The sequence below is a fragment of the Aedes albopictus genome, chromosome 2 (genome assembly GCF_035046485.1).
Source record: "Aedes albopictus strain Foshan chromosome 2, AalbF5, whole genome shotgun sequence".
NCBI lineage: Eukaryota > Metazoa > Arthropoda > Insecta > Diptera > Culicidae > Aedes > Aedes albopictus.
In genome coordinates this window covers 243,920,103-243,992,191 of record NC_085137.1, presented here as the reverse complement: position 1 = coordinate 243,992,191, position 72,089 = coordinate 243,920,103, and positions in this window count along the sequence as shown.

Sequence of the window (72,089 nt, the reverse complement as noted above, 5' to 3'; positions counted from 1 at the left end):
AACACTACCGGTTGAGATATGGTCTGAGACTGTTTTCTTGCTAACCGCTCATCAGGTTATCGAAAATGCCGCAGTTTGATGTGTCGCATGCATGGATTTGGTTCACTTTTATATTTAGCCTCTTCCGGCGGGACACCCGGAACCGGTTCTGGAACACTACCGGTTCAGATATGATCTGAAACTGTTTTCTTGCTAACTGCTCATCAGGTTATCAAAAATGCCGCAGTTTGATGTGTCGCATGCATGGATTTGGTTCACTTTTATATTTAGCCTCTTCCGGCGGGACATCCGGAACCGGTTCCGGAACACAACCGGTTTAGATATGGTCTGAGACTGTTTTCTTGCTAACTGTTCATCAGGTTATCCAAAATGCCGCAGTTTGATGTGCCGCATGTATGCGTTTGTTACATTTTTATGTATAGCCCCTTCCAAGGGTACTGTTCCGGAACACGTAAATGGCCATAACTCCGGAACGGCTGGACCGATCCTAACCATTTTCAATAGGAAACAATGGGACCAGATTCCGCGTCGAATGAACCGTCGGTCATTAAAATCGGTTGAGGTTTACTGCCAAAAAGTGATGTGAGTTTTTTTTGTACACACACATACACACACACACATACACACACACAGACATCACCTCAATTCGTCGAGCTGAGTTGATTGGTATATGTGACTTGACCCTCCGGGCCTTCTATCAAAAAGTCGTTTTTGGAGTGAACATATAGCCTTTCCAGTACACTTAGTGTACGAGAAAGGCAAAACAGTAGATAGTTCTGCATGAAATCAAATACGGTCTGGGAAGTTTTGGGCAGATGACCTACTTTATGTCATTGCTGGTGTAATTCCGTCATTTTTTCATCAACTGATTCTATGTTTGGCACACGGTGGGATAGTATCAAGCAAGGTATAAAGGCCATGTACAAAAAATCAATTTAAGTGAATTAAAAATGACTGTGTTGTAACAGCTAGTGCCCAAAATAGGTACCCCTGTTGAAATCGTCCCAGACCAATTGTACTTAGTGAAGATCTTTTCATTTTAATATATCCAGTGGTTAATATGTAGATATCGATTGTTCACATCTCTAGTTGGTACAGACGTCGCATTTGTTAGTAGGTACATTGTACAAGGAATACGTTTCTGAAAGAAACGTGTAGGGCATGATAGTATGTCACCAAACGCGCAGGTATTTCGTTTTTCCGCAGTGAACAATTGTTTTACAATTGACACGGGCCAATTTATCATGTTTTTAAATGAACCTCTACATATCAATGCACAAAAAATAACGTTAATCGTTTGAGCGATTATTGCGTTAACTCGTTGCATGCATAATAGCAGCCCGCAATGAGCCAATCCATCGAAAATGTTATTATATGCCACCATCATTTCACTTGCCCTCTGGCAGCGGCGGTGGCGGCCACCCGCTTGATTGATGTCTGCAATAAATTCGAGCGAGCCTTGTGAGATATAGACCGATTTTTTACTGCCTAAGGCTCCGGGGCGCTCAAAAATTGATGCGCCATTATTCACCGCTCGAGTTTTCAATTTATTCTATAGACCACCTCACGGTGAAATTCTATCTCTTTTGCTCTTTCAGAGACTTTGAAAACAACAGGACCACTACCTGTCAAATTTGACAGGTGTTGGTCCTGTTGTTTTCTAATTTCCCGCGGGAGAGAAAGAGAGCGATTTTTTGATGACGTCACCGTGCAATGGAGTATTGCCATTGCCAGGACAAAAGCCAATGCGAGATGCAGCCAAGTGAGTTATTTGCTGCGGAACTTATTTTTGAGAATTCTTTTCTTTTCTGAATTATGAGAAGACACTTATCTTTGGGTTCGCTTCATAACAAATGGCGAACGACTTTGTCCGGGATCAATTGCTTTTCGCGCGCCATTCGCTCTAAGCCATTTAGTATATTTTGATGTTGTCTTTTTTATGGGGTTGTATATCACACATAAAACCAGTCAGTAAACCATTGCGATTGAGCTGGATCACTGCTGAAAAGAATTCTGCCGTTGCTTAATGCGTCCAACATAGCTCTGGTCCCCACAAGTTCGTACCTCATGCTTCCTCGGGTCAAGCAATGACAAAGACCGCCAGCTAAGAGTTTTGTGCTTAGCTGGTAATGCAGCCTGGGCACTGTTGTCCTTCTGACTTCAGCTAGATTGAAGAGGTACGATTCGAGCGTTTGTTCACCAAGGAGGTGCGGCTCAAACAGCGTCTGTTCTGGCATCCAGCGGCTGAGTAAGAAACGCTGCACCACGCCCAGCTAGATCCAAGGTGGTACCCCATCAGCGTGGTCGTCCCAGTGTTGGTTGGGACGTTAAACAGAACTGGCACAATGACCCTCCGGCGAGACAGGAGTGTTGGCGTAAGCCCAATAAGCCACCCGTAAAAATCTCCATTGCGAATAACATAGGAGAAAATACGACGAAAAAAAGACTACGATTGGAAACCTGGAACATCGAATTGCAAGTCATTTGGTTTCGCAGGATGTGACAGGATAATCTACAACGAACTACATCCCCGCAACTTACACATCGTGGCGTTGCAGGAACTTTGTTGGACTGGGCAGAAAATGTGGAAAAGCGGGCATAACCCGGGTTATGCCAGAAGGTGTAATAAGTAGAGCGTGGATAAACGAGTGGAACGATTTTCACGCAGTCCGTTCAGCTGCTTGGTTTCGCTGATGATACATTCGACTAAAGCAGTGATCCTCAGAACTACCGTCTTCGCGGGCCAAAATTAAATTTAAGAAAGAGACTGCGGGCCGCTAGACATTCAAGAATGTATTACAGTGACGATTCGTTCGTTGAGAGCTCGTTAGATGGGCTGTCTCGATGGTTGAATGTTCACTGGTTGGGGCAAAACCCAACTAAAAAGCACTGTCAATGTCAAAACAGATGTCAAAACGAGTTTGACGTCTGACTGCCGTCGCATTACAGCTCCTGTATACAGAACGTTTGCGCAAGTATGTGAGTGTTTCATGACGTCTTTCTAGTCACTTGCGTGTGTCTAGATCATTTTGATCAGTTGTCAGTTGCCCCAACGAACGAACACGATTCGATAATCGGGGCGCAGTCGTGACCCAACCAGCGAATCCGGACTGTATCAGCAATTTACAGGATTCAACACAAAATTATTTGAGATTTGGATGTGGATTATGAGATATTTCTGGCCAAACATTTCTATAGGTCCTAAGAGAGTCTCCTCTCTTTCGATTATTACGTTCTTGTATTTATAAATTTTGATTTACTTCTTGCGTCGGAAGGTAGATAAAACAGTCCTTTTTCGATCTACACATCACAAATAGTCAAAATGTTCACTGTGATATCGTAATTATATGAAGAGAATCGGAACAAAGAGAGCCTCTCTTTCGCAGATTGTTTTTTTGGATATGTTTGTCGCCATTTCTGAAGGAATCTGTACATAATTGAAAGGGGTTTTTGGGAGATTTCCAAACATTTTGCCAGGGAAAATGTTATGAAGATTTCTGATTTTTTTTTTTTTTGAAGAATTTCTTAGGAAGCCAATGAAGACGTGCTCTGGAAACATGCAGACATAATCTATGAGAAATATTTATATCCGATTTATGGAGGACTTTTGACACTTCCAATCTTGCTTCCAATTGAAGTGCTGAAGAACGTCTGATAGAGTTCCAAATAGATGGTTGAGAAAACTCTTTCCCAGACAGCTCCAGGAAAAAAAGAGAAATTTAGACCGATTTTAGAAATTTAGATTTCTTAAAATAATCGTATAATTCTGGGAAAATTTTATAATAGATTTCTTAAGAATGTTTTTGCAAAGTTTTGATTCAATAATGTGTAAAAATGTCTGAAAGTATTGCTAGAGAAGTATCTTGCAGAATCCCTGACATATTGAGTGGGATTCAGATAATAATTTTAGAAATACCCAAATTTAAAAGTAATTTAAAAGTATAAATTTGCGATCAATTTTTGGAACAGATATGCGATAGAATTGCTGAATGCATCATTGATTTTTCAGAATATGTTCAGAATCCGTTCCAAAAGTATATACAAAATAAAAATGACGAAGAAATAACATCAATTATTTGTGTTTTTTATTGAACAGTATATTCTTGGCGAATTCTGCCAAATAAAATTTATCTTCAAAGTTTTGGAGAAGAGTGCAATATTATCAGCAAAACTGAGTAGAGAAATGCAGCCAATTCAAATGGAGGTAATATGATAAATATTTTAAAATTGTCTAAACTTCTGGGCTAACTAAAATTTTGAATATTTTGAGAACAAAATTCAGTGTAGAAAACATATGTATCAATATTTGGAACAATGTCTAATATATCTCGGATTATTGAAGTAAGCTGTGGTTCGGAAAACAAACAAATATCAGTATATTCAAAAAGGCCATTGGCTGCCGAACTTTGGAGGCCGTAATCTTTCAGAGTTGACTATACCGACTCTGAAAAGTTTTAAAGTTTATCAATAAGAAATAATCATGAGTTGAACTGCGGATTTCTGAAGCATCGGGAATTTTGACTGATTTTTCCGCCCACATATATCAAAGCCACGGGTATTAGCTTTTCGTAAAGTGGTAAAAAATTTACATTTGCAAAATGTCAATAATTTGTCGAAAATGATTTTAATCTTAATTTAAACTATCGTAATCATAATTTGAACCAATTTTAATCTAGATTTGAACTACTGGCGGCAGCAGCTCCAGTAATTCCCACAACAGCCAATTTCATGCAAAACAACTACAAATTACATGGATCTGAAAACTATTTTTCATTAGGCAGTGGAATTTCAACTCAAAATGTTCGGAATTCTACAGGAATTTGGAAACCAAATTTGGAATTTTCAATTCCTCAAGAGTGAACAAAACAGCCACTAGCGATGTCTGCAGGCCAACACTGGGAGCTCGCCCCCATTCACTAGATCAAATCTAGATTACAAATAGTTCAATTCAAGATAAGATTCTCCAAGTAATAATTACATAAATTTGATAATTTTATGACAAATAATGTGAAATATAATTCAATGATACAATGCGTGAGCACCGAGTGCACCAAAAATGTGCTTCCTCTGGAGGGAAAATGGGTGAAAGCGCTGTGATTTTTCGATTACTTATTTTCAATGAAAAAAAAACGCTTCATTCAATGCTTTTAAAGTCAATGCTACCAGCCTATATTACGAAAAGCCATTTACTAACTTTTTGGGAAAATATTTGCCCAAAAAGTGTGTCGTTTAAATGAATTTCTAAATGGTTCAAAATAAGATTTCAATTTGACTACACTACTTCTGTTGAAAAATCCCCACCAATCATACAGTAGTTTAGTAGTCGATAGTTATTCTCGTGCAAATTTAAAGATAGGGCAAAATTTCTGATATTAATCAGCAAACCCGCCAGCCGGCCACATTGTCATTTATTTCAAAATCAGTTCGCGGGCCGCATGCGGGCTGCTGACGCTTTTTTACCGACCCGGCAAAAGCCTCAATATCAGGGCGAGTTCTAAAGTGGTTCAAACACGTCGTGTTCTCCGACGAACTCAAACGGAAGCTTAACCGAATCCAAGAAATAGAAAAAAGGATCTCCGAATAAAAAAAACTAATTCTGAAAACTTCAAACAATCTAGGAAGAAAGCACTGTATTTGGACCTTACTTAATTTACAATTTTTAAGCAACTATCTGCGTTCTGTTGGCTATTGGTCCCTACTTTGAGCTCAAAGATCTATTCTAGTTAAAGACTTACCTACAGTTTGTGTTCTGATAATCGATGGTGATACTCGGGTAGCCTTACCCGACGTCGTGCGACAGAAAGATGCACCGCCCGCGACACGCTCGTTCTTCTTCGGTGTCACATGTAGACCTCGTGGCAGCTGAGGAGATGTAGCACGTGCTCTTCTCTCTGGCGATGGGAAGAGGCAAGGTACTGATTCCCCGAGAAGGCGAGAGGTGACGAAGCGATGGTGCTCGCGTCTCAACGACCAGAGCAGAGAGGGTGTGTCCGGTTGAGTGCTATCCGGCGCTCGGCGGGTGACAACGTGATCGGCGGGGTGGAATGAGACTTGGATGCTGTGGCCTGACCGAGTGCTACGACCGTCTAAGCGGGAGCGGATGAACGCACGTGGTTTGGGCGTCTTGTGGCTGAGCAGAGGGGAGGCGCTTCTTGGCGTTGTGGTCTCAGATCTCATTATATCGACCGGAAGTTCACTGTCTGATCACTTGGCGCATAGCGGATACACGGCAAACCTATTCGCTCGGGTTTTCGAGCAGAAAAAAAACCCTTCGTTGAAGGGAAAGCTATCCCACAACGAAATTAGCGCAATGTCAATTTCGAACTGCACAGTTAAGCTTACAAATGCTTTTTAATCACGGTTTCACAATTAATTGTAGTTTATAATAGGTTTTCGAATCCCTGCAAACTATATCATACACAGTTATAGCTTAGTATTTGAATTACAATAGCTAGGTCTCACCTCACAGGTATTAAATACTTGGCACTGAACTACTCCTCTCTCCTCTTCTTGGCGTAACGTCCTCACTGGGACAAAGCCTGCTTCTCAGCTTAGTGTTCTATGAGCACTTCCACAGTTATTAACTGAGAGCTTCCTCTGCCAATGACCATTTTGCATGTGTATATCGTGTGGCAGGCACGAAGATACTCTATGCCCAAGGAAGTCAAGGAAATTTCCTTTACGAAAAGATCCTGGACCGATCGGGAATCGAACCCGTCACCCTCAGCATGGTCATGCTGAATACCCGTGCGTTTACTGCCTCGGCTATATGGGCCCCTGGCACTGAACTACTATGGCTTTTCAATAGAAGGCTTCTTTAAGCTTGGCACTAGACGTGTTGACCACTTGGCTTCACTAGAAAGATTGTCGCTTACAGAATCACGCCCAAGGATGGAATAATATCACTTCTAGCGACAAATGATACAGGATACGAACAATCCAAGGTAGCCGTTGTTCTTGCAGTAGCATGATGCCGACGCCCTCGCGCCGTGCTCGTATCGCAGGGACAATCATATTGAGAGATTTGCACAAAAGTGCACGCGGCCTATCGCTTCCGAAAGGTACGGCCGCGGTTTTCACTCCCTGTTTACTCCATCCTTATGGGAAATAACATTGCGGCGTTTCCTACGGTGCGGCTGTTCCTTTCGAAAACGATAGAACGCGTGAACTTTGGTGCAAAGCCCCTTTTTGAAACATTTCAACGACCGCGCGGTGTTTACGTTTCAAGAAATCTGACAATAGCATCTGATGCACGCTTTATCGCGGAATCAACCGTTATCGCATCATGTTACAAGTCGCGATCAATTTTATTCATCACGATTTGTGTCACTTATGCGCCCGTAAACCCCATTCATGATTAAAAAGAATACATTTATAGGCTTATCTCAAACCATAATGAACAAGAATGCACAAAAAGTGGATACTATTCGAAATTTATCATTTCGACTTAATGATAACGATCGCATCGCGACCGCACATATCTAGCGATTCATTTTTATCGGAGCGTTGTTTGTTATGGTGCTTGACGACAACATTCTATCGTTGTTGCTAGGATCGTGCGATGCCCTACCACCGCGACACACTCAAAATCTAATCATGATCACTAGATTTCCATCCCACCTCATTTAGGCCTGGCAAATGTACAAATTTGCGTAAACAACTATTGTTCGCATTTATCTAGATCTGCGAAACAGATTAAAGCAGCGCTTCATCACATGCCGCGTACCCCGATCCAGGGAGCCTATTTTCATATTTCCTCTCATATAAGCCGGGATCCCAGTTGTGATCCATATCACTCGGGTTTGGGCCATCTCACTTCGCCGGTCTCATATTCATTAGATTAGTTTCACAACCTGAATTGGTGGTATGGGAGAACTATGAGTGGTGCCATCCACATGCTACCGCGAGTGCAGAAATCTCTCTTTTTCTTGATCATGACACCGCTACATGCTGTCAATTGTTTTTAGGTGGGAATTCCTAAGGATTCCCCTGCACTGATTTAGGAAGTCGTTACAGGATTAGTCATTAATGTGTTGAAAACAAGGTACATGATGGCAAAGGGCTCCAAGGAAGAATCACGTCGTGCCCGCGACCCCGAATTTCTATCAACGGTGATGAAATCAAAGCGGTTGAAGAATTCGTGTACTTGGGCTCACTGGTGATCACCGACAACGACACCAGCAGAGAAATTCAGAGACACACCGGTACAAGAAGAAGTGGTGCGCAGCGAGCTAGGTGTATCGACCAAGTGGAGGACGATTCGCGGACTCTTCGCAGAATGCGGAACTGGAGACACACAGCCATGGAGCGAGTAGACTGGAGACAATTCCAACGTACAGCAGAGGACATTCAGGCCTTAGTCTGACCGATAAGTAAGTAAGTAAGCTTACATAGATAACCACCAGCATCCTTGGCGACTACTTCATTGGTAGAAAGCGATAGCGGCTCTAAGGGGGGCCCAAAAGACACTGTGGTATGTCTGCTGTTTTATGATACAAGATCTAGTGGTAATCTAACATCTATGGAGAAAAACATAACAAACGATTAATAGTTTTATGAATAACTAGCTGTACCCGGCAAACTTTGTCTTGCCTACTGCGTTTTTTGACGTTCCAAGTCCAAGTCCCCCCGTGCCAAACGTATAAAAAACGATTTCCAAAATCTCTCTACATATTTCTCAATGTTTTTTGCCTCATAAACCTTCCTTGGGTGAAAACTAACAGAATAAAACGCAGACGACTCAAATCGGGCCATCCGTTCGGAAGTTATGCGCGGTCCCACGTATGCCACTGCATTTTTATATATATAGATAACCAAAAATGTACCAAAATTGTCAATGTCGCTTACGTCACTTTTCGGCAGTCCGGTAGAACTCTTTTTCGCAATTAAGTTGAATGACTACTGTAACAAAACCGTGCATAATGTAGCGGTATTCGAAATAGTAAAAATGAATCAGCACGTCTGTGCAATTAAAAATCAATTTCAATAAAAGTTTAGCTGTTCAGAACGAACAGTAGGATAAATGAATCCTCTTGCATGCAAAATGAATCCATAAAAACTTGTAAATAAATCCTGCATGAAAGTTCACTCAATTTAATGCCGGTTCACTCACTTGGCGCGCAGATTAAAAATCATCTCACTGAGCATGCGTTCGGGTCCGCTGGTTTGAGTCAAATCTCCCAACTGGATCCCTTGTCGTTATATAAGTTAAGAATAAGAAATTGAATAATGAGCTAAGGGACCAGAATGAGTTAGCTAGATATGAAAGGTTCAAGAGGGAAAGGAACAATATGACTGATCGGCTCGAAAGGTGATCGGGGCTCGTCTTTTGATAAGATCGGACTCCGATTTCCGGAACGAAGGCCAAAACTCAAATCGCGACCTATCTGAGGGATTTCAAGTTCAGACTCGGCCACTTTAATCTGACCCGTGGAAGAGGCAGGACTGAGAAGTTTTCTTTTAATTAGTTTCGCGGTGTGATTTTTGAGGTTTGTTAAACGTGAAAGTGTCTCATATGTTCAGTGTGATTTAATGTTAGATTTCCCTCCCGCATAGGTAGTGCTATTAAAATTAGAAAGTAGCAAGTGCGGTACTGTGCGTGATTCTGTTAAGAAAGAAAAAGGTAAAATGGTGAACGCCCCATATAGCCGAGGCGGTAAACGCACGGGTATTCAGCATGACCATGCTGAGGGTGACGGGTTCGATTCCCGGTCGGTCCAGGATCTTTTCGTAAAGGAAATTTCCTTGACTTCCTTGGGCATAGAGTATCTTCGTGCCTGCCACACGATATACGCATGCAAAATGGTCATTGGCAGAGGAAGACGGCAGTTATAGTGACGGCAGTTATAGTGACTATAACTGAACTCGCCCTGAGGCTTGAGTTTTGCCGGGCAACTAAAACGACAAGTGGTCCTCTTAGGAGGTGGCGCTTAAGGTGAATATATAACGAAGCCACAACTCGAATTTTCAAGAGCACAAATCTGAAGAACCGAATGTCAGTTTGCGCTAAAAAATTGATCGATTGGTCACCACCAGCGGGTAACCAATCGATCAACTTTTCAGCTCAAACCGACATTCGGTTCTTCAGATTTGTGCTCTCGAAAATTCGAGGTGTGGCTTCGTCATATATTCACCTTAAGCCATTTGTTTAACCAATTTTCGAACGCTCTAGTAGATCTGAGACTTAGCCACTCGAGCCGGCTACAAAATGTAGCTCCTAAGAGGACCACTTGTCGTTTTAGTTGCCCGGCAAAACTCAAGCCTCAGGGCGAGTTCAGTTATAGTCACTAGACCGAACGTATTAGTAGATACTCAGATTTAATCAGTACTCGGAACGCAACTCCTAACCAACCCGAAAAACAATACAGAGCTCGAATTCCTACCAGAACGAAAGCACGTGGTCGACCAGTTCTCATCACAGGCCAAGTTCTTCCTCAAACCCTCTAAATGATCGCTTCAAAACAAGAATGGGGGACTGAGATTCCCAAGCAGTCCACACTTGGAGTACATCAACGAAACTACAACAAAACGGAACGAACGAAACTTAAAAACTACCTTTTACACCAGTGCAATCATTTGACGGAAGTTCTAGCTCACTAAATACTCATCTACAGGGGATGCCCAAAATGTTTGGGATAGGCAACTTTTTTTTCTCTCACAAAAAAGTTCAACATGCTATAACTTTTCATAGAGTGCATCAAAAAATCTGAAATTTTGACTGTTTGTCAATCTATTATATGTGCATCATTGGTACAAATTTGGGCTCGATTGATCAATCTTTCGCAAAGTTACAACCGTTCAGGTAAAACACTATTTTTCAAACAACTCATTTTTGAGCTGTCATATCTTGTAAACCGGTGAACCGAATTGAATGAAATTTTGAACGTACACTAACAATATCCAAATGCTTCACAATCTATTAAAACATTGATACTTTTTGAACGTCGAAAAAACTTATCATAGATTGACACTTTTTGGATTTTTCTCGAAAAAATGTATTTTTTTTGCATCAATGTCAATAAATTTTAGTATTGATGTCCAAAGATGGAAAACTTCTGTTCTCAAGTTATCTTTAATCAGATATATTAGAGCCTATTTAGATTGAAGGAAGAACACATTTAGTCATTTTTGTGTGGTATTGTAAATTTGACTTATTTTCCTTTATATGGGTAAAAATTTCAACCCGGTATAACTTAATTCGTCGTGAGAAAATATTACATTTTATAACGTTGTATTAAGTATCAATATATTGTTGATAAACGTTAAAAAATTCATTCATTTCGGTTCACTGGTTTCCGAGATATGACAGCTCAAAAATGACTAGTCTAAAAAACAGTGTTTTGCCCGAACGGCTCTAACTCCGCGAAAAATAATTCAATCGAGCCCAAAAATGTACCAATGATGCACATATAACAGGTTGACAAACAGTCAAAATTTGAGATTTTTTGATGCACTCTATGAAAAGTTACAGTATGTTGAATTTTTTCGTGAGAGAAAAAAAGTTGCCTATCCCAAACATTGTGGCCACCCCCTGTACATTAACGCAAACGAAAAAAACATTTATTTAACTACATTCAGCACATTCATTTTTATTCGGGTACCCTAGTCATCTTCTCTCACTCTCTTCCTTCTTTCCTTCCTCTCCCTTCTAACTACCTAACTGTGCGGATTTCTTACTACAAAACCTTCAATGCTTTCACACCTTCTTTACGCTTTAAGCACGCTCAAAAAACATTTGTAGCACTCCCGCAGGAGCTTACTCACGGTTTGACTTCTCTCTGCCTCTCGCGTCACGTCGCACACAGGCGTAAATGGGCCAAATTCCTGGCCATAAGTCGAAAATTTTTTTTCAGGGTTTTCCAGAGTCTAATATTTTTTAAAGATACATGAAGTAAAGCTTCATCATGTGGCAATCAATAAAATACTTTGGGATGCATATTTTTTTAAGAATAAATGCCGAAATTTGACGATTTTCTCTACTGTTTTTTTCATTTGCATCATAACTCATCGGAAGAACTTCAATTATCAAAATATTGACAATTTGAAAAAATAACTGAGTATGTAATACAATTCTCCTGATAAGGGTGTATCATATAAACAAAAAACACCACCTGTTTTCATTTATTTTGCTCTCTTACAGAAGTGTTTTCAAAATAATGTTTTTTGTCAATTTTGAACCATTTTCAGCATTCAAAAAGTTTTCAGATTCTGCAGCATTCCGCGATCTGGATTAAATTACAATAAAATATAAGGCATATCCTTTGTGAATCGCAAGAGAACGGGTACCAGAAAGTACCAGACGAAAAAATAAATCATTTTGAAATTTACACCTTTTTGACTAGCTTTTAGTTACAATTTAGGTTAAATTTCGAAAAAGCAACTTCGTTTCGATTACTTTTTCAATGAACGGCCACTTATTCTCGGTAGATAGATCATAGCAGAATACAAATCTGGTCTACTATCTCTTAACAAAATGTGTCAAATGGAATTAATTTAGTAAATTTGGGCAGAAATCTCCATGCACCGATAAACGCCTAAATGTATGCAATGCAGTAGTAATCTAATGTAGCTAGAACTGTTGTGTTCAAAATTTGTTATAAAAAAATCAAAAACAACTCAAATAAAGAGCTCACTATTTGTAGCATGTAATCATATGTTGATGCACTGTTAAGAAACTATTTTCAGATAAATATTGTTTTTCATAGCTTAACTCATTGAGTTTTTCACTCAGTACTCCACGAACTTACTTTTATGTATAAAGTTGTGTTAAAATGCCATGTTTTAATAGAAAAAATCAAACTGATATATTCCACACGGCTTCTATCATCATGTGCAAACTCCTAAAATTTTAATCCATGATTAATTTTTGAGTTTTGATGTGTTTTCCAGGGCACTATAAAAGTTAGCCCAAAATGAAAATGTGATTCCCAAAATATCTAGAAAAAGGTACAACATTTTAACTAAGTTTAAGGGACCGTTCAAAAATAACGGCCCATATTCCTAAAAATTGTGAAGATAGAACAATTGTTCAACAAGTGTTCCAATTATGACACTCCTTACAACTTTGCTGAAGACATAAACACGTTATCTACACTTATAAAAGAATTGAATTTCTCTCACACTTCTAGGAAAATTTCTACGAAACAAGGTGGCCCTTGTTTCCAAACAATATTTTTCATGGAAATATAATTATTTTTCAGTTCTCTGTTGTCAAATAAAAATGTTCGATGCTTCAAGCGATTTTTGGGGGTGAAAATAAACGTTGTCCTTGGAGAGGATATAAGAAATCATTTCTGGCCTTTAAGTGGATTAATATGGCTATTTATAATCCAAAATGCTTCCTCAATATCTAAATTCACAATTTTATCACTAATACATACATAATACACCATAAAAACGTATTAAAACTTTTTGGCCATGAATTGGACCCTGTTACTCCAGTGTGCGTCGCCGCGCCGGTGCTGGTTCACCACAGTGAACAATGGCGCGTCGCTTGGATGACTCGCGCTGCTAATAATTCGCCAACTTGGTGGGCGGCGAATGAATAATTCCCAGTGGGCGGGAATCGGGCTCTTCCGGAGTGCAGTGTTGGCGATTGCAACTCCCTTCCAACGCCGGCCGGACGTTGGGGACCTTAAATGCTGGCGCGTGGGGTCAGGATAGAGGTACTTGGCTTGATGAGCGCGGTGTGCCGAGCAGGAGGTGAGGCGGCGTGCACAAAGAAAAAACTGGAACAAAAAACCCGTTGGACGGCTACACCACAGTGTGAGCGTATCGTCGGATAGTATAAAGCGTTCACCTCTCTCTCTCTCTCTTCTTGGCGTAACGTCCTCATTGGGACAAAGCCTGCTTCTCAGCTTAGTGTTCTATGAACACCTCCACAGTTATTAACTGAGAGCTTCCTCTGCCAATGACCATTTTGCATGCGTATATCGTGTGGCAGGCACGAAGATACTCTATGCCCAAGGAAGTCAAGGAAATTTCCTTTACGAAAAGATCCTGGACCGACCGGGATTCGAACCCGTCACCCTCAGCATGGTCATGCTGAATACCCGTGCGTTTACCGCCTGAGAAGCTGAGAAGCAGGCTTTGTCCCAATGAGGACGTTACGCCAAGAAGAGAGAGAGAGACGATGGTTGGTTCTCTCAGCAGCTGATGTAGCTCGTGGTTCATTCGCCTTCTCCAAGTCCCGTCTTCCATCTGCACTCCGCCGTAGATGGTACGCAACACCTTCCGTTCGAAAACTCCAAGGGCGCGTTGGTCCTCTGCACGTTAGGTCCATGTTTCGTGCCCATAGAGGACGACCGGTCTAATCAGCGTTTTGTAGATAGTTAACTTCGTGTTACGGCGAACTTAATTCGATCGTAGAGTTCTGCGGAGTCCAAAATAAGCACGATATTCTGCCACAATGCGCCTCTGAATTTCTCTGCTGGTGTCGTCGGCGGTCACCATTGAGCCCAAGTACACGAATTCTTCAACCGCCTCGATTTCATCACCGTCGATATAATTTCGGGGTGGCGGGCGCGGAGATTCATCCCTGGAGCCCTTTGCCATTGTCTTCGACACATTAATGACTAATCCGATTCGCCTGGCTTCACTCTTTACTCGGATGTACGTTTCCGCCATCGTCTCAAATTTACAAGCAATAATATCAATATCATCAGCAAAACCAAGCAGCTGAACAGACTTCGTGAAAGTTGTTCCACTCGTGTTTATCCCCGCTCTCCTGATTACACCCCCTAAAGCGATGTTGAACAGCAAGCACGAAAGACCATCACCTTGCCGTAACCCTCTGCGAGATTCGAAGGGACTCGAGAGTGTCCCTGATGCTCGAACTACGCACATCACTCGATCCATCGTCGCCTTGATCAATCGTATCAGTTTGTCCGGGAATCCTTATTCGTGCATAATCTGCCATAGCTGTTCTCGATCGATTGTATCATACGCCGATTTGAAATCGATGAACAAGTGATGTGTGGGCACGTTGTATTCGCGGCATTTCTGCAACACCTGGCGGATGGCGAACTTCTGGTCCGTTGTAGCGCGTTCACCCATAAATCCAGCCTGATATTGCCCCACGAACTTGCAATTGATGCCCCACGAACTTGCAATCGGTGATAGACGGCGGCATAAAATTTGAGAGAGTATCTTGTAGGCAGCGCTCAGTAGTGTGATCGCGCGGTAGTTCCCGCAATCCAACTTGTCGCCCTTTTTGTAGATGAGACACACGATACCTTCCATCCATTCCTCCGGTAATACTTCCTCCTCCCAAATCTTGGTAATGACCCAGTGTAGTGCTCTCACCAGTGCTTCTCCACCGTATTTTAGAAGCTCGCTTGGTAGTTGATCTGCTCCAGCGGCTTTGTTGTTTTTCAACCGGCCAACCTCCTCTTCAATCTCTTGGAGGTCAGGGGCCGGAAGGCATTCGTCCTGTGCACATACTCCTAGATCTGTTACCACGCCACCTTCGGTACTTGCAACGTCACTCGTGAGAATATTCCCGTGATTATCTCGGCACATGTCGGCTTGTGGCACAAAACCTCTGCGCGAGCGGTTCAGCTTCTCGTAGAACTTTCGTGTTTCCTTAGCGCGGTACAGCTCTTCCATCGCTTCGCGATCTCGTTCTTCCAGCTGGCGCTTCTTCATCCGGAAGACTGAGTTCTGCCTGTTCCGCGCCTGTTTGTAACGTGCCTTATTCGCTCTCGTACGGTGTTGCAGCATTCTCGCCCATGCTGCATTCTTCTCGTTTTTCAACTGTTCACATTCGCCGTCGTATCAGTCGTTTCTGTGATTCGGAGTCGCGAAGCCTAGTGCTGTAGCCGAGGTACTACCTATGGCGGATCGGATGTCCCTCCAGCCATCTTCAAGTGTAGCTGCGCCAAGCTGCTCTTCCGTTGGTAGGGCCACTGCTAACTGCTGCGCATAGTCTTGAGCCACTTCTACGTTACGCAGCTGCTCGATGTTGAGTCGCGGCGTTTGACTTCGACGCGTGGTGATAACTGTCGAAAGTTTTGAGCGCATGCATACAGTGACTTAAGTAGTGATCCGAATCTATATTCGCACTGCGGTATGTGCGGACATTGGTTATATCCGAGAAGAATTTACCGTCGATTAGAACGTGGTCGATTTGGTTTTCTGTTTGATGGTCGGGTGATCTCCAGGTGGCTTTGTGGATATCTTTGCGGGGGAAGAAGGTGATTCGGACTACGGGAAGCTGCAAAGTTTACGCATCGCTGGCCGTTGTCATTCGATACGGCGTGCAGGCTGTTTCGCCCGATTACCGGTCTGTACATTTCCTCCCTTCCTACCTCCGCGTTCATGTCGCCGACAACGATTTTCACGTCACGCGGCGAGCAACCATCGTATGTTTGCTCTAACTGCGCGTAGAACGCTTCTTTCTCGTCATCAGGTCTCCCTTCGTGTGGGCAGTGGACGTCGATGATGCTGTAGTTGATGAAACGGCCCTTAACTCTCAACATGCGCATCCTTGCGTTGATCGGCTGCTACCCGATCACACGTTGTCGCATCTTGCCCAACACTATAAATCCTGTTCCCAGTTCATTGGTGGTGCCGCAGCTTTGGTAGAAGGTAGCCGCTCGATCCCCGCTTTTCCCCACTTTCTGTCTAGTCCAACAAAGTTCCTGCAACGCCACGATGTCATAGTTTCGGGGACGTAGTTCGTCGTAAATTATCCTGTCACATCCTGCGAAACCTAGTGACTTGCAATTCCATGTTACAAGTTTCCAATCGTAGTCCTTATTTCGTCACGTGGGTCTTTGCCGATTGTATCGAGTCGTATTTTCTCCTATGTTATTCGCAATGGGGATTTTTACGGGAGGCTTATTGGGCCTACGCCAACACTCCTGTCGCGCCGGAGGGCCATCGTGCCAGTTCTGTTTAACGTCCCAACCAACACTGGGACGACCACGCTGATGGGGTACCACCTTGGATCTAGCTGGGCGTGGTGCAGCGTTTCTTACTCAACCGCTGGATGCCAGAACAAACGCTGTTTGAGCCGCACCTCCTTGGTGAACAAACGCTCGAATCGTACCTCCTCAATCTAGCTGAAGTCAGAAGGACAACAGTGCCCAGGCTGCACTACCAGCCAAGCACACAACTCTTAGCTGGCGGTCTTTGTCATCGTTTGACCCGTGGAAGCATGAGATACGAACTTGTGAGGACCAGAGCTATGTTGGACGCTCTCCTTATCGACTCACCGTTTTGCAGCCTGTAACATTCGCATCCTATTATTCACAACGTTTCTCCGTATTACGATTTCCATTATCTATGTATCCTTGACCTTGTCCAGCATAATTTATTCATGACAAACTTATTAACTTTTTTACCTCTGAAAAGGCCAACAGCTAAAGGGATCTCGCACCGCCTTTACCGAGTACAAAATACCGGATTAATATTAGATGCGAACATGTCATAAATATTGCTCTTCCCCTTACCTACTCGAGTTGAGCCTTATAAGCTGCCCAAAGACGATAAAATTTAGGTAAGGTTAAGGCGTTACTGCTTTCGATTATGTATGGAACAACTCACCCAGAACCTTGCTGGCCGTACCATAAAAAAGTCCTCCCAACCCTGCCCGCATTTCCATTTTATTACCGGACACTTGCGGTGCACAAAACGCCGCCTATGTCGTCGTCGTCGGTCGGTACCATACAATCACTGGCTGGTAGGTAGGTACCACCAAGCCGGAAAGGCCGCCCCGTAAATTATCATCTACCCGCCGAAAAGCGAAGGAGAAAAAGGGGAAGCTGGCTTGCTATGGTTGTTACGGAAACCTTCATTAATGCTTTATCCTCTCCATCATGATGATGGTTCCATGATTCGTTCCCTCCGAGGAGCCAAACAAAGCATAGTGGGGCGAGCCAAGCGTTAGCCCGGATGCTGCTATTAACAACTTTTTGCATTCGGAAGCATCTCGTTGGTGATCTTTGTCGCGCCGGTGCAGCCCCATTCACAAACTATGGTGCACTATTGTGATAAAGCTTTTAATGCGAGAAACACACTTCTCGGGAAAAATAAGTACGCCAAACGTAAAAATATCATTAAGCATAGTGATTTCCAGTACACAATTATAATTTTCTTCAAGAATACGAGCATGTACAGTTGCGTCTTTGATAACGCCCTGCGAGTGGCTAGCTGCCACCCATTTTACGTCCACCACCTTTCAGCCAAATCTAATGATTTTGGTATCTGCTAAAGAGAGGAAGTGTTAGACATAACGCTTTGCTCTAGTAGAATTAGTCACGAGCTGACCATTTGGCTTGTGTCAGATGAAGAATCTTTATCGGACCATCGCTACATCTTTGTTGAACACTAAAATGTTACTTCGTAAACTTTGCGTTTCAGAAATCCCCGGTCAACCAACTGGGAACTCCTTACTGACATAGTTGCGGCCAAATTTCATGGACAAGTACTCGCCATCCATTGACATTTCAAGTGATTTAGATGATGCCGTTAATACTACAACGACCTTACCCATGGAAGCTTTTGAAGAAACTTGCCCTCTACGGTCTGTGAAGATCATAAGAGGAACCCCTTGGTGGTACTCTGATCTGGCGAAACTCAGGACACAACATAGAAAGAGTTTGAACAGTTGATGTTCGGCTGTTTCGGAGGCTTTCAGGTCGGCTCGTCAGGCCTACAGAAAAGCTCTCCGATCTGCTAAACGATCCGGCTGGAAAAACGTTTGAACAAATGTTTACAGTTTGAGTTAAGTCAGTCGGTTAAACAAAATCCATGCGAAATCTAAAACTTTCTGAGTGAACGAACTTCGTTTGCCAAATGGCGATTTCATTTCCTCTGATGAGGCAGTTCTGGAATGCTTAATTAGCACACGCATTTCCCCGGATGTGTGGATATTACATCAGGATGAACCTGGTGTCTTTTCTTGTAGTTATGATTCTTTATAGCTTCGGATCGGAGTTTCATAACTTTAGAATCGATTGAATGGGCATTGAATAGCTTTGCTCCTTTCGAATGTCCTGGGGGCAGATGGGATTTATCCTATTTTGCTTCAGAAGGGATTTGATTATTTCAAACATGTTTTGAAAAAAACTACTCGTTTGCAGTTTTGCTACAGGGTATATTCCCAAATCCTGGCGGAATATTACTGTAAAGTTTATTCCAAAAGTGGGTCGTGCGTCGTATGAAGAAGCAAAGAGCTTCAGACCTATCAGTTTGACCTCTTTTCATCTGAAATGCTTAGAACGAATTGTGGATCATCACATCCATGATGTTCATCTGGCCAACGTGCCTCTTCATGTGAACCAACATGCCTACCAATCTGGTAAGTCCACTGTGACTCTTTTACACAAAGTTGTTTACGTTATCGAGAAGGCATTCGCTCAAAAGCAACCCTGCTTGGGTGTTTTCTTAGATATCGAGGGTTGCCTTTGATAACGTGCCTTTCGATGCCATATTGGAAGCCGCATGGGGTCATGGTATATCTCCAACGACATCCAATTGGATTCACCAAATGCTCAAAAACCGATATCCCTTCTCGACATTTCGTCTAGCAGCGATTAGGAAATTGAGTGTTTGTGGATGCCCCCAAGGGGGAGTCTTGCCACCGCTTTTGTGGAATCTCGTAGCAGATACGCTATTGAGGCAACTCAATAATAGCAGTTTAGCTACTTATGGTTTTGCCGACGACTACCGTAAACCGGGGTCAAATTGATCAGCGGGGTGAAATTGATCACTTGGGTACTACATTGTAATTTCATACTAGGAACTCTTAAGCGCCGTAATGATCTTAAACTTTTTACGTCATCTGATTCGTAGCTGTCTAGAGATGAGTGTAGACTTTTAATTTTGAGGAAAAAAGTTAGCTTTGCCTAATTTTTTCAAGGTATTTGCAATGTACTTTTCATTTAGCTGAAATCATTGCTTCTAAACAATCAATTGCTAATAGGACTTCCCGTAAATTCTCTGTTTTAACATTTTTGTGGAGCCTTGGTTGGGATGTTATGCAGCTAATCAGAACATGAAAAAGTTATAAAAAGTTCATTATAGGACGAAATAGTCATTTATTGTGATAAAAATCACTTATTTCATGTGAAATTGCCTACCTTTAGGCGTTTAAAGGGAAATTTCAAAATTTAATTTTGCATTTAAAGTATTAAATTTACTAGTTGTAAGATTTTAGACGCGTTATTCGGTTTTAGAAGAGCAAAATTAAGCGGAGAAGGAAATTTTCCTTTCCATCCGATGCTTAACTGTAAAATGATCAATTTCGCCCCAAAGTGGCTTTTCCAATATTTTGATATTTGGAGTTATTTAACTTAAAGTTTTAATTAGTTGAACAAAATTCTGTCACATGGTTCCATGGAGATCCACAGGGTACTGGTTTTACAGAAATTCTTTTGGCAATATTTGAATTGGCACTGATGTTATCCGCAAAAGTTGTTTTAAAGTGATCAATTTGACCCCGGATTACGGTACCTAACATTGTTAGTCGGTATGTGCAACAGCACCCTCAACGCCCTTCAGGTAGTTGAGGGTTGGTGGCGCCAATATGGCCTTTCGGTTAATCCGAGTAAAACATCTATTGTTCTTTTCACGGAAAGGCGAAACCGTAATGGCGTTCGACCTTTGCGTCTCTTTAATTCTGAAATCGATGTGACTGAACAGGTAAAGTACGTTGGAGTCATTCTTGATTCCAAGCTTTCCTGGATACCTCACATTGAGTTCAGAATCAAGAAAGCTTGTATGGCCTTCGGGCAATACCTTTGGTACAACTTGGGGTCTAAAACCCAAGTATATCAAATGGATTTACACAACTGTGGTGCGGCCAATATTGGCTTATGGATGTCTTGTGTGGTTTCAAAATGGCGAAGTGAGAACGGTCCAATCAAAATTAGGCCATCTTCAAAGGATGTGCTTAATGGCGATGTCTGGAGCGTTCTCTTCAACTCCCACGGCAGCATTCGAAGTTCTCTTTGACGTTGCCCCACTACACATTCATCTCAAACAAGAAGCACTTTCTTGCACTTACCGTCTATGGGTATACTCGGTTTACTAGAGGAAACTCCTGTGAACCGCAGTTCAACACACACTTCATTTTCACTTTTGGTGAATTGGGACAAAGTTGTCCTTGCTCCAAGTGATCTTACAATTGCTTGTAATTTTCCATATAGGACATTTTCCACGAAATTCCCTTCCCGGGAAGAGTGGACATCTGGTTATCTGGAAAGAAGTATTTCAGACGGCCTCGTATGTTACACTGATGGCTCCCTTCTCGAAGGTCGAGCAGGTGCTGGTGTTTGTTCTCGTGAGCTAAGGCTGCATCAGTCTTATTCACTTGGTAGACACTGCACCGTTTTTCAGGCCGAAAACTTTTCTCTTATGTGTGGAGTGCAATCAGCACTTCAGCAGCACGTAATGGGCAAAGTAATATACTTCTGATCAGATAGCCAGGCTGCTATTAAAGCACGGCCAACTCTAGGCCCTGAGCCAGCTATTCCGGTATCCAAGTGTTGGGTAAAGCTTCAGATTGACACCTGGGCTGCCACTCAGCACAAACAGTACTGGGATATGAATTTCAAATAACTCAACGTACCTATGTACAGATGGGTAAATTATTGGTTAAATTTGGAAAAAAAATCCACAGCTCAGGTGAGATTTGAACTCACGACCCTTATTCGCTAGACAAGTGCTTTACCAACTAAGCTACCGAGCCAATTAATGACCCGGCAACCCGGATTGGCAACGAAAATTTGCACTTTGAATGAGTCGAATACTGGGATAGTTTGGAGTCATGTCGTCAAACAAAATTGTATTGTACTGAGCCATCTCTAGGGGTGGCAAAGTATCTAAATAATCTGTCAAAGCAGAATTGCAGCATCTTGGTCAAAGCATTGACTGGACACTGCCGATTCAGTTATCACATGGCGAATATTCAGCAAGCTGATTCATTTGCCTGTGATAGCTGTGAATCCGATTATGGAACTTCGTATCATTTAATATGTAACTGTCCAGTTTTTGCGCAATTGCGTTTCCGAGTACTCGGAAAACACTTATTAAGTGAAACTGACTTCAGAAACCTGAATCTTCAGGACGTTCTGTTGTTCTTGACCCGCTGTGGTAAAGAGCTGTAGGGTCTCTTTACGCTTTATGCGTTATCATACTGCCCTTCTCAGGGCGCTGTTTAACCCATTGTGGTACGCTTATGCGTTATTACAGTGTCCTCATCAGGACGCCATGTAAACCCATTGTGGTACGCTTTTGCGTGTATGACGACCTTATTCCCTCACCTGTCCTTTCCCCTGTCCTATCCTTCTTCCTTCCCTTCTCCGTCAGGTAAATGATGAATAGGCTCGTGTTCATGGAGATGGCACAAATTTCCCAAATGGAGGAGAACGTGCCTCTGGAGCCGACCTATTAATACCTGATACCTGATGGGTTGGGACCTGGCCATTCTTTCATCGCTGGAGATGGAATGACTTCATTGACCCTGAGTCAGCTATTCTGGTATCGAAGTTTTGGGTAAAGCTTCAGATTGACATCAGGGCTGCCTCTCTACACAAACAATATTGGAATAGTGTGGAGTCATGTCGTCAAACTAAATTGTATTGTACTGAGCCATCTTCAATAGTGGCGAAGTATCTTATCTGTCAAAACAGAATTGCAGCATCCTGGTTAAAGCATTAACAGGCCACCACTGCCGACTCAGCTATCACATGGCGAATGTTCAGCAAGTTGATTCATGTGTGATAGCTGTGAATTCGATTATGGAACTTCGTATCATTTGATATACACTCCCGTTCAAAAGTTTGGGGTCACCCACTCAAAAACATCTCATTTTTTTAGGCCCATATCTCCGCCAATTTGCGTCCGATTTCAAAACCCTAGGTTTCATTCAAAAGATAGTAAGTCAAAGAAACTTTGAACATGATTTAAAAGAAACTTTTTCAAAAAAATTGTATGTAAACTTAACCCAAAGTTGCCAAATTTTCTAAAAAATGAATATATACTTACGTTTCTTTGGGTGATCGACTGTACGTTGGATGATATCTTTGAGGGGTTTATTGGCATTTCAGTCTAGTTTGGTCAATTAAAAACAACTATATGTTTTCTTAACCCGACGTTTCGGTCCTTATTGGACCTTTTCAAGGATTCGAAAACACCTTAACGATAAAACAACACAATTTTCGAATCCTTGAAAAAGGTCCAATAAGGACCGAAACGTCGGGTTAAGAAAACATATAGTTGTTTTTAATTGACCAAACTAGACTAAAATGCCAATAAACCCCTCAAAGATATATACTTACGGCAGTGTCGCTGGAAGTTGGGTCGACCAAATTTTAAGATGAGAGCGGTAATATGACCCATTTTCTATTAGCTTTCAACTGCTTTTTACAAAACTTAGCTAAAAAATCTAGAAAAAAAGTTATTAAGTAAATGAATCCTTGATGTCATCGACCAAAAGTTTGGGGTCACTTTCGTAAAACATGGAAAAGTGATTTGGTGATATCTTCGTCATCTATAGTTCAATTTTAATTATTTTTGGCTCATTTCAAAGATAATTACCTAAATTTACGTTTGATGTCTTCAACTTAACGTATTTAACGATTTTTGTATATAAAAATATTATGTAAAGTTAGCACATTTTACCACGCTTCAAAAAATGAGGCAACTTTACGTTAAGTTTTAGTATGTAAATTTCAACAAATATGTGTGGTTCAATGTCAATGCAGTAAGTATCATTCATTTTGTTTCAAATAAGCCAAGAAGAATTAAAATTAAATGAGAGATGACAAAGATATCAACAAATCACTTTTCCATGTTTTACGATAGTGACCCCAAACTTTTGGCCGATACAGCATTTTGAGGGGTGACCCCAAACTTTTGGTCGATGACATCAAGGATTAATTTACTTAATAACTTTTTTTCTAGATTTTTTAGCTAAGTTCTGTAAAAAGCAGTTGAAAGCTAATAGAAAATGGGTCATATTACCGCTCTCATGTTAAAATTTGGTCGACCCAACTTCCAGCGACACTGTCGTAAGTTTATATTCATTTTTTAGAAAATTTGGCAACTTTGGGTTAAGTTTACATACAATTTTTTTTTTTGAAAAAGTTTCTTTTAAATCATGTTCAAAGTTTCTTTGACTTATTATCTTTTGAATGAAACCTAGGGTTTTGAAATCGGACGCAAATTGGCGGAGATATGGGCCTAAAAAAATTACATGTTTTTGAGTGGGTGACCCCAAACTTTTGAACGGGAGTGTATAACTATAATCAAAACAAACGCAAATAATCATGTTTCCACTTACCATTTTAACAAAGAGCATAGGTACATACACTAGAATGGCCATTCACGCAAAGCAATTTTCAACTTCGCTAACACTGAAAACACCTACCATTGACCGCGACCATGTTCAGCAAATCACAAAACCCACACTTATTCCAAAGGAGACGCATGGTAGCTGATACACGTTTTGTGGACGTTCCGAACCATTCAGCAGTGATTAATCACTCTCAACCGCATTGGCTTTCGTCATGTAATCCAAAAGTTAATAGGATGTGGCATCTAATCCATGAGTCTAATCCTTCGCCTATGTTCGCTCATATGAAGCCGCCGCCAGCCGGTTCAGAAGGAAATGAAGTGGTCGTCTGTTTGATGTGTGGCGTGCGAATCCATGCCGGCACCTAACTGAAACGAATTCGGAAAAGGAATGGAACACGAACAGTGGAATGTGGGTTACCGGGTAACCGGTTAACTTGATTCATGAACCCCCGCCCAGCATGAAAAGACAGTTCACGGCCAGCTGGCACTTCAACGTTGCATTATTTTTTCGGACGATAGTTCATTCGTGATACGATGTGGTTCATTCATTCGGAACTCAACTTGCATGCAATCTGCATTTGTAGACGAAATTTAAGTTACATACAGGGAGTAGGAGAAATTAGGCAGTATGTAGTGTATTTAAACTTTTTGGGAATTCCAAACGTTTCGTCGTTGAGCTGCAAAACGGTGAGTCGATAAGGTGAGCGTCCAACATAGCTCTGGTCCTCACAAGTCCCACCTCATGCTTCCACGGGTCAATCGATGACAAGGACCGCCTGCTAAGAGCTGTGTGATTCGCTGGTAGTGCCACCCACGGTGTACTACATAAGGTTATACATCCCGGGTAACTGACGTTTGGTGATGACGCACAGTGGTCCAGATTTTAAAATACGTGGCAAAAAATGCCAAATCATAGTAGTCTGTTTGTTTTAGCCTAAATGAATAAACTGAAACATTATTGAGCTCTCAATTTTATATTAATGATATTTTCATTATTTGTCGATTTCTTCGGACAAATTCCGAACAAAATTGCGGTTTTTCATACAAATTTGCTATACATACCCAAGTAACCACGGTGCTGAAGCATTATTGCATGCAGATATACGGTGTACTTAGAGCAATCATTACTTTACATGCAAACTTAAAGTTGATTTAAAGTGGAAATGGGCAATTATGCGATTGCTTCAAGATTATACCAGTATAATCCTAATTTGATTCTATAATTGCCCACTTCCACTTTAAATCAACCTTAAGTCTGCATGTAAAGTAATGATTGCACTAAATACACCGTATATCTGCATGCAATAAGGCTTCAGCACTGTGGTTACTTGGGTATAACATTATGGCGCTAATGTTTTGGCAGCTGCAATTTTCTTTAATCAATTCTGCATACTTAGACGAGCGTTTGAACCGAATATCTGCGCGGGGAGTAGCTGGGAGCGATTTATAAGACACTGAAGTATACCAGCCAAGGGCTGAAAGTCTCTCTAATAAAGACAAATCAATCAATCAATCAACACTGAAGTATAAGAATTTCTCGTACTAATAGTATGTGATGTTAATTTTGAAGCCAAAAGTGTTATTTTGATTTATTTTTTATTGCAGGTGCCTAGTATACACAAGAACTTACCAATAAATTTCTGGAAGCCATTGAATTACTTATATTATTAGACTTTTGTAGTGGTTGAACTTGCGTGTGTCCTTTATCAAAAAATCAGCAATTTTTCTATCAGCAGCTATTTAGCGCTGTAAAAAGATATAAAATCATGATTAAAAGACAGTTAACGCTTCTGATAAAGGGTGTACGGAATCAAATTGCGCTACGGAAAATAGTGTATAACTTTTGATTGCATGCATCAAACTGGCTGATTTATTCACCAATAATAGCTAATAGTGCGCAGATGATACTGTAAAATTTTCATCAGAATCGGTAAAGTATTGGCGGAGCCACGAGATAGCGAGGTTTTGGAATTCTTGTAGGTACACTCATTGTGAAAATGGTTTAGGCTATAACTTTATTGTTACTTTTTCAAAACATCTGAAAATTTGACTATAAATCAACAACATAAGAAAAAATAGGTGGTGGAAATTTCATCAAGATCGGTTTAGAACTGAATTTTCTAGAATTCAAAACACAAACCGCTTCAGAGTGAATTATAAAAATTTTAAGGTCCGTGTGCATTATTTTGAATGTAGAACAGTCAATACTGCTCCGATTCTAAATAAAATTTGACAGTCCTTAAATATCATAATAACATGTTTACAGTCAACTTTCGAGCCATTTTGGCTGAAAACTTTGGAAGTTAGACAACTTTGAATGTCTCAATACAGTTCAATCGGTTTGCGTATTACGATTTATGGACACATATACGACCACAACTTTTTAATGGCTAGACCAAATCAAATGAAATTTTCAAACAATACTCCCACATTAAGGTGGCCCACACTAATATGAAAAACAAAAATTTCGAAAAATGCCTAGTCTTACCTCCTAAAACAGTTGTTTTGGACTCTCAGAAGCTACGTTCAAAATTTGAGCCAAATCGATTGAGCCTAAGGGGGCGCTCAAAACGCTTGAAGTTTGTATGGAAAAACTTGGCCAAATGTATGCAGAAATTTCAAGTTTTCGAATTTTGCCGCTAGGTGGCGCTGTAAGCGTTCAATAAACAAACCCTCTGGTATTATTGTAGGTGACTATATGTCAAAGAAATATGTCGAAGACCGCGAAGTGATCCGACGGCTGTGAAAAAAGTTATACCCTAGGCAAAGTGAGGCAAAGTATTGAGATTTCATTATTGATATTATTCCTTTATATGTATTGGAAAAACAACAATAAAGTTTATCCTCACTTTATCTAGGGTATATCTTTTTTCACAGACGTTGGATCACTTTGCGGTCTTCGACAAAGTTGTTTGGCATATAGCCACCTACAATAATACCAAAGGGTTTGATTACTTACAGCGCCACCTAGCGGCAAAATTCGAAAACTTAAAATTTCTGCATACTGAAACGATTTGACCCCGGGAGAAGCTGCTCAGTCCCAGACGGGAACTGGCCTAAGCCCCAAGCTGCTGGTCTTCAGCCGACGGCCGCTTCCGGGGTGGGCACTCAAGGCCGTCTTCTGTCTCCCGGGTCCCAGGGCGTAGATAGTAGGGGGGTGTTTCGGATGTGGGAGTCCTAATGAGAAAATGTAAATTTGACTTACGGTGATTTATTCGGCGATCCTCCTGACGGCGACGTCCTGGCGGTCGGTGGATGCAGACGGAGTGGGCGATAGGGTTGGTCGATTGCTGGCACGTATCCTCAACCGTGACGGATGGTTCACCGCCAGAGATCCGAGACTCACCGGTGGCTTGGCGGTAGCCGGCGAACGTTGGTAGGAGCTTGGTGTTGAACGGGACTGCCAGCCGAGGGCGTTGTAGCCGCGGGTAGCCGGGGTGGGCGGTCGCTTGTCGGTCGAGATCCTCCACGTGACGATGGGTTCACCGCCAGGGGTTCGAAACTCGCCCGGCGGCCTTGTGGTAGCCGACGAACGTTGGTAGAGACTTGGTAGGGCAACGCCCACTTGGTTCCTTGGAAGGGCACTCGGATGGATGGCCAAACTAGGTGGCTTCGATGATGGCTTTCGTGGTAGATCGGGGACTCGGCGTTTTGTGGCCCCTGCTGATACTTGTATATCCCAGTAGAAGCCGGAAAATTGGCCACTTAACGGTGCCTACAGTCTTCGTAATTGCCGGAGTGGGAAAATCTCCGAGGCACCCGTATCGGACTTCTTCGGGACCACGGCTGGGAAATGGTCCTCCTGTTCCGTTAAAAATGTCCAGGGACCGAACAAACTCACGTGCCCAGAATCTTCTAAACACCCGGTTTCACTTCCAATAGCGCGAACCAAAACTTCTAATTTTCCGTGATCTTGACTCATCGAAAGATATCCACTAACTGCCCCGGCTATCTCATCACTCTCATCCACGATCCCTCTGTGCCACTCATTATGACCGTCCCGAGTGTAGCGTTTTGGTGCATCCGTCGTATCATGGGCGTCATCTTCACGTTGCCACCCACTCATTTGTGTGTCTTGCCTGCGGTTGTTTGTCAGCCGCCCGCACCGTTTGAATCGATCGTTTTTTTTTTTAGCTGAACAATTTTCGGTCCCTACTGACCCACATCATGGCAAATCAAATTAAATGTTACCTTACGATAACAATACATTTGGCCAAGGTTTCCCATACAAACTTCAAGCGTTTTGAGCGCCCCCTTAGGCTCAACCGATTTGGCTCAAATTTTGAACGTACCCTCTGGGAGTCCAAAACAAATGATTTAGAAGGTAAGACTTGGTATTTTTCAATTTTTTTTGTTTTTCATATAAGTGTGGGCCACCCTATCCTACATACATAATCCACTTATAGAAAAAAAATCATTGCAATCGGTTTAGTATTTCTGTTCCTAGAGATAGATCAATGAATTATAAATTTTATTTTAATTCTTTGTTTGCGCAAGATCCTTAAAGTCTAATTTTCCAATGTCGGAGATATCTCCGCCAATACTTCACCGATTCCTCTGAAAATGTTATGGTATAATCTGCACACAATATACTACTAGTGGTTAAAAAAGCATGCATCAATGCAATCAAAAGTTATACACTACAATATTCCGTGGCGCAATTCGATTCCGTACACCCTTTATTGTAGATGAACTATCGATATACTGAAACACATTTAAGAGATGTTCAAAAATTGAGTAGGTATCTGCCAGCTTTTCTCAAAATTGGACCATTGTGTGACGTAGCTATGTGATATCGCTGATCGAACGAACGCAAGAGAAAACAGAGCCTGCTACCTCGTACTCATGCAAGCAACCATGCGCATGGATAGCAATGCACAATGGTCCGTGGGCCATTTTTCAATGGAAATAAAAACTATTAGTTTTAGCTATATGCTGTCTTCGGGAAAGTTTCTCCATATTTTTTGACATTTTTTTTTCAATAATGTGAAATTAGGGTGGTCCAAATAGTTCTCATGATCATAATGTAAACTTTTCATTGCTTCCATATAGAATCACCTAAATCTGAACAAGTTTGCCGAAGAAACCATCTCTTATTGTTTCAGAGATATTATTTTTCAAAGAAAAGAAATAGGGTGACAACCGAAAAAAAGTTTTCTTTCGATAACTTTTTATTCATTCATTTTTCGTAAAAACTTTGTTCCAAGCAGTTTTAGTGCATTTAATATGCAACATTTTGTAAAAGGACACCAAAGCTCTATATCCTCAATTTGAAAAGTTATTCATGGTTTTCTTCTAAGCAAGCCTATTTCAAATCTTTTAGTCTTGTTCGAAAGATCTTATTTTCATCTTCCAACCATTTGGACCAACCTAATTTCACATTATTGAAAAAAAAATGTTCAAAAAATATGGAGAAACATTCCCGTAGACAGCATATAACTAAAACTAATAGTTTAGGCGTACGGCCTACGGACCATTGTGCAATGACGACACATGTTTACTTACAATCTGCTTATTTACAAACAGGTGGCCAAAAATACAATACATCCGCTATCCCTTAACTCTTAAAAGTCGGATATTTTTTTCTACGTTTTTCTGTAGTTTTGGTGGTCAATAGCATAAAAACGGTAGAATATTATGCAGAATATTTTTCTGGATTCCCTAGGTCATCCAAACTATTCAGATCCTTAAGGGGCTGTCCATAAACCACGTGGTCATTTTTTGGGACTTTTCAAACCCTATGATTCCAGGTGTAGTGTTGTTGATCTGAAATGACTTATGATATGCCCATGAGATTATAGATTACAGTCTAAAGTTGATTGTAAGAATAGCTACTGTTACTAGTTCAGAATAATATATAGTAGACTTCATGTTGATCCAGTCACCACGATTGATTATGAAACGTTACTCAGTATGTCAGATATAGCAAATGTTACGAGTGTAGACCTGAAGTTCTGAACTCAGATAGTTTGGCTGACCTGGAACATTCCCATAGGGTCTCTAAATGGCACCTGAGGTTTGAGAGGCTTCACTGATCTCAGCAGATTATGCTATGCTATTATTTACGGTGAAAACACATAAAGTTATTCTTGTAGATTTGAAGGACTTCATTACGACCCTGAATGTCCCAAAGGTTTATAATAAAAAAAATAGACATCAGATTGGTCCAGTAACCACGGATAAAGCAACGTTACTCAGTATAGCAGATATGGCTGTTGATTTGTTACTAATGTAGACCTGAAGTCCTAAGCTCAAAGTTAGTTTGGTTGCCCTGGAATATCCCTATAGTGTCTATAAATGATTGTGTAGATGTCAAGAGCTTCACGGATCCCAGTAGGTTATGCAATGCTGTTATTTGTGGCGAAAACACATAAAATTTTTCATGTAGATTCGAAGGACTTCACTATGGGACAGTTTGGAACACCAAGAACATCCCAGAATATAAAAGACCCTAGAAACCAATTGAATATATCGGCACCAACATTTCAAAAGGGCGTAACTGCATTTTGGAACAAACCCCTCTTTCACATCTGTAGATCGTATTTCAATGCCGCCATGCAAATCACCGCCAGTATAGGAAAGAAGAGCAATTTCTCTATCTAGTAATGTTTGTGAATTTCGTGGGAAACTTAAAATATGACCCACAGATGTGAAAGAGTGGTTTGTTTCAAAATGCAGTTACGCCCTTTTGAAATGATGGTGCCGATATTGCAATGTTACAAATACGTTTATAACATGACTGTACATTGCGTTCCTGGTGACAAAAACCTCAACGAAAACATTTTAAGGACAGACTTGTTAGAATCCCAAGATGGCCGCCACAATGGCCGACTTTGGCACCTACTCACGATTTCGAGGGCACAAATCTCTTCGTAAACAAAACCAGTGCATTTGATCTTCTTATTTTAAGCTCATTACAAGTGAGCAAGAACAGAATAATACAAAGAACTGTTGTTTGAAGCTTGCTTCTTGAGATTTGTGCGTTTTAAGTTCTTATGCATTCTTGAGGTGGGATTTCAAAACGTTTGTCCTTAAGCTGAGAAAATCACAATTTCCGATCACCTGCTAGAATTACATTTTGGACTCAGGTATATATGATTTGGACAGGGCGATTATCTCCTCAATGTTTAGTCATGAATACTGCTAAATCACGGAAATTTATACTGCAATTAACAAATATTTTCTAACAAATAATCAAATTTCTTCGTTTAACCTTCCAGGACGCGCGCCATCACGCAACCGAAACTGCACCGCGCTCGCGCTGTATACGAAAAGCGAGGTTTTTTGGTAGTGTTGTACTTTTTACAACAGCGCGCGCGCTGAAGGGTTAACAAGCATCAATTTTGGTGAATAGGGTTAAAAATATAATTTGGGCATGTAGATGTAGAGCTTATAAAAGTAGATACTTTTCAATATCGATCATTTGATCAATTAGACCCTATTCTGTTGACTTACGCTGAAAATACGCTTAATAATTGATAATTTACGCTTAATAATTGATAATTTACTTTACTAAAACTAAAAGAAAAACTATACCTACATTGAAAAATATTGAGAAAATTTGCTGAAAAACTAGGAGTGGGTAATGTCTGAGACATAACCGCAATGTTGACGTAGGACAAAGGCTGGAACGACTTTTATATTCTCATAATACAATGCTTGTTGTTATGATAATACAAATGGTGGACTGATGTGTTGAGTAAAGTTGCTGTGTGATCGCTTTCGCTGAACGCATTCATAACCCAACAATCATTTTTGCTGTATAAGAGTAAAACAAATCACTCTTAAGCTAACTTAAGCTCAAGAAGCTGTTATTCAGCTTGTTCGGTTACTTGGGAAGATTTTGACTAGTTCAAGAGTTATTTCGTTTTGAAGAGAAATGATCAATTTACTCTTCTACGAGAGAATTTTCATCGAGCGGATAAAATTATTAGATAATTGAACGACGTTAGATAGATCCTTTTAATTGAAGATTAACGTGAAACTCTCTCAATAATAGGGTAATTCATGTATTTTGGACAGGCTGAGGACAACGTTGGAAGAATCGTCCCCTAGCTTCCTTAGAAAACGATTGATTATTTTGCAAAGTTACTAATACGCTTATAATATGATTGTACTTTGCGTTCCAGGTGACAAAAACCTTAACGAAAGCATTTTAAGTTGAGAAAATCACAATTTCCAATCGCCTGTTAGAATCGCATTTTGGACACCGAATATATGTTTTGGACACCCTCAGGTATATACAATTTGGACAGGGCAGTTATCTCAATGTTTAGCCATGAATGCTGCTAAATCATGGAAGCAACATAAATTAACAAATATTTTCTTACAAATAATCACATTTTTACGCTTAACAGGCATCTATTTTGATAACTATTACAATTTTTTTTAGAATCGAGAAAATATCGCCAGACCCACAGAATACGCCTCCAAGTATGCAATCGCACAGTATCCCCATGTAGTTCGTCAGATGACCAAAATATATTTGCAGTAGAAAACCAGTAATGTATTTTGGACACCACCTATTTTAAGCGTTCTAGATGAATGTTAAGAGATTGGCTGCTTAATGCTTCTTTATTGAACAGTTTTCATTGTGATAAGGCATTCAAATTTCTTACAATTATTAATTCAACGATTTTGGGGTGAATATTGTATGTGACTGTGAAGTGTATGTCGTCTTGCATACCTGTGCATTTGAGGGGTTTTAGTGAAATAATTTACATTTTCGATAATTTTGAAGTACCGTAATCCGGGGTAACATTGATCAGAATTTTCGATCTTTCTTGAATAATTCTCTTGTTAAAGCAAACGTTACATGTTTTATATTTTCAAAACAAGTACTGGCCCTCAGAGTATGTGTTAAGCTACTCGGAAAAGTATTGTAAAACTTTAAAACATGTTAAAATAGGTTTTTAAATCTAATTTTTGATTTTGTTGATTTGGGGTAACATTGATCATGTCAATGATCAATGTTCATTTGTGTTGAAAATACCCATACTTACTAAATTCGGGGTCGCTGATTTCGAATGTGTTGTCCAAATTCTTACAAATTATGTACTTTTTAAGTTATTTTAGGATTAAAATTCTCTAAACCACGAATAACGCCTAAAAATAGGCAATAGCTTAAGGAATTGATAGCCGACTTTTAATAAATCGTATATTTTACTGAAAATGAGCATTTTCATAAAAGTTTCGTTTATTGAATCCAACTCTAGGATATCATATTGAAGTAATACAGTGATTTCGAAACTCATATTGCATCTAGTATTCACGCCAAGCATGAATGTTTGACAATGTATCTCATTGCGTTACGAAACACAGTTATGTAAAAATCGATTTATTTCAATGTTTATGAAATTCAATTTTCATGAATTGCATGTCATTTAATAGCTAAATGATAGAAGATTACGATATACCATTCGATAGCAGAAACTGATTCAATGTAAAATGCTTGTTTGAACATTTCTTGGGGTGGGTCAAGCCGATCAATGTTACCCCGCTGATCAATGATACCCCGGATTACGGTAAATTCTTAATTGTTAAGCGTATTTTCAACGTAAGTCATCAGAATATGGTCTATTTGATCCAATAATCGATATTGAGAAGTATCTACTTTTATTAGCTCTCCGGAACAAGGCATACATCGCCGTGCATGTCCAAATTATATACATGTCCAAATTATATTTTTTACCCTACGTTGTTTTCATCTGGGAAGAACATATTAGTGGCCGACTTCACTATTGCTGAACTACCAAGCTTTCAGTCTGTCGCTTTTAATTACCGAAACATAACTCTTGAGAAATCATTTTCGCTGATCCTGGAAAAGACCGTTTATAAAACGGAAGATTTTTGCAAGACAATTATTGCATGAATTCATCACGCAATGCGAGTTGATTTTACTCATACTGAATGCGGCCGTTTGCTGTCGTGGATGAGATTTCTGGTGCTGCCACCACGATAGCCGACAGTCATCGCTGAGTTTGTGTGCAGCTGCCTAGCTGGGAGGTGACATCGTCAGTTTCCTGCAATAGGGGCACAACTCAAAAAATGTGAATTTTCAGAATGAGCGTTTTAAAATTGGCAACCTTGAAGCACCTCCTACAAGTTCACTTATTTATCTCATTATTCTACAAAAGTAAACGAATTTCGACTGTTGTATCATGGAGGGGGACTGAAGGACTATCGGTCTCATGAATTTTGGATTACTATTTTTCAACGACTATTGAAAAAGTTGACTGATTTTGAGTTGTGCCTTTATTGCGGAAAATTGGTGAAAATGCAAAAATCTCGAGTTTCTCAACGAATTTCGGAACGAGTCTTTGTGAGATGAAAGTTTGCATAGTTTTTCGTCATTTGCCATCAAAATCTCAAAAATGACAAATTTTGAGTTGTGCCCCTATTGCAGGAAACCGACGACATCTCCCTTCTCCTTGATTGATCCAAGGAAAATGACGAAAGTTAACAGAGGAAACAGCTGTTATGCCCCTAGATTTGCAGATGAAGCTCCTCCCATTCGGCGGGCTTTCCAGTTTATTCCGTTTGCATGACCCGCCCACATTGTGTCAGATGCTTCAAACGACTAATCAACCGTTCTTTGAGACAATTTCTAATCGAACGGATGAACTAACCGAAGTATTGAAAAGTTAAGATCATTTTAATTCGATAAATATTAGAACGAAACAATGTTTCAGGCACAATTTGTCCGAATAAGATACTAGAACAATTAGAACAATTAGAGGCCGGCTATACTGTTGCTAAGTTTTCAGTCTGTCGCTTTTAATTATCCGATTCATAATTCTGGAGGAATCATTTTCGATGGTCCTGAAAAGGACCTTTTAAATAATAGAAGATTTCGGCAAGACAATTGAAAATTATCCGCACTGAATGCTGGAAGCCGTCGAAAACTGCCATCGCTTACTGCCGTGGATGAGATTCCTGGTTCTATCAGCTAAATAGCCGAGAGTCGTCGTTGGATTGGTGCGCAGCTGCGGAGGTGACATTCACTCCCTTTGACTGATCCAACGAAAATGACGGAAGAAAACAGAGGTCACTGCTTTTATTCCCCTTGATTAGCAGATTAGGCACCTCCCATTTGGCTGGCTTTCCAGGTTATTTCGTTTGCATGACCCGCCCCGAATGCTCCAGACGCATCAAGTAACTAATCAACCGAGAAATGAGCAAATTTTCATTGAACGGATAGAGTAACCAAAATATTGGATAATTTCGATCAGTTTAATTCGAAAAATGTTCAAACTAATTTTAATTAAACAATGTTTCACGCAAAATAGTCCGGATAGAATAAGGCGCTGTTAAATTCCGGGTGGAACCATTAGGCCATTAGTGACCGGCTTCATCATTATTGCTGGGCCACCAAGTATTCAATCTTTCACTTTTCAGTTGCACTACACTTATCTCGTTCGTTGGAATGAAATTAGCTGATTCACAAACTCTTAACGAATAACGGTGGTCCTGAACATGACCACCTGAACATTTGACGAGTTTAGGAACGAAATGGCATGAATTTATCATGCCACGCAATGCGTGTTGGTTTTCTCCGTGCTGAATGATAAACGCCACCGAAAACTGGACCGCCGCTTGCTGCCGTGGATTAGAATAATGACCAGTTTCACTATTGCTGGCAACGATGCTCTGTCTTTTGCTTTTTGGTTGCACTACATCTCGATTGATGTTGGAAATTATCCGATTAACTCTTGAAGAATCATTTTCGATGGTCCTGAAAAGGACCGGTTTGAATAATGGACGATTTTGATCCATTCACCATGCCACGCAATGCGTGTTGGTTTTCTCTGCGGAATGCGGAGAATGCTGGACGCCGTCGAAAATTGGCCCACCGCGCCGCTGCCATGGATGCGATTCCAAGTGCTATCATCAGCACGATAGCCGAGAGTAGTCGCTGGGTTGTTGTGCTGCTAAGGCTGGAGGTGACATCCACCTCCAATCTCCTTGACTGATCCAACGAAAATGACGAAAGAAAACAGAGAACAATGCTTTTATACCCCTAGATTAGCAGATGAAGCACCTCCCATTTGGCTGGCTTTGCAGTTTATTCCGTTTGCATGCTACAGACGCTTCAAACGAATCAACCAAGAAATGAGAAAATTTTCATTGAACGGCTGAAGTAACCAAAATATTGGATGGTTGAACCACACTTTTCTCGTTCGATGGAATGAAATTATCTGATTCACAACTCTTGAGGAATAATTTTTGGTGTTTCTGTTTGATTAATTGACGATTTTAGGGAAGAAGTGGCATGAATTCACCATGCCACGCAAGGTGTGTTGGTTTTCTCAGTGCTGAATGATGGACGCCACCTGAAACTGCCCCGCCGCTTGCTGCCGTGGATGAGATTAATCACTGGCTTCACTCTTGCTGGCAACGAAGTACACCTTTCTCGATCGAGGGTGGAAATTTCTTCAATTAACTCTTGAGGAATCACTTTCGATGGTCCTGAAAAGGACCGTTTGAATAATGGACGAATTTGATGAATTCATCATGCCACGCAATGCGTGTTGGATTTCTCCGCGCTCAATACTAGGCACCGCCGAAAACTCGCCCGCCGCTTGCTGCCGTGGATTAGATTCCTGGTGCTATCAACCGAGAGTCATCGCAGTCGATGTGCGGCTGCTTGCTGGATATGACATCCTACCTCCTTGGCCGATCCAACGTAAATGAAGACAGAAAACAGAGGACACAGCTTTTACACCCCTAGATTAGCATATGAAGCTCCTCCCATTTGGCTGGCTTTTCAGTTAATTTCGTTTGCATGACCCGCCCCTCATGCTCCAGACGCATCAAACGATTACTCAACCGAGAAATGAGCAAATTTCCATTGAACGGATAATGTAACCAAAATATTAGATGATTTAGATCATTTTAATTTGGAAAATGTTAGAATTGAAACATTTTTCACGCAAAATGGTCCGGATATGATAATGCGTTTCCAAAGTCCGGGTGGAACAATTAGGCGTCATAATTGTTGCTGACTGAGTCACCAAGCATTCAATAATTCACTTTTCGGTTATACTACACTTTTCCCGTTCGTTGGAATAAAATTATCCGATTCACAGCTCTCGAAAAATCATTTTCGATGGTCCTTAAAAGGACCGTTTGGATAATGAATAATTCTAGGAAGAAAATTAAATGAATTCACTATGCCACTATGCGTGTTTGTTTTCTCCGCACTAAATGCTGAACGCCGTCGAAAACTGGCCCCCCGCTTGCTGCCGTGGATGCGATTAATGACCGGCTTCACTCTTGCTGAGAAACGATGCTCTGTCCTTGCTTTGCACTACACCTTTCTCGATCGAGGGTGGAAACTTATCCAATTAACTCTTGAGAAATCATTTTCGATGGTCCTGAAAAGGACCGTTTGAATAATGGACGATTTTGATGAATTTACAATGCCACGCAATTCGTGTTGGTTTTCTCCGCGCTCAACGCTAGACGCCATCGAAAACTGGCCCGCCGCTTGCTGCCGTGAATGAGATTCCCGGTGCTATCAGTACGATAGCCGAGTGTCGTCGCTGTGTTGATGTGCCGCTGCCCAGCTCGAGGTGTCACCTCGACGGTGGTCGAAATGGAACTGACGAACAGCTCTCGCATGATCGCATTCCTTCCTGCATCGTAGGTAGTTGCCCCCACGATGCGCACCAATCAGAGAGCGTTGGTAGACTGAACGAGAAAATTTGTCCGCTACCCATATTTATAGATTTCAGCGATTTCAATGTCTAACTTTAAAACAACTTTTCAACTATTTATCAATGATTTTTAGGTTCACCGAATATTACAAATTGAACGTGGGAGTTTCATCTCTCGGATAACGGGATTTGTTTATCATTTCATTCAGTGGGAAAGATACTGTGAGCGTTTAAAATCTTTCACTCAAACGTAACGCTCTTGGTTTCATAAATTTTGAAATGACACCGGGTATAGAAAACAGAGACGTAGTCCTACGTCAAAACTATCAAAGTTACCCCGTTTCACGGTACCGTAATCCGGGGTATCATTGATCAGCGGGGTAACATTGATCGGCTTGACCCACCTCATGAAATGTTCAAACAAGCATTTTACATTGAATCAGTTTCTACTATGGAATGGTATATCGTAATATGCTATTATTAAGCTATTAAATGACATGCAATTTATGAAAATTGAATTTCATAAACAATCAATTAAATCGATTTTTCCATAACTGTGTTTCGTAGCGCAATGAGATACATTGCCAAACATTCATGCTTGGCGTGAATACTAGATACAATATGAGGTTCGAAATCACTGTATTACTTCAATATAGTATCCTAGAGTTGGATTTAATAAACGAAACTTTTATGAAAATGCTATTTTTCAGTAAAATATACGATTTATTAAAAGTCGGCTATCAATTCCTTAAGCCATTGTCTACCTTTAGGCGTTATTCGTGGTTTAGAGGATTTTAATCCTAAAATAACTTAAAAAGTACATTATTTGTAAGAATTTGAACAACATATTTGGAATCAGCGACCCCGAATTTAGTAAGTAAGGGTATTTTCAACACAAATAAACATTGATCACTGACATGATCAATGTTACCCCAAATCAACACAATCAAAAATTAGATTTAAAAACCTATTTAAACATGTTTTAAAGTTTTACAATACTTTTTCAAGTAGCTTAACACAACCTCAGAGGGCCAGTACTTCTTCCAAAAATATAAAACATGTAACATTTGCTTTAACAAGAGAATTATTCAAGAAAGATCGAAAATTCTGATCAATGTTACCCCGGATTACGGTATCGAAAATGTAAACAGTATTACTAAAGCCCTCAAATGCGCAGGTATGCAAGAGAATATACACTTTACCGTCACATACAATATGCACCTCAAAATCGTTGAATTAATACTTGTAAGAAATTTGAAAGCCTTATTGCAATGAGAAATGTTCAGTAAAGAAGCATTAGGCAGTCAATCACTTAACATTCACCTGGAACGCTTAAAATCTGTGGTGTCCAAAATATATTACAGGTTTTCTACTGTTGATATATTTTGGTCATTTGATATGGGGATGTCAAACGATTGCATACTTGGAGGCGTAATCTGTGGGTCCGGCGGTATTTCTTCGATTTTAACCAAAACTGCATTAATTGCCAAAATAGATGCCTGTTGATCGAAGAAATTTTGATTATTTGCAAGAAAATCTTGCTTAATTTATACTACTTCCATGTTTTAACAGTATTGGTTAATTTTAGAGATAATGGCCCTGTCCAAATTATATATACCTGAGGGTGTCCCAAACATATATTCGGTGTGCAAAATGCAATTCTAACAGGCGATTGGAAATTGTGATTTTCTCAGCTTAAAATGCTTTCGTTAAGGTTTTAGTCACCAGGAATGCAAAGCACAGTATTATTATAAGCGTATGAGTAACTTTGCAAAATATTCAATTGGTTCCTAAGGAATTTAAGAGACAATGTTTCCAACGCTGTCCGCAGCCTGTCCAAAATGCATGAATTCAGTAACAAATTTTGAAAACGACGTATAATCAATGCTACACCATTGATTATACGTCGTTTTCAAAATTTGTTACTGAATTACCCTAACACAGTTTTTGTTAAAATCGAGGAAATATCGCCAGACCCACAGAATACACCTCCAAGTATGCAATCGCACATCATCCCCATGTAGTTTATCAAATGACCAAAATATATCCACAGTAGAAAACCGGTAATATATTTGGGACATCACCTACTTTGAGCGTTCCAGGTGAATGTTAAAAGATTGGCTACCTAATGCTTCTTGATTGAACATTTCTCATTGCAACAAGGCTTACAAATTTCTTACAATTGTTAATTTAACAGGTTTGATGTGCACGTTGTATGCGACGGTAAAGTGTATGTTCTCTTGCATATCGGCGCATTTGAGGGGTTTTAATGACACAGTTCACATTTTCGATAATTTTGGAGTAGATTTTTAATTGTTAAGAGTATTTTCAACGTAGGTAAGTAAATAAGGGTCTGACAGATTCAATAATCGATATTGAGAAGTAGGTAACTACTTTTATAAGCTTTTCGGAACAAGACATATCACCGTGCCTGTCCGAATTACATAATTGTCCAAGTTATGTTTTTTACCTTACTTATGAATCACTCTTTACCTTTTATTATTTTGTATTTTAAGGAATAAGATTAATCACAATTGTTTTGAAGAAGTTTTCGGATTGGGGATCTCACGCAGTAAATGTAGATTGGTTGATGGTTGGAAGTAAAAAAAAAAGCGAGCGCAGCTCGCTTTACTTATTTATTGTTTGCTTTTCGTGTGTTGCGTTAACATGAACAAATCTGAAGGTGGTATACACCAAACATTATTCGATATCGATGGATCGCATAGCTGTCCAGGAGGGTTTTCATCATCTTGATTGGCTGTCTTATTCTTCGAAAAGCCGACAGGGTTGTTCCAGTCACTGTTGCAGTGCCAACTCCATTAGGCCATAGAGTGAACACCAACTCTCTCACGAACAGATAGTCGTCCGCCTGCTGCGAAAACCTCAACAGCTGCTTCCGGTTAGGATATCCAGGGACCTCCGTAAACGTTACGTGTCCTTCTGTGCTCAGTAATTTCTCCTGAAGCTTCATATTCAGTTCCGTGAACTTCGCAACCTTCTCCTGAATTGATCGTTTTCTTGTTTCAGAGCGAAAACTTCATCGTTTGCAGTTTCTTGTTCTTTCGGTTGTTTAGATGCGAAATGCGTTTGAATATCGTTTCTCTTAACGAGCTGTCCTTCTGTTTCGCTATCTTCAGTTGTTGATAAATATTGCAAGGGTGAAACTAGCCTTGATTGGGTAATGTCTTGTCGCAATATTACCGATTCTTCTTTGTTGGACACCTTTAAAAAGTTTTCCACGAAGTCAGAATCTAGTTCTCATATACTTCTACACAATGGCTATAAATACGTGACCCAATAAAAATAATAATGTTCGAAATGGCTTTTTCCTATTGTATTTATGAAACAACCGCCTAAGCCGAACCAACTATACAAAGCCACACTTTGCCAATCCCCCAAACCGGTAATGGACCGCCATTATATCAACTTCCCAATTCCGACCAATTAATTATTCATCACTCAGTGAAAATCTTGAACCTATCGCTCTGAGGTTTGTGTCGATTTAGTATTAATGCCTCCATTCTATATAACCCAAGTAACCAAGGTGCTGAAGCCTTATTGCATGCAGATATACGGTGTACTTAGAGCAATCATTACTTTACATGCAAACTTAAAGTTGATTTAAAGTGGAAATGGGCAATTATGCGACTGCTTCAAGATTATACCAGTATAATCCTAATTTGATTCTATAATTGCCCACTTCCACTTTAAATCAACCTTAAGTTTGCATGTAAAGTAATGATTGCACTAAATACACCGTATATCTGCATGCAATAAGGCTTCAGCACTGTGGTTACTTGGGAATCCCTCCCTTCGTTCGGTCCCGGCGTTCGGCATCCGGCAAACGTTATATCGGAAAGTTGTGTCCTACCCACACAACTATGTGTGTACGACGGAAGGATAAAAATGTGATACATTTTTATCTGAAACACGTTCCGCAAAGCTGGTTAGTTTCTCGTACCGATACGTGATAATAATATTAAATGATAGCGGATCTTTCGGTGGGTCTGGCTTTGAAGGTATCTCCTACCTACGTTGTATAGAGGAGCAATTTCTGAAAAAAGGAATGATTCATGAAGTGCACCCACGGCACGAGCCGCAGAGATTGTAGTTATATTAAAAGTTAATTTTGTTTATGTTGGGATTGAAGGGTAACATTAAGCAAGATATACATATGAACAAATTAACGGTGGGGTCAGTCGCATTGAGATTTACGTTGAGTTGTTGAAATATGATACATTTTTGCCTTTCTCGTACACTAAGTGTACTGGAAAGGCTATATGTTCACTCCAAAAATGACATTCTGATAGAAGGCCCGGAGGGTCGAGTCACATACATCAATCAACTCAGCTCGACGAATTGAGGTGATGTCTGTGTGTGTATGGTGTTCCGGAACCGGTTCCAGATGTCCCACCGGAAGCGGCCATACACAAAAGAGAACCATACCCAGCATGCGACACATCAAATCGATAATCTGATGAACGGTAAGGAGGAAAATAGTCTCAGACCATATCAGAACCGGTAGTGTTCCAGAATCGGTTCCGGATGTCCCGCCGGAAGTGGCAAATTATAAAAGAAAATCAAACCCATGCATGCGACACATCAAACAGCGGCATTTTCGATAACGTTATGAACGGTTAGCAGGGAAACAGTATCAGATCATATATGAACTGGTAGTGTTCCAAAACCGGTTCTGGGTGTTCCGCCGGAAGTGATCAAATATAAAATTGAACATAACTCATTCATGCGACACAACAAACGGCGGCATTTTCGATAACCTGAAGAAAGGTTAGCAGGAAAACAGTATCGGACCATATCTGAACCGGTAGTGTTCCGGAACCGGTTCCGGGGGTCCCGATGGGCGAATCCAAACTTTTTAAGAAGTGATAGAGGATCACCAATAGTGAAAACAATGTGTACGCATATCGTCAAATCTCGACCGTTACATAGTAATTGAACTTTACATGTTTTTGACTTCGCTTGCCTCAAACTGGCTATAACTTGAAAATGGTCAAACTTATTCCAGCTTTTTAACCTTCATTCGAAAGTTTATTGAATTTTCTACACACCTAGAAAAAATCGTGTAATTTTAGATGTCCTGAACCTGACATATACAAGTGTCTTCAAAGACACAAATTTAGAGATCAAAACATGTAAATTTACGTCTCCTTGGACTTATATTTTCTTAGTGTCTAGCAATCGCTAGAACCGATCTGTTAAATAAAACGTATAAAAGTATAATATTAACATGCCTGGATTCGAACTCAGGATCTGCTGATTGTGAGCCACATCTCTTACCTCTCGGCTATTTCACCGAGTTGGAAGATGGCAGATGAATGTGATAATAATTCTACGTTTCTGGTAAAGTGGATTTGTTGACATCTAACGCAACCAACCAGGACTTACATGATGCGCGTACAATTGAGTCCAATTTGTGATTCAGTCTTAAAAATGTTTACGTTCATTGATGTTTCTGTCTCGTGCAAATTTCAGAATTTTTAGTGTGTATCAAAATCAGATCTTTCAATCTGTTGGTTTAGTTAAATATCTTAGTTTTCTACAGCATTTAAGCTCGAAAATATTGTTTTGCCTTTCTCGTACACCGAAGTGTACTGAAAGGCTATATGTTCACTATATGGATATATGGCGTCTTAAAATTCATGATGGCGGCATAAACTTCAAGATGGCAGCTGTTTAATGGAGGTTTACGCTCTAGAACCGTTCAATATGGGTATATTTGGTATGGAGAAGACAACCAGAGTTCAAAAATAGCTACCAGAATATCCACGAAGGCGTCTCAACATTCAAAATGGCGGCTGTTTAATGGAGTTTTGGGCTCTAAAACCATTCAATATGGGTGTATCTGATATGGGGAAGAAGTCTGGAGTCCAAAAATAGCGACCAGAATTTCCAAGCTGCTGGACATAGATCCTAAATGGCGGCTCAAAATTCAAGATTGCGGCTGTTTTTTAAGAGTTCAAGGCTCAAAAATCAAAAATCAGATAAATGATATGCTCTGATGCCATGAAATGGATTTCTGTTAAACGTATGAAAGTGCGATATTCATCAACATGTCACTTGAGTTGTGTTGAAATGTGTTTTTGAAGGCACGAGAAAGGCACCATCACCGCAAGGTGGATTAATTAGGGTTTTTTTCAATAACAGGGTGTATGAAGAGGAAGACGCTTTATTATACTGTGTTTGTTACATTGTTATTTAGAAGATTTGCCATACGGTGAAGACCTGGTCTACTTTTAAGGGGTTCCGGGTCACTTAACCGAGCGCCGTTCGGCCGAAAAAGTAATGATTAACTTAAGTGATCATGCTATGGAAAAATTTCCGCTGAAATATTCACAATTTCAACACCAGATAATCCCTAAATGACACATTCCTCGCATTGCGTTTTGCGCGATATACAAACTTTTGCTTCCATTTATATTTATGTTGTTAAATACATGCTAACCAGCCTTGCTGGAGGAATCCCATTCCTTCTGCCATTACAACATAGACGATGTTCTGACGATTTTTATTTGTTTTATTGATGTTTCTCGGTGAGCCAATGAAAACTATTGGTTTAACGTTGTGACGTTTCGGCTTACTGTTTTACTTCAGCCATCCTCAGACACTAAAATTTATTATGTACACGAAAATACATTATTTTAACAAAAAACATTAATGAACATTTACAACAATTAACATTTTTTTTCACACCACAACTCACATTTCGATCACCGCAGCAACTTTCACCTTCTTTACTGCTGGGCGATCACGTACCTTCTGATGTGGTACGTCATGGTTGTGTTGTTCGTCGTCGATTCTCGTTCTCTCTTCGTCGTCTCTCGTCGGTCGTCATCTGTCGCCGCAACTTAACCACTAGCGCGTTGTAGTTTGCGTTAAACGTTCCACACTCACGTTGGAGGTTCACCGTGTTGTTTTCCCCTGCCAGCTTGATGTGGAATGTTTCCGCCGCTATCCTGCTCTCCTGGTCAGCGATGCGCTCCACTATTTTCGTTTTGTCAAAGTTGAAATTGTGGCCGTCGCATAGTGTGTGTTGTGTTAATCCTGTTCTGTTGTCTTTTCGTCTGACGTCATTTTTGTGGAGAGCAGGATAGCGGCGGAAACATTCCACATCAAGCTGGCAGGGGAAAACAACACGGTGAACCTCCAACGTGAGTGTGGAACGTTTAACGCAAACTACAACGCGCTAGTGGTTAAGTTGCGACATATGACGACCGACGAGAGACGACGAAGAGAGAACGAGAATCGACGACGAACAACACAACCATGACGTACCACATCAGAAGGTACGTGATCGCCCAGCAGTAAAGAAGGTGAAAGTTGCTGCGGTGATCGAAATGTGAGTTGTGGTGTGAAAAAAATGTTAATTGTTGTAAATGTTCATTAATGTTTTTTGTTAAAATAATGTATTTTCGTGTAATAAATTTTAGTGTCTGAGGATGGCTGAAGTAAAACAGTAAGCCGAAACGTCACAACGTTAAACCAATAGTTTTCATTGGCTCACCGAGAAACATCAATAAAACAAATAAATATCAGTTAACGGTGATTAACACATCCAATTGATGTTCTGACAATCCGTCTCGCGCCTCATATACCGTGTCTTTCGAAGCACTCTTCATCCTCTGCCACCACTAGTGCTATGGGCATCATGCCCACTAGCACGCATACCGCGTCCTTTGAGACCGTGCAGTATGCGCTGACCACGCTAAGGCACATCAGCCTCTCATCGAGTCTTCTTCTACTTCTTCTTCGCCAGAGCCAGCTATTTACGGAGCTGCAGCGGGTTTCCTGTTTCATGTCCTTGCTGATGTTATTCTGCCCACTCGTGTAACCGATCAACTCGTCCAGCTGTTCGGCAACTACCAACATCTTTAGTAGCCCGCTCCTGTTCAACACCCACGTGAGGTCCGCGCCGGTCATTTGCGCAGCCTCGGCCGGTGCTGCGTTGCCTAGTGCTCCTCCTGTTGAACCTCCTGCCGCCTGCTCCTGGTGAGTACACCAACCCCTTGTAGCCCCGATCTCTCCAGTCCTCTTTGCACGAACGAGTTCAACGCCGTTCCCTCTGCATCTCCACTGTCCTCGGTCACATAGTTGTTGTTGTTCATGGATTTAGTAGTCATTTCTGTTAGGTCCTCCTTAGAGTCACTGTCGACAATGTCGACAATAGCCCTTCCACCGCATCAAGTCAGTGTCACTCGACTCTACTAAGCCATCTCATTTACCAATTACAAAGCATGACCAGTATCCATAATCAAGGCGCCGTTCTTGATGTGTCCGAGGCACTCCTAGCTGGGCTGTGATATTTTGGAAGCAGTGCCATGTCGCGTGTACAGAGTTGCTTCCGGATGTGTCGAATTACTGGAGACCCAGCAGAGCCCACATACATCGCTTAACCAATCCGCCACGCCTAGCTTACTTCGCTTGACCAATCCGTATGGCCCAGTGCTCGATCACCTCCCGGTCAAGATACGCATGAACTCCCTTAAACGTTGAAACGTGAAACTCCTCTAAAATCTCCCCGAGAACCTCAGGAACTTTTTCGCCTTCAAACCGCCCAAGATCCCAAAAGCCTCTCTAAAACTATCGGTAGCTCCCCTAAACCACTCCTGAAAACCCCTTTAAGCAAATTAAACGCCTTGAAACTCCTCTGAAAACATTCTGAAGCCCCTCTAAGTCCGTTGTGAAGAACATTGATGAGATATGGCATTCACCTGAGTATGGAAAGTCCAAAACATACTGAAAAAACTTGTAATTAGGATGCACAGCATGTTGCTGGTTGACAAATTGAGAGGTAAATTTGTGAAGAAAGGTTGTCGTACGTTTATTTTCTGTATCCGCTCATCAGACTCCTGTATGTACTCATTTGCCACACCATCTACTGAGAAGTACTAAATAATAGAACGCAACGATAGCTGAGTTTTCAAATTCACCACGCCAGCTATTTCCCCTCTGGTTATTGGTTCATCTTTCACTTCTATTTTGAAATCATACTACTCAATATTAATGCTTCAAAACATCTATAAGACACATGCCCATTTGACTCCTCAGTAGCTGCAAAGTTTCAACGCCTGTTCCAATCATCCTTTACATCCAACTACTGTGTCAGTTAACTATGGGAAAGACCGGCATTCGTTCTGCCAAGCCACAGTTTTTATCTCTCTCCGTATTTTCCGACCAAGAAACGAAGTGACGCAAAAACAAACGCCACCGGATCTGGTGAATTTGCATACATGGAAATCTTCTACTGATAATATCGCTTGTCAGAAGTTTTTTCCCTCGTTAACCAAATATCTCACATATCCTTTTCCGTCGGCTGATAACCGGGGGCGGTTTTGACGTACAGGTGATCCCAAATTAAGGGACACGGTACACAATTCCATTACTTCTGATATAAATTGATAAATAATGTGCTGACAGAACTTTTCCGATATTCTTCACATTAGTAACATCAATGACATTCAACGTAGGCCTAGGGGGAACGTAATTTTGATTAAAGTCTAACATGAATAGCATGAGTATAAGCGTAAGCGTAGATGACGATTTGCAGTTGTTACCCTGTAATTGTCCAATGCAACCATAGCTGTAAGGAGAACCATGGGGCTTGAAACTTGCTAACCTTGCTAATAACGGCAATAAACACATATGTTTAAGTACAAGATGGAAAGTTAATACGTTAATGCCCATTAGACAACGATATGCTGTCTGCAACTCCTCGGAAGCAATGCATTCATAAGCTGGCACGGTAAAGGCTGGGTATGCTGCGCAATTCAGATCCCATTGTGATCCACTAGCCTCTGCCCAGCAACTCCTGTCCCTACCTCCTCGTGGTACCGGCCGGAAACTATGAGCAACCTTTTGGAAGATTTGCTAACCAACCCCGATGGGAACTTTGGTCATAGGCTGACAGGGAAGTGGGGGTTTGCTTCGGCAAACCTGAGCGTCTGTTCTCCAGGAGGAGCGGCTCACAACAGCGCCTGATCCCCATGTTAGGGGCGGCTGATTTACGTCCGAGTGCCAGGGAAGGACTCTAAGCTCAACTGTGCACTATGGTCCTCCGGAAAGTAGGGGGTTGGTGTCAGGCCCTACGAGCCAGCCGTAAAAAAAACCATTGTAACGGAAAATCAGCAACAGAACGGCAACGGCCCCAGCGAAAAAAAGGACTTGTGATTAGAAACTCGGTACGTGGAACTGCCGATCTCTCAACTTCACTGGGAGCACCCGCACACTCGCCGATCTACTGAAGGACCACGGGTTCGGCAGCGCTGCAGGAGGTGTGTTGGACAGGATCCATGGTGCGAACGTTTAGAGGTAATCATACCATCTACCAGAGCTGCGGCAACACACGCGAGCTGGGAACTGCTTTCATCTTGATGGGTGATATGCAGAGGCGCGTGATCGGTTGGTGGCCGATCGACGAAAGAATGTGCAGGTTGAGGATCAAGGGCCGATTCTTCAACTTCAGTATAATAAACGTGCTCAGCCCACACTCCGGAAGTATTGATGATGACAAGGACGCATTTTACGCGCAGCTCGAACGCGAGTACGATCACTGCCCAAGCCACGACGTCAAGATAATCATAGGAGATTTGAACGCTCAGGTAGGCCAGGAGGAGGAATTCAGACCGACGATCGGTAAGTTCAGCGCCCACCAGCAGACGAACGGAAACGGCCTACGACTCATTGATTTCGCCGCCTCCAAAAATATGGCCATACGTAGCACCTTTTTCCAACACAGCCTCCCTTATCGTTACACCTGGAGATCACCACAGCAGACGGAATCTCAAATCGATCACGTTCTGATTGACGGACGGCACTTCTCCGACATTATCCACGTCAGGACCTATCGTGGCGCCAGCATCGACTCCGACCACTATCTGGTGATGATCAAACTGCGCCCAAAACTCTCCGTCATCAACAATGTACGGTACCGGCGACCGCCACGGTACAATCCAGAGCGACTGAAACAACCGGATGTCGCCTCAGCATGCGCACAGAATCTCGAGGCCGCGTTGTCAGACGAGGGTGAGCTCGATGAGGCCTTTCTAGAGGACTGCTGGATTACAGTGAAAGCAGCCATCAACGACGCAACCGAGAGCACCATCGGGTACGTGGAACGGAATCGACGGAACGAATGGTTCGACGAAGAGTGCAGAACGGTTTTGGAGGAGAAGAACGCAGCGAAGGCGGTAATGTTGCAGCAAGGGACTCGACAGAACGTGGAACATTACAAACAGAAGCCGAAACAGCACACACTTAGAAAAAATGACGGATTACGGTAAAATTTTACCGTAATCTCAACAGCTGAACGTACGGTAAAAAGTTCGGTGATTTTTCAAACCACCGAACATACTGCGAATGTCAGGAAAATGCATCTGCCAAAATTACCGGAACGTTTGGTACTTTTTACAAATTTACCGTAAAAATCGCAGAACGTTCGGTAAGTTTGTTTTTGCAATTTCTCATCGTAATAGGCTGTTTTACCTCACGCAAATCTGACAGGAAAAGGCCTACTTTCCCACACCAAACTAACAGTGCTGTAATGGTTCATTACAGCACTGATTTGCGTTGCGTAATGAACAATTACAGCACTGTTTTCAGTTTTGATCAACTTATTGATGCTTTCTGGACGCAGTTTTGAAAAATTGTGACAACTGCACAGTATAACCTGCTATGATCAGATTTTCTTAAACATAACTATGATCATCAGTGTGCAGTTTGATGCAAAAGTTTTGTTAAAAACTATCCTCAAGCGGTAATTTATGAACTTGCAAAAAACGTTGTGCGCAACTCGGTGCAGAACTCGATTTTTACAGCACTCGTCGTAATTATCCAACTCGGCAAGCCTCGTTGGATAAATGTACGACTCGTGCTGTAAAAATCGTCATTCTGCACCTTGTTGCGTAAACTACTATTACAAATGAATACTCAATATCACTGAGCGTACGGTAAATTTTACAAATTTACGGCGATTTTATGCGAGCACAAAAAAACAATATTATCATAAAAAACGTCGATGATGGGATTGAATACATGACCTTCTGATCAGGAACCACACTTGCTGCCACTGTACAAGAGAGTCTTGTTTGGAGATGACGCGCAAATTCTAATAGAACTGATGCTCGAAGTTGCTGACGTGACTGTCAAACGCATTTTACAGTAGTACGGTAAAATAGTCCCATCACCGATCTGTTCGGTAAAATATTCACAGGTCCCCTGTAAATTTGTCTGATTTCACTGGTTCTTCGGTGATTTCTTAGATTTCAACGATTTTCTCCAGCAATTTCATCGATTTCGCCGTAATACTGTAGTTCGCTTGTTTACAGACCAGTTTCGGTGATTTTTTTCACCGAATACTGTAATTTATTCTTAGTGTGCAGACCCGCCTCTTTCGGGAGAAAAAGCGCCGCCTGGAAGAAGCGGAGCGTGAAGAAATTGAACTGCTAAGCCGTTCCAAAGAAACACGGAAGTTCTATCAGAAGCTCAATGCATCCTGAAACGGTTTCGTGCCGCGAGACGAAATGTGTGGGGATAAGGACGGAGACCTCTTGACGGACGGACGTGAGGTGATCGAAAGGCGGAAGCAGCACTTCGATCAGCACCTGAACGGCATGGAGAACGTAGGCACGGGAGCCCACGGCATCGGAGGAAACGTCGACGCCAGTGCAGCGGAGAACGGAAATGAGCCAACTCCCACGCTGAGGGAAGTTAAGGATGCCATTCACCAGCTTAAAACCAACAAAGCAGCTGGTAAGGATGGTATCGCAGCTGAACTCATCAAGATGGGCCCAGAAAAGTTGACCACCTGTCTACATCGGCTGATAGTCAGGATCTGGGAAACCGAACAGCTACCGGAGGAGTGAAAGGAAGGGGTAATCTGCCCCATCTACAAGAAAGGCGACCATTTGGAGTGTGAGAACTTCAGGGCGATCACTATTTTGAATGCTGCCTACAAAGTGCTATCCCAGATCATCTTCCGTCGTCTGTCACCTAAAACGAATGAGTTTGGGGGAAGTTATCAAGCCGGCTTCATCGACGGCCGGTCGACAACAGACCAGATCTTCGCCGTATGGCAAATCCTCCAGAAATCCAGGTCCCAACGCATCGACTTCAAAGCGGAATACGACCGTACCGACCGCGTAGAGCTATGGAGAGTCATGGACGAAAACGACTTTCTTGGAAAGCTAACTACCCGACCAGATGCTCCTAACAAGATTGTAACAAAATTATTACAACCGTTGTTAGAAATAACACAATTTGATATAATTTTGTTGTAAATATTCGTATATGTGAATAACCATAACAAAATTGAAACAAAATTTGTTATTATTTTAATTACAAAACTATAACAAAACTTGTATTATTTATTCAAACAGATATATAACAGCATTTGTTACATTATGCATATTAAAATAATTGCCTATAACAAAATTTCGTAACACATTTATTGTAGTTTTTGCTACATTTTTGTAACAAAATAATTTCAAAATTTGTTGGGTTTTTTGTATTGACGCGAAATAGTTTGACAATTATTGTAATATTGATCACTCGAACCAAAATCCATAAAACACAACTTATAGCATTCATTTAGAACGAAACGCTTAAGTCGTCATGTTAAAACCCCCGTAAAGCGTAATTGAAGAACGCTTTTTTGTATGAAACTCCTAAAATTTTTGTATGGACCGTAACACTTGGATGTACTTTCCCCTCTCCCTTGAGCGACGCGTAATTTGGTAACGGCGTCATATTTGTTAAAAAACATGTAACAGAACAACTTGTTAAAATTTAGTTATAATCTACCAAATTCTTCCCAAACCAGCAGTGCTTTAAAGCTAATATCGTTATGCGATGTCATTACAGCTGGAAGGTGTTTTAAAAAAATAACTGTTGTGATATCACCTTGGCTTGTCGAATGTAAACATTATTATTAATACTAACTGTAAGCTGGAATATAGGTGGAAATCAAATACTTCACAGCTATCTTTTTTTCTATTTTTTCGGGGTTCTTTTATTGAACTCTAATCCAAAACCGGAATAGTTCCCGGTAATGTGTCAATCGAATAAGAATCCTCACCAACAAAACAGCTGCTTTCATAGAATACGTTTGGTACGTTTTGATACTGTTGCAGAGCTTTGTAGCGATTTAAAGAACATTCTTTCTGCTGGAAGCTGTGGCGAAGAACCTGTTGACGCAACAGCACAGTATTTTCTAGATGCTGTTGGGTTAGTTTTGTGGCACAATGGATCAATGAAGCCGACTTTTCCAATACTCACCACATCAAAACAAAAGCGCCTCCGTATATGGACGATAACACAGTGACAGCAGTCGAGTTACGTCAAACACACAAGGCTACGGTGGTGCTATCTGTTCATTTCATAGTGGCCGTTTTAGTTATTTTAGTGATCCATTGTAATGTCTTGTCTGGTGTGAAACACAACAAGTAAACATTGACAAACTTCCCCTTCATCACACCATTAGCTTTTCTTTCTTCTCTGTTAACCTTAGTTTTGTTTTCTTACGCGATAGATAGTCGGGTAAACAACATAAAAAAAGGTTTGCAACTTTTTATCAGACCGTTTTTAAATTTTAGTAGGATGTCAAAGATACAGTAGACGTTCGATAACTGCAACATGTTAACGTTTCACTTAGGGGCGATTTCTTTATCCTGGCTTAAGCGTTAAACCAGGTTTAACTATATGGGTAAGCCTGGCTTACCAGTTAAGCCGAGGTGAAGAAATCGGCCCTTAGCGAACAAAAATCCGATAACTGGAACGCCTGACAGTATAAACAAACCATCAACTGACGTTAAGTGAACGTCTGTTCATTTTGGCTAACATGGCGCACCATTTTGACATTTGGCGGTGCGATAACTGCAAATTTGTTGCACTTACCAGACTTGCATTTAAAAAGTATTGCAGTTAAACCGCTTGCACTGACCGAACGTCTACTGTAATAGCGTTTCTGAAAGTAACCGGACTTGCAATACTTTTAAGTTGAATTTTACACAAATGACGTATCTCTACACGCGATCGTTTTAGATCGATTACAATAAATACCAAAATAGTACTGCTGTTCTCATTTCGCCAAAAAGTACACTAAGTGATGAATGTAAATGTTAACATGGAGAAAGCAAAACTGGAACTAAATAATTATAACATGGAATTTGTTTATTCTACTATTTTGCTTCAACCTTAGGGAACATCTATTAAGTACGTAACGCTAAAATTTGAAACTCCCTGCCTCCTCCATACGTGACGATAAATTTAATGGATGACCCCTTATGTGATAGATTCCATTTCATTGCTTAATATTAAAAAAAAAAGTGGAATATAACTAAATTATGTCTACAGCTATTATCATATCTGCTTATGATATAATTGTGATAGATTAAAACAAAATCACTAACCACAAATCAAGTATATTATACGTCAACGAACTCAATGTGGCGTCATACTATCCCGCTCGTGTGCGTCTGACAAACAAGGACTTGAATGAGGAAGCTGGCAATACGTAGAACCAGTAGAGCTTCTACCACCGCCCTCTTCAAGTGTTGTGATGGCCTCATTGGCAGAGGCGTCAGATTGCTACCGATGGTTGGTGTCTTGGTTCAAATCCCGTTCGGCTCTGAAAATTTTATAACGTACTGGAAACTTATTTTTATGTTACCTACTTCTTCTAAAAATAGAATAGTACACTTAAAAAAATTTACCCAAAAAATGAGTATAAAAATTAGTTTTTACCCTGAAAGGTAGCCAAGGAATTATAACACAATTTGTTATAATTTTGTTAAATTCTACCATATTTCATGGAACAGGTTTTGTAATATTTTTGTTATGATCATAACAAAAGTTATTACATTTTTGTTCTTTTCATATGGGAACTTTGTTCGAATTTTTGTTATTTTAACTACTAACGGTACATGTTTTATAACAACCCTTGTTATAAAAATTTATTGTAACAAAATAACACAGCTTGTTATAATTTTGTAATGTCCATCTAGTCGGGTAGACTGATTAAAGTAACGATGGACGATGTGCAAAACTGCGTAAGGGTTTCGGGTGAATTATCCAGTTCATTACTCACATGCTTACTCTTCAACATCGCTCTGGAAGGTGTGATGCGACGAGCCGGGCTCAACAGCCGGGGAACCATTTTCACAAAATCCGGTCAATTTGTGTGCTTTGCGGACGACATGGACATTATTGCCAGAACATTTGGAACGGTGGCAGATCTGTACACCCGCCTGAAACGCGAAGCAGCAAAGGTCAGACTTGTGGTGAATGCCTCAAAATCAAAATTCATGCTGGTAGGCGGAACCGAACACGACCGGATCCGTCTGGGTAGTAGTGTTACGATAGACGGGGATAGTTTCGAGGTGGTGGAGGAGTTCGTCTACCTCGGATCCTTACTGACGGCTGACAACAACGTGAGCCGTGAAATTTCTACGCACCAAATGCACCATATACAAAACGCTTATAAGACCGGTGGTCCTCTACGGACACGAGACATGAACCATGCTCGAGGAGGACCTGTAAGCACTCGGAGTTTTCGAGCGGCGCGTGCTAAGTACGATCTTTGGCGGTGTGCAGGAGAACGGTGTGTGGCGGAGAAGGATGAACCACGAGCTCGCTGCACTTTACGGCGAACCCAGCATCCAGAAGGTGCCCAAAGCCGGAAGGATACGGGCATGTTGCAAGAATGCCGGACAACAACCCTGCAAAGCTGGTGTTTGCTACTGATCCGGTTGGCACAAGAAGGCGTGGAGCGCAGAGAGCACGATGGGCGGACCAGGTGGAGCGTGACCTGGCGAGCATTGGGCGCGACCGAGGATGAAGAGCGGCAGCCACAAACCGAGTATTGTGGCGTACTATTGCTGATTATGTCTTGTCTTAATGATGTTGAACAAATAAATGTATGTGTGTATGCATTCGTAATCTCCGATAACTTTGAGAACAGCAGGTTAACTCCATCCTTTGAGAACGTCTGATTCTTTTGAATCGATGAACTGAACGGTTTTATTATTCAGTGATTTCAGTTAGTCTTCACACGAGGCCTCGTTTGCAGTAGGGTTGGAAAGAACGACAACATCTAACTCATTAACGGAACAAGCCGACATGATTTCACAATTTGCACACAAATTGAAACTTTGCACGCTGCTAAGCTACCAGTCAGTGACACGATTCATATAATTTTCGTTGTGTCTGCTGATGGTTGGTAGCTAGACTGGTAGATAGGTGGGTAGCAGGAAGCTACTTTGACGACACGGAGTCGACCTTTCTAAGCAGACGATGATGCTACGGATGTCGCGAATTATGACAAGAGAAAGTTTTTTGCGTAAATTTTTCAACAACAAGACGGTTTTGTACACGACACAGATTGGAAAACTTCGGTTTTATGATGGAAATAGAAATAAAGTGGCAATTTTGTGATTGTGGAGATAAGATAAGTCGTTTATTGGGCTTCTGTTTGTGTTGCTATTGTTAGACTTTCTTTGCTTTTAAGCAACTCAAAATTGTTTAATCTGGTTTAATCTGATTTAATTCTGAGATCATTATCGTTCGAAATTTCTACAATCTTTTAACTTGAAGTAATTTGATCATGTTATTTTGACATGATTCAAGTATACTCACCGTAACGCCAGCTTCATTAACTCCCAATAGTACAGAATGAAGCTGACAAGTCAAATCCTTAACTCTTCTGTTGTTCTCCCGTAAAGGGAAGAGTTCTCACAAGTTTTACGCCGTCTATGCGAAAACAATCCATCCATCATCGTCACTTGTTCTACCCATATGTTAACCGGCGACGACTGGAGATGTCGGATGAGAAGCAAAACGGCGATGTGATATATTCTTTTTTTTTTTACTTCCCTACCAGCAAAACTTTCACATCCTTAAACCAACTTTCTAGCTTACTGGCAGTTTCCGTTTCAGCGAGGTTCTTGGTAAGTTTTGTATTTTATGGGAATGGAAACAGTTCGGATGATGAACAGAGTTTCCACAGTTTCCACTGGTATGCATGACTCTGCTTTTGTGTCGGTGAAAATCTGGCTGACAGTATGTTCGTATGTCGGTGAAAGAAATTTACGCACGGCAAACTAATTTCAAGCCACTTTTGTGAACTTTTGTACCATTACGAACGACAAATGTGTGACACAAGGCCACGGAAAATAAAATATCGACAGGAGAAAAAGTCTCCCAACGCTTTCACTACAGCTGTCCGATGCTGACAAGGTCACGTACTACCCACTACTGGCCCGTTAAGCTCTTTATCTACTTGTGCAAATCACATCTATGGCGAGCGCCAATTTTGCAAGGTTGTTGTACGACATTCTTGAAATATGTTCTGCACACCGTATTCTAAGGAGTATCAAATGCTCCTAGTGCTTGCAAAATCTTCTCGAGTATAATCCAACTCCGTAAGCCCCACAAAGTGCCACCGGTCTTAGTCTTAACCCTTTGTGAAAGGTGTATTTGGTGCGAACTTACTTACTTTCAGTCCTGAGCACCCACGGTGGTGCAAAGGGCTGAATTGAAAGATTTCCATCCTGGGCACCTTGACCTGTGGCCAGGTCAAATTTCTGTCGACTAGCTTGATTTCGTTATTGAGGCTACGCCGCTATGAGCCTCTGGGTCTGCCTCTGCTGGGATGTCCTGCTGGGTTTCAGTCTAACGCTTGCTTGTATATTTCGTTTCCGCCCCTACGTAGAGTGTGGCCGGCCCACCTCCACTTTCGCTCCCGAATGTCTGTCGCTATCGGCTTTCGATGTCATCGACGATGGAGATCCAATTGTGAGGCCACCATGCACGAATTATATACCGCAGGCATCTATTGATGAAGACCTGCAGCCGTTGAGTGTTCTCCACTGATACACACCAGGTTTCACTGGCGTATAGTAGCACAGATTTCATGTTCGAGGTGAAAGTTCGGATTTTGGTGCGTCGAATAATCTGGTTGTTTTTCCATACGTATCTTAAACTCACAAAAGCAGCCCTCGCTTTCTTAATCCGTGCACCTATGTCGATCATGGTGCCGCCATTTGACTACCAAGACATTTGAAGCTTTCAACATTCTCCACTGATTGCCCAGTTACCGTAAAGCTGGAAGGGTTGACCGTGTTTACATCCAACGATTTGGTCTTGTTGACGTTGATGGTAAGACCTGCCGCTGAGGAGCGATTGACAAGATCATCGAGTTTGCTCTTCAGTGCGTCATTGAGCTAGGTGAGCAACGTCATCCTCCAGTTCGAAGTCATTTAGGTGTTCCATGGTAATGGGCTACCAAAGCAATCCACGATTTGGTTCGCGGTCAATCACACCTACCAGGATCTCGTCGATTACGATGAGGAACAGTTGCGGTGATAGTATACATCCTTGCCTCACTCCAGCAACGACCCGGATGGGATCGGACAAAACACCGTTGCGTTGTGCAGTACTCTGCACGAAAATGCCCTGTACTGTGCTTCAATGAGGCCGATGATTTTCTCAGGGACACCCTTGCGCCTGAGGGCTTCCCACATGTTTACGTGATTGAGACGGTCGAAAGCTTTTTCGTAATCAATGAACACCAGGTAGAGACTCTTGGAATTCGGAGTGTAATAATATAGTCCACACAGGATCGTCCGGCACGGAATCCTGCTTGCTGCCATCGGAGAGTTGCGTCAATTTTCTCCTGGATCCGGTTAAGGATCACTTTGCAGAGGACTTTGAGAACGATACACAGTAACATGATGCCCCGCCAATCATCGTGTACAGTCGCTCTTTTTGGGTACTTTTAGTAAGACACCTTGCATCCAGTAGGCCGGAAATGTCGCGTTTTCCCATATGTTGCAGAATACTTGTGCGGTTACTACGGGGTCAACTTTGAGCATCTCAGCTGATATGCTATCGACCCCTGGGGTCCTGTTCGATTTCATGCTACGGATGGCTGTTTCTATCTTCTGCACTGATGGAGCATCGGTATTGACACGGGTAATGCGTCGACCCCTTGGCGAATCATGCTGAGATGTTGATGGCGTGACCGACACTTGAAAAAGTTTTCCAAAGTGCTCGGACCAGCGTTTCAACTGGTCAGCCGGGTCGGTCAGTAACTGTCCAGACGTGTCTTTCACGGGCATCGTAGTATTCATCTTAGTCCCACTAAGGCGATGTGAAAAATCGTAGAGAAGACGAATGTCGCCGGTGTTTGCGGTTTTCTCGCCTTCGTCGGCTAGGGAGTCCGCACACGCTCTTTTGTCCCGTTTACATGAACGTTTCACTTCCTTCGCGAGAGCCGAATAGCGCTGACGAGCTACGGCTTTGGCTCCTCGTGTTTTCGCTCGCTCTATCGCGGCTTTGGCGTTCCTTCGCTCCTCTATCTTCCTCCAGGTATCATCTGCGATCCACTGTGCTTTCTCCGGGTGCGTAGCTCACCCAAATTATTCTCGCCGGTGGCGATGAAGGCATTCTTGATGACACTCCATTGATCTTCTACGCTTCCACCTGCTGGAATATCCGCAGCACGCTCCTCGATGAAGAACCTTTTCACAGCAGCGTCTGCCAGTCGGTGTGTGTTGAACCGGCGCCCGGTTTTCTCCTCCTGTCGATGGATCCTAGCAATGGGCAGTCGATTCTCGCCGATTAAGAGATTATGTTCGAAGGCATTAAGAACGCATAAAGCGAAAGAGAGCCTATAGCTCTTTACCGCAGCGGATTAAGAACAACAGAATATCCTGAATATTCAGGTCTTTGAAGTCAGTTTCACTTAATAAGTGTTTACCGAATACTCGAAAACGCAGTTGCGCAAAAACTGGACAGTTACATATCAAACGAAGTTCCATAATCGGATTCACAGCTATCACAGGCAAATGAATCAGCTTGCTGAATATTCGCCATGTGATAGCTGAGTCGGCAGTGGTCAGTCAATGTTTTGACCAGAATGCTGCAATTCTGCTTTGACAGATTTGTAAGATACTTCGCCACCCTTGGAGATGGCTCAGTACAATACAATTTGGTTTGACGACATGACTCCAAACTATTCCAGTATTGTATGTGTTGAGTAGCAGCCCAGGTGTGAATGTGAAGCTTTACCCAACACTTCGATATCGGAATAGCTGGCTCAGGGCCAATGAAGTCATGTGATGCTCCAGTGCGAGCTAACTCATTAGCCAATTTATTTCCAGCGATGGAAGAATGGCCAGGTACCCATACAAGGTTAACAGCGTTTGCTGAATTCAGCTCCTCGATTTAACCTTCCGTAACTCGCGCGGCTGGCTACCTGCGTCAGCACCACACTAAAGCGGAGTACAAAAAGCGAGTTTTTTTTCAACGTGTTGTACAAAATACAACAGCGCGATTACTCGAGGGTTAAGTTTGACAAGCGATAACTATCTTCGACCTGGAGTTGGCCGAAGCAAGTGCTTTAATAGCAGCCTGACTATCTGAACAGAAGTATATTACTTTGCCCATTACGTGCTGCTGAAGTGCTGATTGCACTCCGCACATAAGAGCAAAGATTTCGGCCTGAAAAACGGTGCAGTGTCTACCAAGTGAATAAGACTGATACAGCCTTAGCTCACGAGAATAAACACCAGCACCTACTCGACCTTCGAGAAGGGAGCCATCAGTGTAACATACGATGCCGTCTGAAATACTTCTCTCCAGATAACCAGATGTCCACTCTTCCCGGGAAGGGAATTTCGTGGAAAATGTCCTATATGAAAAATTACAAGCAATTGTAAGATCACTTGGAGCAAGGACAATACTGTCCCAATTCACCAAAAGTGGAAACAACGAGGTGTGTGTTGATGTGCGGTTCCCAGTGCTTCTTGTTTGAGACGTCAAAGAGAACTTCGAGCGCTACCGTGGGAGTTGAAGAGAACGCTCCAGACATCGCAGACATCGCAGACAAGCACATTCTTTGGAGATGGTCTAATTTTGATTGGATCGTTCTCACTTCGCCCTTTTGTCACTACACAAAACATCCATAAGCCAATATTGGCCGAACAACAGTTGTGTAGATCCATTTGATATACTTGGGTTCAAGACCCCAAGTTGTACCAAAGGTTCGCCGGCATTGCCCGAAGGCCATACAAGCTTTCTTGATTCTGAACTCAATGTGAGGTGTCCAGGAATGCTTGGAATCAAGAATGACTCCAACGTACTTTACATGTTCAGTCACATCGATTTCAGAATCAAAGAGACGCAAAGGTCGAACGCCATTACGGTTTCGCCTTTCCGTAAAAAGAACAATAGATGTTTTACTCGGATTAACCGAAAGGCCATATTGGCGACACCAACCCTCAACTACCTGAAGGGCGCTTTGCATCAGGTCGAAAAGCGTGGTGATACACATACCAACTAACAATGCTAGGTTGTCGTCGGCAAAACCATAAGTAGGAAAACCACTATTATTGAGTTGCCTCAATAGCGTATCTGCTACGAGATTCCACAAAAGCGGTGATAAGACTCCCCCTTGGGGGCATCCACAAACACTCAATTTCCTAATCCCTGCTAGACGCAATGTCGAGAAGAGATGTTGGTTTTTGGGCATTTGGTGAATCCAATTGGAAATCATTGAAGATACAGGGGATGGCCAAAATGTTTGGGATAGGCAACTTTTTTTCTCTCATAAAAAATTTCAACATGCTATAACTTTTCATAGAGTGCATCAAAAAATCTCAAATTTTGTCTGTTTGTCAACCTATTATATGTGCATCATTGGTACAAATTTGGGCTCGATTGATTAATATTTCACAAAGTTAGAACCGTTCGGGTAAAACACCTTTTTTTAGACAACTCATTTTTAAGCTGTCATATCTCGGAAACCAGTGAACCGACTTGAATGAAATTTTGAACGTACACTAACAATATGTAAATGCTTCACACACTATTAAAACATAGGTACTTTTTAAACGTTAGAAAAAGTTATCATAGATTGACACTTCTTGGATTTTTCTCGAAAAAATGTAATATTTTTACATCAATGTCAATAAATTTTAGTGCTGATATCCAAAGATTTTCCACTTCTGTTCTCAAATTAACTCTAATCAGATATATTAGAGTCTATTTAGAATGAAGGAAGAACACATTTAATAATTTGTGTGTGGTATTGTAAATTTTACTTATTTTCCAGTATATGGGTAAAAATTTTAACCCGGTATAACTTAATTCGCCGTGAGAAAATATTACATTTTATAACGTCGTATTAAGTATCAATATATTGTTGATAAACGTTAAAAAAATCATTCAATTCGATTCACTGGTTTCCGAGATATGACACTTCAAAAAGTAGTTGTCTAAAAAATAGTGTTTTACGCGAACGGTTCTAACTTCGCGAAAAATTAATCAACCGAGCCCAAATTTGTACCAATGATGCACATATAATAGGTTGACAAACAGTCAAAATTTGAGATTTTTTGATGCACTCTATGAAAAGTTACAGCATGTTGAATTTTTTTGTGGGAGAAAAAAAGTTGACTATCCCAAACATTTTGGCCATCCCCTGTATACCCATGACTCCGTGCGGCTTCCTCAAAGGCACCCTCGATATCTAAGAAAACACTCAGACAAGACTGCTTTTGAGCGAATGCTTTCTCGATATCGTAAACAACCTTGTGTAAAAGAGTCACAGTGGACTTACCAGATTGGTAGGCATGTTGGTTCACATGAAGAGGCACGTTGGCCAGATGAACATCACGGATGTGATGATCCACAATGCGTTCTAAGCATTTCAGAATACAAGAGGTCAAACTGATAGGTCTGAAACTCTTTGCTTCTTCATACGACGCACGACCCGCTTTCGGAATAAACTTCACAGTAATATCCCGCCAGGATTTGGGAATATACTCTGTAGCAAAACTGCAAACAAGTACTTTTTTCCAAACCTGTTTGAAATGATCAAATCCCTTCTGAAGCAAAATAGGATAAATCCCATCTGCCCCAGGAGATATGAAAGGAGCAAAGCTGTTAAGTGCCCACTCAATCGATTCTATAGTTACAATACTCCGAGCCGAAGCCAGATAACCGTAACTACAAGAAAAGACATTAGGTTCATCCGAAGATGTAATATCCACATATCCAGGGAAGTGTGTGCTGAATAAGAATTCCAGAACTTCCTCATCAGAGGAAGTCAAATCGCCATTTGGCAGACGAAGTTCGTTCACTCGGAAATCCTTAGATTTCGCAAGGATTTTATTTAACCGACTGACTTCACTCAAACTGGAAACATTTGTACGAAGGTTTTCCCAGCCGGATCGTTCAGCAGACCGGAGAGCTTTCCTGTAGGCCTTGCGAGCCGACCTGAAAGCCTCCGAACCAGCCGAACGTCGTCTGTTCCAACTCTTTCTACATTGTTTCCTGAGTTTCGCCAGATCAGAGTTCCACCAAGGGATTCCTCTTGTGATCTTCACAGACCGTAGAGGGCATGCTTCTTCAAAAGCTTCCATGATGAAGGTCGTTGTAGTATCAACGGCATCATCTAAATCACTTGCGAGTGTCAATGGATGGTGAGTATCCATGAAATTTGGCCGCAACCAAATCAGTAAAAAGATCCCAGTTTGTTGACTGGGGATTCCTGAAACGCAATGTTTGCAAAGTAACATTTAAATGTTCAAAAAAAGATGTAGCGATGGTCCGATAAAGATTCCTTATCTGACACATGCCAATTGGTCAGCTCGTGACTAATTCTCCTAGAGCAAAGCGTTATGTCTAACACTTCCTCTCTAGCAGATACCATGAAGATTGGGCGGTTGCCTATGTTAAGTAATGCAAGATCTGTACTACTTAAGTACTGCATCAAACTGGAGCCTCTCAAGTTTATGTCTGAGCTGCCCCAGATGATATGGTGAGCATTAGCATCACTACCAACAATTAGCGGAAGGCCTTTTGAAGTGCAGTATGCGATGACTTGTTTGAAAGCATCCGTAGAGGATGGTTCATCATGCGGTAAATAAACCGAACGATAGACGTATTTCCTGTTGAGGTTTCCAACAGATACATCAATTGTGATACCGTCGTTGGGGGTGAGAATGGGTCAAAAAAGGATACTCAAAGATTGTTTGTTAAATAACAAATGCAATTGAAGTCGGAAAAACTTTTTATTTGGTATATATACTCTTCTATGTGGTAATAATAGTTTGGCAAGAAAATATCACATTATATGAATTGCTTACTAAACTACAAATGATTGAAAATTGACCCAATCTCACCCCTCAGAGGGGGTGAGAATGGGTCAAAGTATTCGAAATCGCCTATCTAAGAATATAAGTTAATTTTATTGATCATATCTAGTAAACCTACTTAAAATACAATGTAACCATGACGAATAAAAACTTAGGTAAGTTTAAGAAATGATTAATCCACCTAAAAGGGCTAATACAACCGAAAAAGTTGTTGAAATTTGATAAAATAACGTTTGTATGTTGTATCGCCATTTTTAGCTACCACAATCATCCTCATTTAAAATTTCAACCTCCATAAGAGGAGGGGGATTACAATGAGCGAGGGGCGCATTGAAAGATTGATTGAAAAAAAAACATGCCAATCTCGTATACCGCAATTGGACGTTCGCTTGTTTTCCGACATTGTGCTATGCTACCGGTTTTATAGCCCCGGTATTTCCTGGATCCCACTACCGTCTGGTAGTTTCACGATATTTCCCTAAAATTTCAAAAATGAATGGAGAAGATGAACGCTATTAAGTTTATTTTGTGAGCTTACGATATTGCAGTACACTGTAGATTGGCTGATGATTTGGAGAGCTGTCCAAACGCATGGGTTTATTGTTATAAATGATATTAAGCACTAAACGTATGAACACACTCGCTGGACACTTCTTCGACATATTTTCGAAAAAAGTGCTTTTTTGAAGATACCGTAAACATGGTACCACTCCAACGTCAAATGTGGACTGAATAACAGGTTGAATTTTTAGTTAAGGTTATGTGCACTCAATAACTTGCTTGACCCAATCTCACCCCCATTCTTAATATTTAGACATAGGGTCGAAAATATTGAATTTTTAAATAAAAAGAGCAATGACAGCCCGCTTTTTTCATTGCATCTACTAGGCAATACCTACAGCTAACCACTTTTAAGAAAATTTATGGCTAGGTAATTGTGTGAAATATTACGGAGGAGAATTTTTTTCAGAGTGATTTTCTAGTAGTTTCATCATATAAGTTTAGCCACAAATTTAACAAAAAAACGATTTATGCTAAATATATTATTGTGCATCACGACGTGTAAAAACATCTCCTCTTTGACATAATATAAAGTTTTCAATATAAATTAGCGATAGTTGATGAACTATTTCAAATTTTATGTTTCTCCGTTTTGACCCAATCTCACCCCCCAGACCCATTGTCACCCCCATCGACGGTAGCACATACATCTCTGGTGGTTAGTTCGGAGATGAGTGTAGCAACTATTGCGTTGTTGACAAGCACACAGGCTCGAGGCATGACACGCGAGTTTGCCATTTCATGTTTACTGAAGCTAGCAAACACCGGGTTCACAAGGTTTCCTAGATAGAAATTCCCCTTACGAAAGTAAGGTTCTTGGATCAAGGCCACTTGGGCTGAGCCATTTTGCATAAGTCTGCAAAGATTGATTGTTGCTGTTCTTTTATGCTGAAGATTGATCTGAGCTATCCTAACCGTAGCCACTACCCAAACTAGGTAAAATTGAACTCTTCGCAATAACAGCACAACAAAGAACAGCAGCAATAAAACCAGATCGGTATCGATTGGAAAACGTCAAAGGCGAGGGTACACAGAATACACTGTGTAAATCGCATAATGCGAAACCATTTAGGTGGAAATTTAAACTAATTAACAACATCCTCATAATCCCGCCCTTATTTAGCCTCAAGTGAAAAGAAGGGCAGCCGATTGTCTCGGAGAAACACAAGGTCCACTGCACCATTGCTCCTCAGTTAGCACAGTAAGGGCAACATACTGTGGAGGGCGCCCTGGTACTCCACAGGCTCCGTTTGCGGTTAGGTTTTTATTAGACCCCCCTAGCCATTCATTCTTAGGCACGGTAAGCATGAAGCCGCGTCACACCATGAATTAGGGGTCACCTGTTGGTGGACTCTTACCACCGGAACAGGCGGTCCGTAGTGTTATTCTTAGCCAATTGAGACAATCGCTACCGACACTACACAGCTATCTAGGCTGATCGAGAAAAGAAGTTAATATTGATGATCAACTTCATACAGGCCCGAGCAGCCTGTCAAGGAATTAAGAACTACAGTACGCACTAATCAATTTTCGCACCTCCGGTCGGATTTCCACCTTCTCTCGTTCGAACATGAAATACTAGCATTGAAAATGTATTCACTGTACTCCATTATGCATACAGGCCCAGATGACGATTATGTCAATGACGCCTTCCTCAACCTTAACCTTTCAGGATGCGCGCCATCAAGCAACCGAAACTACACCGCGTTCGCGCTGTACACGGCGTGCGATGTTTTTTTGGTAGGGTTGTACTTTGACAACAGCGCGCGTCCTGAGGGGTGATTTGAAAATTACAAATATCAGATGAAAATTTCAACCATATTATCTTTTTCAGTCTTAAAAAACTCTGCTTTTTCTTTTTTCAGGCATATCAACGGACGGCATATGAACGAAATAAGAACATATACAATCGACCTGAACAGTGCGTCTCCAACTCAGACAAAGCACTAAAGCAGATGTGTTCTGTACCAAAGATGATATTATTCAGTGCTTGACTCGTGGAGCAAATCAAATTGAAATGATAGTGACAAAGAGCAGGACTACTATAACCTACATGTTGCAATCGACAATAGCTTTGGCAATCAAGGAACCAGAATTCAAATAAGTGGATGTTTCACAGATCAATTCGAATAACAGCTAATTTCTGCTATAAACTGTATACGTGTTTGAACAACAAGAAGCCAGACTGGGTGAAGAAGATCAATAATAATTGAAATGCGAAGCCGTTGAAAGTATGGGAGATACAAAGTATATATTTTCAGTGTAGACTGCAGGCATTCGAAGTTCGCGAGATCAAGCGTCAGGAAGATTCCAGGTACAGGGACACCATGCACCGCATATACTTCCACCACAAGTATTAACATCCGGTGAACAGGAATGTGGAACTGTACAGTTTGATTTGTATTTTCGTCGTATACAGAAGCGTCGTGCGGAGCTATTATTGTCAAGAGAGCGGAGATAAAATTGTCGTGATGGTGAAACCACAGATGATGAACTGTGCGAGACCATTTTTACAAAAAGGGATGTCGGAAAACTTCCTCATAAGGGCTATATGTACTACAAGGATAAGAAGGTAAACAAATTGTTCTGTGTTTTCATTTACGTTTAGCTGACTTAAAATGATCTTTTCGTAGACGCAGGATACATGCTACTGGGTTTGTAAATTCCTCAGGATTTCGAGAGGAACAACGCGGCCTATGCAAAAACATTCGTTGGACAACAGTTTGTGCTGAAGAACAGTGAAACAGAACATGGGAGAATAATGACATTTTCCACCAGAGTGTGCGAGAGTTCGAATTTTAGATCTTTGTTCTAGGTTACACGCAAAACAAGAAAGGCTACCAAAAATTGAGATATGCCTTTTCTACCAATTAATGTATTAAAAACGTACAGAAAATGTGTTAAATCATAATCTATTCGTTGTATTAGGATGCGCTACACGGTTCCACAGGTTCCATACTACTACACACAAACACCGCTATTCAAACTCGAGAAGTTGAACCGGGATGCGTCTAAAAATAACTTTCGCTTCGCTGCCGAGCTTCGCGTCCTATTGTCTACTAGGAATTTTCCACTAGTAAACAGCACACTGCTGGATGCGGCTTGGGATGCGAGCTTTTCAGTGCACAATGGGTTTAGAGTTATATTTACGAAGACAAAAATGTATCTGCCAAGTTCTGTTATTTTTTTTGTGTTATTGTGAAATGAGTACGGTCACTCGAGTGTGGCTTATCCAAAAATCTGCTGATTAATTATTCTCTATACAATTTCAAAATGTTCTACAAAGTTGTAGCAAATTTGCACACAAACCAGCCGCTCACTCTCTGGCATCCATTGCGGCACTCTCAAAATAAGTGCTCAAACAAATGTTAGAACAAACATGTTTTTTCAGTTTCTGCCTGCACATTTTGTGCGCGCAGAAAATTCGTGTTAAGAGCGCACTCAGTCGTGCTTCCAGTGCACGACAAGTGCACAGACAAGTAGATGTGATACTAACGAAATTTCAATCTCATATGTCTCATGATCCTGTTTACTTAGAGAGTTGGTGCCTTCGGCAAAGTTGTTCGGCTGGTCAAGGACTAACAGATAATGAGACTTAAGATTCAAAATTCCACCGCTAGGCGGTGCTAGTAAGCTAACACATTTTGTTTTTCATATATATCAGGAAACTTTGCAAAAAAATGCTACTAGCGCCGCCTAGCTGCAGAAACATGAACTAAACGGTAATTATTCTGAAAGCCCTTGATCTACCAAACAATATTGCCGAAGACACCATCTTTCTACAAAATGAGGATGTTGAGATATGCGAAATTTAAAATTTGTTTGCTCTCTAGCGCCGCCTAGCGGTGGAATTTTGAACCTTAAGTCTTATTATCGGTTAGTTCTTGACCAGCCAAACAACTTTGCCGAAGACACCAACTCTCTAAGTAATCAGGACCATGAGATATATGAGATTGAAATTTCGTTAGTGTCACATCTATTTGTCTGTGATATCTTAGACAAGCAGATGCAACACTGACAAAATTTCCATCCCATATATCTCAGGATCCTGATTACTTAAAGAGTTGATTTCTTCGGCAAAGTTGTTCAGCTGGTCAAGGACTTTCAGAATATGGACCGTATGATTCGTGATTTCACCACTAGGCGGCGCTAGACAGCGTACAAATTTTACATTTCACATATCTCAGCATTCTGATTCTTTAGAAAGTTGGTGTCTTCGGCAAAATTGTTTGGTAGATCAAGGGCTTTCAGAATAATTATTAGACCGGCCCACATTTGTATGAAGCGAAAAAAAAGTTTTCAAAATTCACGGGGCACCCTCTAGAATCGTGCCTTTGGATGAGAAGAACAATCTGTGAAAGATTCAGCTCAATCGGTTGAAAACTGAGCAGGCGCAAATGAGTTGAAGGTTTGTATGGGATGTTCAGTCCAAATATATGGGAAATTGGATGACCTCCAGTCTCTCATACAGCACGCCGGTTTGGCGAGTTCGATTTGACTCACAATTGAAAGAATAGCAGTTGATACCCTAATGAACAACTTTGTAGAAGATCATGTCATGATAAAACTTAATTTAGTTGCGGTTTTAGCCATCGAAACCAGGATTAGCACATCTTCCCCCGTTTACTCTCGGTTGTTACATGCAGCACGTGTTTGCCGTTCGAAACTTGTTCACTACATCATAGGCGGCTATGTTGTCCTTCATTTTCATTGCTCACGCATGTGGGTGAGTATCGAGACAATGTAGAATTACATAGCTGCCTATGATGTAGCGCGCAAGCTACGGCCGACCAACACGTGCTGCATATAACAACCGAGAGTAAACGGGGGAAGATATCCTCATCCTGGTTTCTTTGGCTAAAATCGCAACTAAATTAAGTTTTATCATGATATGGTCTTCTACAAAGTTGTTCATTAGGGTATGAACTGTTATTCTTTCGATTCTGAGCCAAATCGAAATCGCCAAACCGGCGTGCTGTATGAGAGACTGGAGGTCATCCAATTTCCCATATATTTGGACTGAACATCCCATACAAACCTTCAACTCATTTGCGCCAGCTCAGTTTTCAACCGATTGAGCTGAATCTTTCACATATTGTTCTTCTCATCTAAAGGCACGATTCTAGAGGGTGCCCCGTGGTATTTTTCGACATTTTTGTATTTGGGCCGGTCTAATAATTATCGTTTGGTTCGAGTTTCTGCAGCTAGGCGGCGCTAGTTGCAATGTTTTGCAAATTTTCCTAATATATATGGAAAACAAAATTTGTTAGCTCACTAGCACCGCCTGTTGGTGGAATTTGGAACCAAAATATCAATCAACTGTAAGTCTTTGACCAGCTTAAGACGTCTGCTTGTCTCTGATATCACAGGATTTGATACCCCGTAGTGGGTTTAGGACTCACTGGCATGCTTTTGGTTCACCAAATGCTCAAACAACACATACCCCTTTAAACACACTGCGTGTGCACTGAGTTCTGTTTTTTCTGCGTGCGCGCAGAAATTGCGCACTGGGAATCTGACTTGCGGGCTGCCTGCTCTCACGCAGCACTCTAATCACCCGCACAAAAACTCTGCGTGAGAGAAATTATGTACATTTTATTGTGCGTTTTTTCTCTTTTTGTAAGGTAAATGAAACTGAGAAGATCAGTGAAAGATGAGCGTAAATGGGCACAGTTTCTGCGTGACATGCCATCTCTGGACTTAGACACGTTCAAAGAAAACAAAATTTACAGCTTGTTGATTACTTCACGAAAAAAAAATCAATCATTTGAATGATTTTGCAAATGTGTAACTAGTGCCACTTAGTGACAAAATTTCGAAACAAGTGGACCATTAACTGTAAGCTCTTGACAAACTGAATAACATTGCCGAAGACACCATCTTTCTAAGTGATGAGAGTCCTGAGATATATGAAATTTAAAATTTGCTTGATCTCTGGCGCAGCTTATTGGTGGAATTTCCAATTAAACGATCCATCACCATCCATCATGGAATCGTAAATAAAATTATTAGAGAGCAGATTTTCGAATCAGTTTAATCAGATGTTTGACATAACAATAATGGGGAAAAGGATCAACAATTAAAAAGAAACTTTCTAAAACACAATATGTGTCTAAAAACTTAAACAGTTTTGTCTTCGTAAATTCGGCTCTGGGCCCATTGTGCAGTGTGGTGGCTGTATCACTTCCATCACCAAGCCACGTTTGTGTTGTTAATGATGGCTTTCAGTCTCTCGTCTATCCAAGTGCAGTTGTAGCCGTGCTGGTTAGAGTGCAGGGTACTATGTATCATCATAATACTGTCTCGGTTCGATTCCCGCCGCCGCCCGTTTTTCTTTTTAAACATGTATTGGTATTTGATGCCGCCACTGCTGCCATGACCAGTCTAAAAATAGAACAAATAAAGAGAAACCAATGCGGCAGAGCACACGCACACATGCGAGATTTTCCTTTTCCAGATTCTAGGAAGCCAATACAATTTTTGGTATACTGCCACCTATCATTTTTTGTATTTGCAAAGCCTTAATACAATATTTGTATATGTTCCATACCCAACTGTATTAGAATCTGCCAATCTCAGGTTGCGTGTAGGAAATTCGGCTTATCAGTCCTTGACTTTCTAGAACAAGAACGTTTACGATTCGTCCCTGCATAGCAACCAATAGTAAAATAACATTTCAAATGAAAAAAATAAAAGACCATAGTTACAAGATTAACTATACAATACCCCGTTTTACGATAGTTAAATCTGCTGTGTTCAAAAGTTGTTTATAAAACATTCAAATACAACCCAAAAAGAGATCTCACCATGAATGGCATACAATTATAGGTTGATGTACCGTTAAAAATATATTTTTACAAAATAATGATGTTACTCCTAAGTTTTTAGATAGTGATACTTCTTTATAAGATTTGATGTGTTTTTCGGGGTACCGTAATCCGGGGTATCATTGTTCAGCAGGGCAACATTGATCGGCTTGACCCAACTCAGGAAATGTTCAAACAAGCATTTTACATTGAATCAGTTTCTGCTATCGAATGGTATATCGTAATCTGCTATCATTAAGTTATTAAATGACTTGCAATTCATGAAAATTGAATTTCATAAACATTGAAATAAATCGATTTTTTCATAACTGTGTTTCGTACATTGTCAAACATTCATGCTTGGCGTGAATACTACATACAATATTTGAATGGTTTGAATGGTTTGAAATCACTGTATTACTTAAATATGACATCCTAGAGTTGGATTTAATAAACGAAACTTTTATGAAAATGCTCTTTTTCAGTAAAATATACGATTTATTAAAAGTCGGCTATCAATTCTTTAAGCCATTGCCTATTTTTAGCCGTTATTCGTGGTTTAGAGAATTTGAATCCTAAAATAACTTAAAAAGTACATAATTTGTAAGAATTTGGACAACATATTCGAAATCAGCAACCCCGAATTTAGTAAGTAAGGGTAGTTTCAACACAAATGAACATTGATCACTGACATGATCAATGTTACCCCAAATCAACAAATCAAAAATTAGATTTAAAAGCCTAATTAAACATGTTTTAAAGTTTTACAATGCTTTTTCGAGTAGCTTAACACATAATCAGAGGGCCAGTACTTGTTTTGAAAATATAAAACATGTAACGTTTGCTTTAACAAAAGAATTATTCAAGAAAGATCGAAAATTCTGATCAATGTCACCCCGGATTACGGTACATGAAATTACAAGGGTATTGCATACTTTTAGGCGTTTATCGGTGTACGGAAATTGATGTCCCAAATTACGAAATTGATACCAGTTCGTAAAAACACACTTCGTTAAGAGATTCAAGGCCAGATTAGGAATCTACTACGATGGATCTACCAAGAATAAGAGGGCTTTCATTGAAAAAATAGTTAAAATGAAGTCATATACAGTCCCGATTCGTTCGTTGGTGGCTCGTTAGATGGGCTGTCTCGATGGTTGAATGTTCGCTGGTTGGGGCAAACCCCAACTAAAAAGCACTGTCAATGTCAAAATCAATGTCAAAACGAGTTTGACGTCTGACCGCCGTCGCATCGCAGCTCCTATTTACAGAACCTTTGTGCAAGTATGTGAGTGTTTCGTGACGTATTTCTCGTCACTTGCGTGTGTCTAGAGCATTTTGATCAGTTGTCAGTTGCCCCAACGAACGAACACGATTCGCTAATCGGGGCGCAGTCGTGACCCAACCAGCGAATCCGGACTGTAGCGGAATGTTTGAAGGGGTTGACAAATAACAAAAATATAAACAATTTTTATTTTTTACCCAAAAAGTTTAATACAAACTTGATTTTAATGAAAATACGTCTAAGATGGACTTTCATATGTATAGTTTTGATCTACGTTTGCCTTTTTCTTAACTGATTGAAGGAA